Source organism: Mustela nivalis, assembly GCF_964662115.1.
Source record: "Mustela nivalis genome assembly, chromosome: 5".
Taxonomy (NCBI): domain Eukaryota; kingdom Metazoa; phylum Chordata; class Mammalia; order Carnivora; family Mustelidae; genus Mustela; species Mustela nivalis.
In genome coordinates, this window is record NC_139024.1 from 35910694 (window position 1) to 35982782 (window position 72089).

A 72089-nucleotide genomic window follows, 5' to 3' on the forward strand; every position below is an offset into this window, starting at 1 on the left:
TGGCTTCCATAATTTGGTTATTGTAAATAACGCTGCAATAAGCATAGGAAGGCATGCATCCTTTTGTATAAGTGTTTTCATAGTTTTAGGTAAATACCCAGTACTGCCATTGCTGGATTGTTGGGTAGTTCCATTTTCAATTTTTTGAGGAACCTCCATACTGTTTTCTACACTGGCTATACAAGTGTGCATTCCCACCACAGGGAAAAATCTCCTTTTTTCCACATCCTTGCAACACTTGTTTTTTCTTATGTTTTTGATTTGAGTCATTGTGACAGGTGTGAGGTGGTATTTCCTTGTTTTGATTTGGGATTTCCCTGATGATTAGTGGTGTCGAACATCTTTTCATGTGTCTGTTGATCATCGTATATCTTCTTTGGAGAAATATCTGTTCATGTCTTCTGCCCATTTTTAATTGGATTATTTGTGAGGTTTTTGGTGTTGAGTTGTAAAGTTCTTTATAAATTTTGAATACTAATAACCCTTTATCAGATATGTTATTTGTAAATATTTTCTCCCATTCTATAGGTTACCTCTTAGTTTTGTTGATAGTTGTCTTTGCTGTGCAGCAGCTTTTTATTTTCATGTAGTCCCAATAGTTTACCTATGCTTTTGCTTCCCTTGACACAGGAAACATATCTCGAAAAATGCTGCTATGGTTGAGGACAGGACATTATTGCCCGTGCTTTCTTTTAGGATTTTTATGGTTTCAGGTCTCACATTTAGGTCTTTAACCCATTTTGAGTTTAATTTTGTGTATAGTGTGAGAAAGTGTTCCACTTTCATTCTTTTTCCTGTAGGTGTTCAGTTTTCTCAGCACCATTTGTTGAAGAGACTGTCTTTTTTCCATTGCATATTCTTGCTTTTTTTTTTTTTTTTTTTAATCAAAGGTTAAATAACCATATAATCATGGGTTTGTTTCTGGGCTTTCTACTCTCTTCTATTGATCTATGTGTCTATTTTTGTGCCAGTACCATACTGTTTTGACTATCACAGCTTTGCAGTATACCCTGCAATCTGGGATTGTGATAGCCCCAGCTTTGGTTTGCCTTTTCAAGTTTTTTTTGTGTGTGTGTGTGGTTTTTTTGTTTTGTTTTGTTTTGTTTTTGACTGTTTGGTGTTTTTTTGTGGTTCCATACAAATTTTAAGATTATTTATTGTAGTTCTATGAAAAATGTTTTTGGTATTTTGATAGGGATTATATTAAATCTATAGATTCCTTTGGGTAGTGTGGACATTTTAAAAATATTTGTTCTTCCAGTTCATGAGCATGGAATAGCTTTCCATTTTTTGTGTGATCTTCAATTTATTTCATCAGTGTTTTATATTTTTCAGAATGGAGATATTTTACCTCCTTGATTAAGTTTATTTTTAGGTCTTTTATTAATTTTGGTGCAATTATAAATGGGATTGCTTTCTTAATTCCTTTTTCTGTTGCTTCATTATTACTGTATAAAAGACAATGGATTCCTGTACATTGATTTTGTATCCTGCAACCTTACTGAATTCATTTATCAGTCCTAGTAGTTTTTTTGGTGGAGTCTTCAAGGTTTTCTATATAGAGTATCATGTTATCTGTAATAATGAAAGTTACTTCTTCCTAACAAATTTTGATGCATTTTATTCCTTTTTCTTACCTGGTTGCTGCGGCTAGGACTACTAGTACTATGTTGAATAAAAGTGATGACAGCGAATATCCTTTTCTTGTTGCTGATCCTAGGGGGAAAGCTCTCAGTATCTCAGCATTGAATACAATATTAACAGTGAGGTGTTGTATGTGTGTGTGTGTGTGTGTGTGTGTGTGTATGTATATATATCAGCCTTTATTATGTAGAGGTATTTTCCTTCTAAACCTACACTGTTGAGAGTTTTTATTATGAACTGATATTGTATTTTATAAATCCTTTTCTTCACCTACTGAAATAGTCATATTATTTTTATCCTTTCTCCTATTGATGCAATGTATCATGTTATTGATTTGTCAATATTAAACCATCTTTGCATCCCAGGAATAAATCCCACTAGATTGTGGTGAGAGATTTTTTTTAAAAATGTATTTTGGATTCAGTTTGCTAGTATTTTGTTGAGGATTTTTGCTTTTTTTTTTTTTAAGATTTTATTTATTTATTTGAGAGAGAGAGAACACACAAGAGAGTGTGAGACAGCACAAGAGAGCACAAGTAGGGCGTGGAGAAGAAGGAGGAGAAGCAGACTCCCCACTGTTCATGACCTGGGCTGAAGGCAGATGCAGGGCACCTGGGTGGCTCAGTCAATTAAGTGTGACTTTGGTTCAGGTCATGGTTTCAGTGTCCTAGGATTGGGCCCACATTGTGCTGTCTGCTCAGCAGGGAATATGCCCCTATCCTGCTGTCTCCCCCAACCCCGGCTCATGCTCTCTCTCTAAAAAATAAGTAGAACATTTAAAAAAAAATCTCTCATATGTTTTGTGGGTCAGTGGAAATGAAAATTCCAAAATGTACCTAGCAATACAAAGGGTCAAAGATGCCTTACATATTCCTTAAGAGGTAGACCAAAGTGGGAAGACTTTTTTTTTTTTTTTAATTTTGTTTATTTATTTGACAGACAGAGATCATAAGTAGGCAGAGGGGCAGGCAGAGAGAGAGAAGGGGGGAAGCATGCCCCTCCTAATTAGAGGGAGAAAATAGAAAATGATCAAACATGTAAACAAGAAATAACATCCAGCACTTACTTCCTGCTTAAGATAGTGGACAAGCATAGTTTGTTTTGTTTTGTTTTGTTTGTTTTGTTTTTGAGAGAGAGAGAGGGAGAGAGAGGAGGGAGAAGGAGAGAGAATTTCAAGTAGGCTTCATGGCCAGCACAGAGCCCAACATGGGGATTGATATCATGACCTAAACCAAAATCAAGAGTTGGTTGCTTAACCAGCTAAGCCATCAGAGCCCCCAAAGTGTAGTATTTTTAATAATCTGTGCTAGGTCAGTTGAATATATATATATATGGACAAATAAAAAAGCAGTAATAATAATAGGTAAGCTTAATTCTTACAATGTATCTTACACAGAAAATAATTTCAGTTAACTTGTGGAAACAGCAAAATAATAAAACTTCTAGAAGGATACATGAAAGTATACCTTAATAGTATTAAAACAGCAAAGATTTCTTAAAAACAATCATTAAAGAATTAAAAGTTACTCAAGTGGATTCCATTACAATTTTTAAATTAGTCTATTAAATGACACTGTAAGATTGTGGAGAGAAGCTATGGAGTTCACATTAGAATTATATAAAGAAATATAATTCAGGGGTGCCTGGATGGCTCAGTGGGTTAAAGACTCGGCCTTCAGCTCAGGTTGTGATCACAAGGTCCTGGGATCGAGCCCCACATCAGGCTGTCTCCTCTGCTGCGAGTCTGCTTCCTCCTCTCTCTCTCTGCCTGCCTCTCTGCCCACTTGTGATCTGTCTCTGTCAAATAAATAAATAAAATCTTCTGTCTCTGGGGATAAAAATATATGTTTATAAAAAATAAAAAATTAAAAAAAAATAAAATCTTTAAAAAAATATATATATAATTCAATGAGAAATTACAGACAAAGCAAAGAAAAATAAGCACAAGATTTGAAGAAGTGGTGTACAAGAAGGTTATCCAAATGGCCAAAATACTTATTAAAAGCATATTAACCATAAGGTGATACCTGGGAATAAAGATTAGAAAGAAATCAAATGTCCTTGCAAAGGTTTAACTAAAACCCATGAAATGGTCTATGAATGCAGCAATAAAGAAAGCACAAGGGAGTAAGATACAGTATCATAAAAAATTGTTATGACCTGTATGTTGACATGCATGTTGTGAGAGATTCAGAAAGGGAGAGAGACAAGACAATATAATAGTACATATGTAATGATTTGATATTTAAAAAATAAACAAGAGAAAAGACAAAGTTGATATAAAAATTGTTTTTCTGTTGAAATAATATATATAGAAATAAAACATCACAGAAATATTTTTCTTCTTTTTGTGTAAATGTTTTAAACATTGTAAGATGAGAATATTTTGTATGATTATACTTTCTATAATAAAAAATAAATATTGAATAGGGAAATATAACTTTTTAAGTTTCATTTCATTTCACTCATATGAAAGTACGACTACCACCCATTTCTCCTACCCTACTGGCAAATTACAAGCACCCCCCCACCCCCAAGCCCCCCACACACTCACTCACTCACTCCACATTCTCTCAAAGGACCAGCAAAAGATCTGGTTGGGATTTTAAAAAGAGACTGAAGTTGATGCTCAGCACCTTACCTTTATCTCCCTCTTTTTGTATCTCCTATCGTCCAAGTCCAAGTCCCATGTGACCACCGACAGGTCATGAGCACAAGGCCTGCAGGCTTTAGCTTTGCCAATGCCCATGTGAATAAAAGATTTTTAGCCTTGGTGATGTATGGATAAGCCATTGTAACCATCACAAATCTAAGCAAATTGTTTCATTTCTACTCAGTAATAAAACTCATATACCCATCTCCATCTCTCTTTCTCCTTTATGTTTTCATTGGATCTCAACTTGAACAGTTAATATAGTGTTACTTGTTGGATTTCCTACAATGTAAAGAAAAAAAAAATTGAATATATGGCATCATGTCCATTTTTGAGCCTAATTTTCCTTTAATATATAAATCTCTTTGTGACTATATGTATTGAAAATTGCATCACATAATATAAACATTTTTACTCCATTGCCTCAGTTGTCCAGTTAACCTGAAGATGGAAGAGTAAAATATTTCTGTGTCTAGGACTGGTTTAAGAGGAAGCACAGTAACAGTTACCATTGTTTAGGCAAAAATTAAAGTTGTAGAAGGTGAGGAGAGAGATGAATTAGAACTCAGGGAATGGAAAATCACAAAGAATATTTCTAAAATGTAATCCCTCTTCACGGTAATGTCCAATGTAATATCTCTTCATTAATCTGTGGCTCATTTAATTTAAATTAATGAGATCGGGAGATTAGTATTTCAAAGAATAGGCTCTGGAATTAAATACTCTGGGTTGAAATCTCAGATCTAGTGCTTACTGGATCTGTTCTTTAAGGTACTTCATCTTTTTACGGCTGAGTTTTACAATCTGTGGAGGAGCATAATGACCAAATCTACATCATGCAGTTGTATGGAGGGTATGAGAAAATGTATATAAAGCATTTTATACAGTATCTGTATGATGATCCAATAAATGTGAGATCTATTAAAGTTGCTCTTTATATTGTTAGCATTACCAGGAACACTTGTCATTGGTTTTTTAAAGACAAAATTACTTAATATTCAATTTTAGCTGACCATAAAACTTAATTTTTTATTAAAAATCTTCTTTGGTTTGCAGCTTCTTAAGAATTGTCTTCTGTGCAAAAAACCTCCCAAGAGCGACTAAAAAATAGAAAAGAATCACTTGGATTTATTATTTTCATCTTACATGAATCCACACCATCTTCTTCCTGTTTAGTAGACTGAAAATTTGTGGTAGAGATGAGTTAACGCCCTAGTAGTCCAACACTATTAAACTTTCCGGTAGCTTAAAATAAAGTGACTTTGCTTTTTTCCACAGCTTTGCCACTAACAGGCCCCAAAGCCCTGCTTGATAGTCAAGTTATCAGACCACTGTGGAGAGCTGCAATAAATGTATTCAAATCTCTTTCTTTCCGTCATTATTTCCATGGTCTATAAGTCAATAAGAATATGCCAAATGCCTTTAGAGCACTGAAACTTGATGCTTTGAGGGGTGGGCTCAGATGATCATTCATAATCTTTATTATAAACTCAAAAAAGACTCACAAATGCCGTCAGGGGCTTTAGAACAGTGTCTAATTCCAAATGCTGCATATTAAATCAGTTATGTTACGGAAGACACCTTTCCTAAATGGTGTTGTCAATTCCTGGCTGCTTTACAAATTTCCTCCTTCCTCCTCTCTTTCCTCTCCTTTCTGTTCTCCTGTCTTTCTCTCCTTGTGTCTTTCTCTTTCTTCCTTCTCCCCTCACTCTTTTTCCTTCCTCCCCCCACCCTTCACTCTCTCTCTGTCTCTCTTCCTCTTACCCTTAATTCTCCTTCAATTTCTTTCTTTCTTTTTTGCTTAGGAATGACTATAAGATCCCAATCTGCGATTAGTTTTATTGCATTTTGTTTATAACTATTTCTTAATATAATAAATATTTTCAAGTAAAAGGTATATTTTTAAACAATTTGGAATAATTAGTTAAGTGCCTTAAAATACACAAATGTGATTGAATCAGTGGTTATACCTGGGAAATGAATACTAAGGTTTTTTTTTATTAGGTTTGTCTGTATGTTTTTCAAATTTTTGTTCAAAGAACTATCACTGAATAACAAAAAAGGAAATAAAGCTATAAAACAAAATATTATATACATAAAATTCTTCGTAAAATTTTAAATCTTTATACAAATGTAAGGGAGTATTATAATTTCTCTTTAATATCCCATCATAGATAGACATATTATATTTAAAATGTTTGAAGTATAAATTTTCTTTCCATTAAGCAAAAGACCACATAAAATTTTTTTAAACTTTATATTCTTTGATCATTAATTTCAGTTCTAGCCTATCCTAATAAATAAATCAATACCCACTATTAATACTTTGGATCATATTGCTCACTGTCACTGTTTATAAAATAAAAATTATAAATGCTCTTAATTTCAAACAAGTTTAATAATCAAAGAAGATCATCAGTGAAGATAAAACTGTCTCATTTAAAAAAGTTTCAAAATTTATTACTTATACGAAAAAATAATATTAACATTATATATGAGAAAATAACTTCGAACAAAATGATACACTTCTTAAATGAAAACTGCAAGTTTAGACTACCGTGTACAATATGGTATTATAAGTAAAAAATTCCTGAATAGCATTTATCTGCACATTTTTGTATTGATTTGTAAAAAAACAACAAATACATGTGGAAGAGGAACAGGAAATGTTGTTTTTTTCTTTTTCCCCTGAAGGATCTCTTAAAGAGAAGGGAAAATGGGACAGCTGGGTTGCTCAGTAGTTAAGCGGGCACCTCTTGGTTTAGCTCAGGTCATGAGCTTAGCTCATGATGTCAAGGTCACGGGATTGAGTTCCAGGTTGGGCTCTAAGCTCAGCTCAGAGTCTGTTGGAGGTTAGCTCCCTTTCCCTTTCCCTCCCTCTCTGCTCCTCCTGCCACTGGCACATTCTCTCTCTCTCTCTCTCTCTCTCTCTCAAATTAATAAAATCTTCAAAAAAAAGAGAGAGAGAAGGGGAGATTATTAGCTTTTCTTTTGTTATCTATTTATATTGTTTATATGTTATAAGCATGTACTGAGGAAAATTAATATGTATAGTGATATCCCCATTTTTAAAACTATAAAATATACAGTATAGACAATAGAAAAACATAGAGCAATTTTCCACAAAAATATTAATAATTGTTCATTAGCTTTATGTTTTTATTTTTAATGTTTTTGCTAGTTTCACAATTATCATATATTTCTCATAAAAATATACTAATTTACCAAAATGGTAACATCCCATATCTGCATTTAAAGTAAGAGAGAGCAGCCAAAAAGATTTTAATTCATATACACATCCATTTGCAACTTCCATGATAAAAAAAAGGAAGAAATAACACTTAGTATTTAAAGTGGTTATTTTAAGTCAGGGATATAGATAATTTTTATACAATATTTACAATAAATGTTTTTATACACTTAGCCATTATTTATTTTATAGGCAGAATTCAATTTATTTTCATTTAAAAAACAAGTGTTTATAGATAAAACAGAAATGCAGTTATGAATACTCGAAACTATAACACTTAATTGTACTTCAAGAGCAAAAGGACCTACAGAGATCTATCATAAAGCACATCTTGCTCACTTTGCCTGAAAACCAGTATCCAAATTTACAACAATAAGCAAGTGTCATTCATGCCACAACCAGATCAAAGTTGACAGACAAGCCCTAGAGCAGGTGGATTGCTTCAATTATTTGCCAACTACGATGAATGCAAAGTAAGTTCCAAAAGCTTTCTGGAGATCTGTAGCATGCTGGCAATAGCTCAGAGCGATATGACATAGATGATAAAGCTTGGGAAAGACAAAAGTTAAAAAAAAAAAACAAAACCCACACAAGTCATTGTTTTCTGTGGCTTTTAGTTTGGCAACAGTTTAACTATAAATGCAACAGCTGGCCACTGAAAGGATGGTATCAGGACTGGTTGAAGGGTGTTGAGATAAGATGCTATTGGCAGGCCTCCTATGTATTTGAGATGAACTAAGCTCAGAAACTGAACGGTTTAGCAGCTGGCCAGCCAAAGGATCCTGTTCAGATAGTTAACAGCTGATAATTGAGCACTCTAGCAATATTTGCTGAAAATAGGTGGTTACTAAATGGGTTAGCAAGTGTTTGGAGACAACTAATATTCTAATTTTGATAGCAGTATTGATGGGAAGATAAGCCAAGAAGCAGGAGGTTGTCATTATCTCAACTTGTTTAGGAAGACTTGCAGAAAGATTAGACTAGAGATTCCATGGTATGAAATGAAATGGATCATGCTTAAACTCCAACACTGAATAGCCATTTTATATGCTCTGACTTTCTTTTCACTGCAAACTAATCTTTTTACCATAATATAATCTATTTCTTATTTATTATAACCTCACTGTTTTTCTTATGCTGATGATACTGTATAATATACCTCTTTAAACATTCCTTCTGTAATCTTACAATGCAAAAGTTTGTCTACTTTTTTAAAAAGATTTTATTTATTTATTTGACAGAAAGAGATCACAAGTATGCAGTGAGGCAGGCAGAGAGAGAGAGAAGGAAGCAGACTCCCTGCTTGCAGAGAGCCCGATGAGGGACTCGATCCCCATGACACCAGGATCATGACCCAAGCTGAAGGCAGAGACTTTAACCCACTAAGCCACCCAGGCGTCCCTGTCTACTTCTTCTTAACTAACATATTTAACTATTTAATAAGCCCATTTAGTGAAAAACATATTAAATACTTGAAAGGCCATTCATTCAGAAAAAAAAAAAAAGAAAAACTTTTTACATTTAATTGGCAGTAAAGATGAAGTTATCTTGCTTTATTTTTGATACACTTAAAACACTAGAAAGATGTAACAATTTAAAATATCTCTGCAATTTTAGTTCTCAAAACTTAAATTATACTTTACAATTATTACATAATTTAGAAAGTTTTATTGTGACACAATATATATGTATTTCCAAATTAAAAATCGTCAAGATATATATATGCAGTGGTTTACATACCCAAGGATTAAATTATAATGATAACATTAATTTAGATTCTCATGCATTTGTTTTTATATACCAAGTTATCAAACGTTCCCTAATTGAAAAACCACTTTTAACTTAAGCTCAGTACTTTAAAGTTGTCCTCTAACATCAATCAATGTAGTTTTCTTTGCAGAATTGTTCTTTAAAACCACAATAGTTTAAAGAATGGGGTAAAATTTGATTACAGCAGTTCTCACTGATTTAACTTGAAGAGATTTCTGACTTCTTCTGTAAACTGAATCCTATCTGATAGCCTCAGACATGATGCAATATGAAATATGCTATATAAAGTTAAGAGGCAAATAAAGAAACATCTCGTCTCATCCCAATTCATCTGTTACATGCATCATACTGAAAACAAGGGTCAAAATATTAAAGAAGAATTATTTATTACTCCAAAAGCATATATGGGCAAAACAATAAATTGTAAAGACATTAACCAGAAAAGGAGTTCAAATCACAAAATGGCAGTTTGAGCTCTTTAGGGTTTAATGAGCACTGGAAAGAGTTTATAAGCTTTGGTTTAAGTGGGGTCATGTTTCAGTATAAAATTAATGGTGGTCAACAAAAGAAGGAAAATAAAACAAAAACCTTGCTTACTTTAAAAAGATCTATAAACCTTAAAATACCTCGATATTTGTGAGAAATAAAAAGTCCTGAAAGATAATGCTTTGTTTCCAATACTCCTTTAGAAATCATAGAACTTAGAATAAATGTCCAAACATCTTAAAGATAAACCCTTAATTATTTTCTCCATTTTATAGAACAAATATAGATTAAAATACACACAAGTACACACAGGACTGTGTGTTTTTGTGTTGGAATACTTAACTATATGTAGGTCTATTTATGTCTGCATATGTATGTATTCACCTATATGCCTTTCTGCTTTCAGAATGATAACCAGTTAGCCATCCTAAAATGTCCAACATCTAAAAATGTCTAACCATTATTTGTTTTATAAAAGTTGTCAGAAATTACTGTGTTCTTTAGTCTTTTTAATGCTTTCTTGGTATTAATATAAATAACATTTAGGAAAAGCAACATTATTTATAAAGAGTTGCTCTTTGATCATCTCTTTGCATTATATTTTGATATCCTCAAAATATCCTCAAAATACAAGCTAGTGTAAGTATTACAGGGTAATCATTATTTTACCACTTCCCCTTGTTTTTTAAACAGCTATTCCATGATCTTACAAATGGCATTCTCATTCTCCAAGTAACGCCCATGTTTAAAATATGATGCTATTTGTTTATCTTGGAAAAAAATAAATATTGAACAGCCACCCTACTTCTTCAAATATATTGTAAGAAAAGAAATACATCATAATTTTTTGCTTTACAGTTTATGAGTGTATATTTCATTATTTTGTCTGCATGGTTATAATGCACAATACCATTGTCCCTACTTACTGATAAGAAAATCTGAGAAAATAACATTTAGAGATGTTAACTAATTCATCCAAAGAAATGTGTGCTTAAGTGAACATGCAAGTTCTTTCTACTAACTGGGGAAAGATTATAATAATGAGCTCATATTTCATAGAATTTACTAATTATAAAACAAAATATTTTGTAACTAATCAAATACAAATTTAACAATAGAACTTTAGAGTATAATTGAAATTAATAAAATCAGAAGTTTCTTTATGTTAAGAAATAAAAGTTAGTATTTGAAAAATAAGTAACTTGGTAGAATTCTAGCTATAATTAGTGTCAGAGGCAAGAAAATTACCATGATCTATTAATTCTTAGCACTGGGCACTTTCAACTAGGTATAAATGCAGTATAATATATAGTATATTAAAAATAGTCTATAAAATTTAGCTCCAAATTTTAGTTTTCATTATTCTTGTGCTTTAGACATCCAAAGGAAGATTTGGTGAACAAAATTCAGTCAAAGATCAGCAACAGGTCCGTAATACATATTCCTCAGTCTAATGGACCAAAAACTCATACATTTTCAGTCCAAGCATCAGAAAGTTGAAACATCTAATCACTTCTAACTATGCCCTACTCTCTCATTCTGGACCATCCAATTGCATTTCTGTTTTGGGAAAAAAAGTAGAAAAAAATTAATGTGACTATGAATCAAAGGATAGGTATGAAAGGAGCAGAATACCATCTTAGTGGCTTTTGTACTGACTTTTTGAGGGAAAGAAGAAAAATATAATAATTGAGTTTTACTTCTTGCCCTATTCCCATTAATTTCAAAACTATTTTTGACATGAAAAAAAAGACAGGAACCTCTAGACACATTGTAATAAAGGGAAAATATTCCTAAGATATACCTGGTAAATTTTATATACATTTAATCATATTACAACAAATCACACTTATATTAGAATTATGCCAGTATTATTACATCCACAAATTATGACAATGAATTTTTAAGTTAAAAAAGGAACCACTGTAGTTTATATGTAAAATTCTTCTCAAACTAGGGTTCAGTGTTCAATATCTGAGAAATTTTGCATCTATGACAAAGTTTGACATCAACCCTTTAATATAAAAGAAAATGCATTCTTTATCTCTCAAAACATATTAAAGGTAAAGCAACACTTAACTGCCCAACATTTTTTCTTAACCTTTATAGGCTTGGACTAAATTTTTTCCCACTTTACTCTGTAGAGCCTATTTTTCTCATCTCAAACTTTCCTTCTATTATTTCCAGCCTATAGGACTTTTACTTTCTTCCCCAACAAGCCCCTCCTTAGTTCTTTTTTATGTAAATTAAAAATAAGTGTTCTTTATCCTCTTTTTGGAATTCATTATAGAAGAAGAATATGTCTTAAAAACAACCAAAACAAGGAACCGTAAACATTTGCTTACAGGCCATAGAGTGGACAGCAGAAACACTGTTTTATATTCTTAAAAGATGGCAATCAACATTATACAATGGCAAAAAAAAAAAAAAATGGTGAAAGTGTCACCAGAATACTTGGAAGCAGATAATGACAAAATACAATTGTAGGACGAAGAAAAGAAGGCACAATACAATGGTATTACTGGGAATGTGTTTGTACTGATCTCTCTTGGATGAGAAAGAGAAGAGCTCAGAAGGAATCTCTGCCAGTTAGCAAGCAAGATTGCAAGATATTAGAGAGATTCAAGAAATCCATAGCTTTGCAATGTTGGAAAGTTGGCCAATTTTAGACTCCAAATAGTGAGAGAAAACAAGGAGACATTTTTTGAGGGGGAATAAATGACTGACTTACAGGCATGACATCATGCACAAAAACATATAGAAGTGGTTCAAAGAGCAACTACTGAACAACCAAATACTTTCATTTAGACAAAGAGACTCAGGAAAGAAACAAAACAAAACAAATATTGACTGTTCCACCATAGTTAGATAAGCCCAAGATGTATGCAAAGACAACTAAGTGGAAACGATATGAGGATACAAAAGCAAAGAAACGTACTACTTCTGGAAATTAATTAAATCTCAAAAGGAACATTAGACTTGTTATATTATACGTGGATCTCATTAGGTTTTCATGGGAGATGTAATAACTAAATGATGTGGCCGAAAAGAAGGTTACTATTTAAGACTTAAGATTATCTTTAAACTCCTAATAAACTAGAAGCAGGGAAAAAACTGAAAATGCTCCTCTTCTACCCATTTCCTTATGGCCCTTTTAGGTATAGGCAAGATCAATGCAGAAAAATGAGCAGTTCCAAGAATGCAGTACCATGTCAAAGCTGACTTAATGCAATGAATTACAAACATATACTGGGGGAAAAAAACAGCTTAAATTTTTATTTCAAATCTATAATGTGAGATTTTTAAACTGGTTTTAATAAATGTAATAATGTGTTTCTACCCAATGAAGTTGAAATAGGAATTGGTTATATTTTTCTTCAATCGCCATCTTAAAAAGACTCTAAATAGAATTTATGCTTATGCTCCATCGGGGCAGACATTTTATCTGTGTCATTGTTCATAGTTGTATCCTCAACAACTAGAGCAATATCTGCTATGTGATAGATGCTCAATAAATATTCATTGATTAAATAAATCAATAAATGTTCTTTTAAATTTTTTGTTGCTTCTCCCAAATGTATTATGCACAAATCCAATAAATTTCTAGTCACTTTCTATTATTAAATTCAATGTACAGCTTCAATTTGAAAGTGTATTTATTTTAGGGTGCCTGGGTAGCTCGGTCAGTTAAGCAACTGCCTCTTGATTTTGGCTCAGGTCATGATCTCAGGGTTTCTGCACTCAGTAGGCAGTCTACTTGAGATTCTCTTTCTTCCTCTCCATCTTCCCCTCACCCTACCTGCACTCTCTCTCTCTTCAAAATAAATACATCTTTTTAGGAAACTGTATTTTAAACTTTACCACCTCTCATACCTTCAGGACAAACTTGAGCTGGGATTCTGGACTACAGGTTATAAAGGAGAGGCATGGTCTGGCTCTGAGTTATCTGTCTCTTTTCTATCCTCAAGGCCCAGTCCCTTTTGTGTACTGGGCAGAGAGGAAAGTTGACTAAGCCTTGTAAGGTACCACAGTGTAGTTATAACTTTCTTGAAGTTTCTCTGGACAACACTGAAGAACAAAGATGCTGTTTGTAGGCTGAGCTCAAATGCCGGTTCTCTCGTGGGAAAATGTGTAATTTTTTCAGTGTCCCCTTCATTCACTTCCTTCCTCACAGTTATTTTGTGACACCCCCTGTGGGATATCCTCTAAAGCCCAATGTTCTCTTACCTTCAGCTGGATGCAGGAACCTCTCACTGTGCACCTGCTTGGCAATTTGATCAGAGTGGGGCATATATTTGTAACTGTGTAAAATTATAGTAATATATTTTCAAAAATATTTCATATATATTTTATGTTCAATGATTAAAATTAGATTTCTTTGAGAGCCAGATGAAGAGCCATAGACATTTTCAAAACCTCAGAATCTGAGATGTTTTATTGCATATTTAATAAGCTATTGAACAAGTTTTCTTTATGTCATTGGCAATGCATTATAAAAATCTTTTAACTGATCTTTGATTCTTAATTTTGTTGAAATGTATAAGCAGAAGGAGCTCTGTCTTTCACAGTGAACTCCAACTTCACTCCACTTGAGACTATTGCATTTATGTGAATTACAAGGCTCTTGTAATGGGAAATGAAACACTGGTAACACACACACACACACACACACACACAAATACATAACAGTTACACTGCTCTCATCTATGTGATTGATGTGTAAAAATCACTACATTTTCCCCAGATAAAATGAAGTATTTTGGAATTTTGGAATGGTAACTTCCCTTCAAAAAACTCAAGATGGTTTTGTATTCATGGTATTTTTTTGAGCTAATGTATAATTTTTACATTAAAAATAAGGAGCTAATATATAAACATGACATGTGCCTTGTCACTCACATACAGCTTCACAGAAGGTTTTGCCTATAGAAAAATTCTCTGAAACACTAGGAAATAAGAGCAAGAAAGAGAGTGAAAGGGAACTCTAAAAGAGTGACAAGAAAAATGATTATGATTTTTCACTGCCTATCTGGAGGACTCTCCTTATAGGTGTTTAAAGTGTACTGAAAAAAGTATTACATAACAGAGGCATACCAAAACCATAAAATGTTTGCTAATATCTAAAGCTAAAATCCTTTGCTTTGGAGCAATTCTAGGATTATGAACCTAGAATGGCATTAGAGTTCAATCATAATTGAGACAAAGGACAACAAAACAATGGAAATTAGTTGTCATGGAAAAGAGGGCTCAGTCAACTTCAAAGCCCAGACTCTACCAAGCCTCTCATGTAACTGGTAAGGCATAAAATAAGAGTACTGTAAGTATAAAACCCTGCTCAAGCAGGAGATATGCCTGTGCCCAGGGTTACTTTTATTTTAACATCTTTTTGGCATCAAAGGAGGCAAGAAGAATAGAAAAGTATTTCTTTAAATAGTCAAAAATATATTTTACTGTGGCATTTCCTATATTCTAAATAGTGTAATATAATTTTTCTCAGTAACATATACATTTTTTGATAGTTCCTTTCATATCCAAAGTCCAGAGGAGAGAAAGGGCAGGATTACTTAGTAAGATACAGATTTTGTTTCTGTGGTCTTAGGTTGATAACCTAATGGATATAGTTTTTGTTGTTTTGTTTTTCCTAGAATAACTTAATATACTTTCATGTATATGACAATACAAGCCCAGCAGCGAAAATCCAAATTTATTTCCCCAAATTTTGAATATGATTGACTTTGGAAGGTAGTCCTGAAAGAAATTATTTCAATAAGTTTGAGAAACAGAGGCTTCTCACAAAAGTCTCTCACAGGATTTGTCTTTGCTTAAAATATATATTTCATTTGGTTGGTTAATTTTATGCATCAGCTTGACTAGGTTAACAGATGCCTAGAGAGTTGGTAAAATGTTATTTCTGGGTATATCAGTAAGGGTGCTTTTAGAAGAGATGAGCATTTGAATCAGCAGACTAAGTAAAGAAAATCTCTCAACAATGTGGGTACTCATCACCCAATCCTCTGAGGGTTCAACTAGACCATAAAGGTAAAGGAAGAGCAAATTCTTTCTCTTCTTGACCTGGGACATCCAATTTCTAACACCAGACATCAGAGGTCCTCGTATTTATTTATATATATCCTATTGGTTCTGTTTTTCAGAGAACCCTTACTAATACACTTGGTTTTTTAAATACTTTAGTTCATTGATTTCCCTCTTACCTCACTGGTTGCTTCTTTCTAAACTTCATTTTCTGGATAGTTCTCTCTGTGCAAGACTGAATATTATTTTTTTCATAATTAATTTCTCATTTATACTTACCTCTTGATTGATTCTGCACAATCTTGTGACTTTCAATGTAATTGATAAACTATGACTTTCAAAATAAATATATCCAGCTTAGACCACTCTTTTGAGACTCAAATTCTCTATACCAAATTGTCTATTCAGTGTCTCCACATGGATACCTAAATAGTACCTTACCCTTCACATCACAGTATTATTTTTATTCTCCCTCTCAAACCAACTACTTTCTCATTCTTTCTCCCCTCATTAAATGGCACGATGAGTAATCTAGCTGCTCTTCTAAAAATCCAGAAGAATCACCTTTTCTTCTCTTATTCTACCTTATCCTACATCCAAACCTAATTTATCCCACATTATCATTCATGGCTAATAGCTCACCCAAACCTATTGTACTTCTAAATTCACCATAGTGCCTGTGTATTAGGGAACCCAAACTGACACACTCGCTAAGACCCATAAGACCATCAGAGATCTGCCAGCAATCTACTTAAATATCTTACCTAATTATATACCACTTTTCATATTCTTGTCATCTCTTTAACACAAACACACACACAAGCTCTTTTCATTTACGTTTGCATTTCTTATCAGTAGTATGGTCAGAGCTCAGGTTAAAATAAAGAAGTTACCCAGAAACTGCTGAAGGCAGTTGGGTCCATCTTTATGAAAACAGAGATGGTTATGTTAAATTACAGTTTGTTTCTAGATTTCATGCTAGTCTATCACTTCCTTACCAATAATTTCTATGTTCTTAATTACAAGCCTATCTTGTATGAATGATGATTTTAAGAAATCAAGAATAATAAACAATTTCATCATTTAGATTATGAAAATATAGATATAAAACAAGTTACAGGAAGTGAAAATTGTGAATTCTTCTTGGCCGTTACTTGGAAAAATGTGGATATCATCCTCTTAGTGCCTGGTTTGACAGTTCTGTTTCTTCTGGGGGAAGAAACAAAAACCAAACAAACACGAGCCTTTGGCAAGGTTGATCTAGCAGGATATGAAATCAAACACTGAGAAGGCTTTTTAGGAGTCTCTAAAATGTTAAACTTACTATAAATTTCTTATTGCAACACAAAGCATAAACCTAATAAATCAAATCATTTTGGAGAGCCTCAGGTCTAACATTTAGAACCGATAGTAAAAGTGGGTTTTGAGCATAGATGTTCAAGTTTTGGCATTTACAAGAAGGAGTGCAGATAAACAGTAACGTTAGATATTGTTCAGAATACTTAGTTCTTAGAGTTTACAGCATTTGGATAAACCCTCTGATTTTCTGGTGCCTAATGACTCGTGAGTCTGGGACCCTATATTGTTCTTCAAAGAATTCATTTTATTTTATTTTATTTTATTTTGCTTTATTTATTTATTTATTATAACATATAATGTATTATTTGCTTCAGGGGTACAGGTCTGTGAATCATCAGTTTTACACAACTCATAGCACTCACCATAGCACATACCCTCCCCAATGTCCATAATCCTGTCACCCTATCCCTCCCTCTCCCCGCTCTGAGCAACCCTCAGTTTGTTTCCTGAGATTAAGAGTCTTTTATGGTTTGTTTCCTTCCCCCGTTCCATCTTGTTTCATTTTTTCCCTCTCTACCCGCCATGACCCCAGCCCTGCCTCTCATGCTAAGTGAAATAAGTCAATTAAAGAATGTATTTGATTTAACTGCACTCAATGAACAGTTTAACTACTAGTATTATTGAATCTCTACTCTAATTGGAGAACACTGGATACATTGGTGATTACTAGTCGTTCTACAAACATAAGTCATGTTTTGCTCTAAATGCACTAAGCATATTGTCTATACTTCTATTTTCCAATAAAGGGGCCACTAGGCTCATGTGGCTACTATTGCACTTGAAATGTAGTAGGCCTGAACTGAGATATGCTGCAAAATATATATTGTGCCTTGAGCCTTCATGTTAAAAAAACACAACTCATTAACAATTTCTATATTGATAACATATTGAAATATTATGGATTGATGTAGTTAAATAAGAGACTATTAAAATGAACCTGCTTCTTTTTATTATTTTAAATGTGGCTACTAGAAAGTATAAAATTACACATGTGTCTTGCATTACATTTCATTTGGACATGTCTAGTCTGTATATTAAAATATCATTTCATTAAATGGATAGATAGTACATCATAAAGTAGACTTTATTAATGGTTTCCCTGATAAGGTCTCACTAGTCTACAAAATATGAAAAGAAAGAGGGATGCAGACTTAGTGATTCTATTAATGATCAGTGTAATGCTCCATCATCTCGTGTAATATTTTGTCAAGAAAATCAGAAGACTGTAGCATTACTGACCTTTTCTGATCTTTGAATATATTCATAGGAACATGTAATTCTATTTGGTGATATAATATACTACTGGCTCACGGCTATAATGTTCAGTTAAATAGTTAATTTGTTTTTTTTTCTTTTTATTATGAACATTTGCAAACATACAGAAAAACTGAAAGAGACTTCCACTGAATACCCACATACCGAATCACTTAAATTCTACCATTAACAATTTTTTGTCATGAAATATTTATTAAATGTTTATTATGTACTAGGTCTCAGGGTTAAAGTGGTGAATCAGCTTTTCAACTATCTGGAGGACATGGACAAGAAAGCAGATAAACACAAAATACATGGACATATCATTGCACCTTGTGGTGGGTTCTTTAAAAAAAAAAGATTTTATTTTTTTAATAAATAAATTAAATAGAGACAGAGAGAGAGAGTGAGAGAGACAGAGAGATAGAGGAAACATAAGCAGGGGGAGTGGGAGAGGGATAAGCAGACTCTCCACTGAGCAGGGAGCCTGATGTGGGGCTCGATCCCAGGACTGTCATATTGTATATGGTACTCAACTTTGAGGTTGAAAAGTTATCTTCTGAGGATGAGCTCCGGTAGTTGGGGAAGAAGAGCACTGAAACTGAAAGAGAAATCAAAAAAGAAGGAAGAGACTACACAGAGGGCCAGAGGCAGCAAGGAGTTTGTTAGGTTTGAGGAATTGGAAAAACACAAAGCAAACACACACAAACAAACAAAATAGGGGTTAGAAGATAACAGCAGAAAGAGAGGACAATAGGCTTGCCTCAGCTTACAAATACAACTAGGTAACTATCAAATTATCCTACAAACCCTGGAAATTGAACTGATGATTGGAGAAATAAACTCCACAATGAAATTGAACTGATGATTGGAGAAATGAACTCCACAATGAAAGAGAAATAAATATATAGAGAGAAGGGACCACATCAAAGAAGGTAGGAAGTGCAGAGACATGGTTTGGGAGAGGAACAGAATATGGCCACTGTGAGGGGGAGGGAGCTTCAGTAGGGAGAAGAGCCAGAGGCAGAGAAAACAAATCCCAATACCAATTGGCTTGGAAAATGAGAGAGGTCGAATTTCATAGTTCTTGCAACCAGTGGAGTTTAAAGCATGGAGTCTTAAGGTTCAGAAGCAATGGCTAGGATAGAGTATGAAAGGCACTTCACTGCTACTGGAGAGAACACAGGAAAATAGCCTTTGGACATGCAGTGTGGAAACAGTAATCTGAAGAGAGCTTGGAAAACACAGTGGGGAGGTTACTGCTTAACTTGAAGCATATCCCAGGGAAACAACATTCACAGAGAAACCCCCTCCAGTAATAAAGCAACTAGCCAACATAATTTCCCTCTCTCACACCTCAGCACAAGCATAGGGCTACTGGCAGGAACTAGTGTAGCATGAACACTATTTAACTTGCTTATACGAAGCTCCCATCCCCTGTACTCTAGTGGAACCACCTTTTTCAGTCTGTTTTGCCTCAGTCCCAGCTTGGCAGGTCCAATCCCCCAGAAGACTTGTCCATACCCCTACTTACACCATGTCTCCCGACTTGGAAGTTTTGCAGAGGCTCAGTTCCACTGGTGGTGGTAGATCTCATTTCACAAGCAGACCAGAGCACATCCAGAGAAAATGTGCCACATTCAGACCAGGGACAAAACACTGCCCACAACAAAAAGCCTCTGCAGATGACTGACATAAAGGATAAATTGGCCAGGACAGAAGAGCAGAGCACATGTAACACACACTGGAGATACTCCCAGAAGCACCAGGCTCTAGGGAACAGGGACACTACATGGCAGGGCACTACAGTACCTCTTCGTTATAAGGCCATTACCCTCAAGAACAGGTGACATACCTGTATTTCTTAACAAAGGGAAACAGGCACAGAGACTTAAACAAAATGAGAAGACAGATAAATTAGTTTCAAATGAAGGAAGTGTATAAGCCACAGACAGAGATATAAGAGAAAGAGATATAAGTAACATGACTGATGGAGAATTAAAAGTAATGATCATAAGTATACTCGGTGTACTCAATACAACAGTGGAAGACATGAGCCAGACACTTTTCACAGAGATAAGAAATAGCAAAGTAGAGATAATGGGCTGAGTGAACAAAATGAGAAACATACGTGATAGAATAAACAGCAGGCTGGAAGAAACAGAGGAACAAATTAGTGACTTAGAAGACAGAGTAATGGAAAGTAATCAAGATGAATAAAAGAGAAATAAATATATATATATAAACAAAATGAAAAAAGACAGGGAACTCAGTGACTCCATCAAACACAGTAGCATTCATATTATAGGAGTCCCAAAAGAAGAAGAGATAGACAAGGGGCAGACAATTTATTTGAACTTGGGGAAGGAAACAAATATCCAGATCCAGGAGGCAGAGAGAATCCTCAACAAAATCAACAAAAGAAGATCTACATCAAGATATATTATAATTAAATTGGAAAAATATAATGATAAAGGAAACAACAAGAATAACGGCGATGACAACAACCATAAAAGCAGTAAGAAAAAAGAAGACAATAACAGACACATGAAATCCCATAAATCCATTAGGGATTTTTTTCAGCAGAAAATTTCCAAAACAGAAGAAAATTATATGATATATTCAAAATGCTAAATGAGAAAAATCTGCAGCCAAGAATATTATATCCAAGAAGGCTATCATTTAGAATAGAAGGAGAGAAAAATCTCAGACAAATAAAAACTAAAGGAGTTCACGAACACTAAACCGGGCCTGAAGGAAATATTAAAGGAGACTCTATGGAAAGGAGAGATTAAAAGTGACAGTATAAAAGTTGGAAACACAAAAGTAGGAAAAATGAGCGTTTCTGTAAAAAAATTGGTCAAGGAAACCATAAAATAAAACGATGTGAAATATGACAACTTATACATAAAATGTATGAAGCAGAGTAGTAAAGAATGGATTCAGACTTAAACAAACATTAACTTAATACAGACTGCTACATGCAGAAGATGTTACATACAAATCTAATGGTAACCACAAATCAAAAATCACTAATTAATATGGAAAAAATAAAGAGAAAGAAACCCAAATATATTACCAAAATGAACAGCAAAACATTAAAGAGAGATAAACAAGAAAAGATCAGAGAAAATATTCAGAAACAACCACAACACAAATAATAAAGTGACAATAAATATGTATCTGTCAATAATTACTTTGAATGTAAACAGACGAAATACTCCAATCAAAGGACATGGATGACAGACTGGATAAAACAAATAAACACTCAAGACACATCTATAGTTGCCTATAAGACACTCATTTTAAACCAAAAGACACCTGCAAACTGAAAGAGTGGGGATGAAGAAACATCTATCATGCAAATAGCTGTTAAAAGAAAGTCAGAGTATCAATACTTATGTCAGAAAAAACAGACTTTTTTTTAAAGATTTATTTATTTATTTATTTGACAGACAAAGATCACAAGTAGGCAGAGAGGCAGGAAGAGAGAGAGGAGGAAGCAGGCTCCCTGCTGAGCAGAAAGCCTGATATGGAGCTTGATCCCAGGACCCTGGGATCATGACCAGAGCTGAAGGCAGAGGCTTTAACCCACTGAGCCACCCAGGCGCCCCATGAAAAAACAGACTTTTAAACAAAGACTGTAACAAGAGACAAAGAAGGACACATATAATAATAAAGGGGATAATCCAACAAGAAGATATAATGTATATATCCATGCATCAAATATAGGAGCACTCAAATACATAAAACAGTTAATAGCAAAAACAAAGGAACTAATAGATAATAAGACAATAATAGTAGGGGAGTTTAATACCCCATTTTTATCAGAGGATAAATCATCTAAACAGAAAATCAACATGGAAACAATGGCTTTGAATGACAAACTGGACCAGATGAATTTAACAGATATATTCAGAATATTACATCTTAAAACAGCAGAATACACATTCTTTTCAAGTGTACAGGGAACATTCTCCAAAACAGATCACATATTAGGTCACAAAACAAGCCTCAACAAATTCAAGAAGATCAAATCATACCATGCATTTTTTCTAACAAGAATCCTATGAATCTGCAAGTCAGCCACAGAAAGAATCTAGAAGGGCCACAAATACATAGAGGTTAAATAATGTGCTACTAAATGATGAATGCGTCGACCAGGTAATAAGAGAAGAAATAAAAAATACATGGAAACAAATGAAAATGAAAATACAACGGTCTAAAACTTCTGGATACAAAAAAAGAAGTTTTAAGAAAGAAGTTTATAGCAATACAGACCTACCTAAAGAAGCAATAAAAGTATCAAACAACCTAACCTTATGCCTAAAGGAGCTAAAAAGAGAACAAAAACAGAAGTTTAAAGCCAGCAAAAAGAAAGAAATAATAAAGATCAGAACAGAAATAAATGATAAAGAAACTAAAACAAACAAACAAACAAAAACAATAGAACAGATCAATGAAACCAGGAGCTAGTTCTTTGAAAATATCAATAAAACTGATAAACCTCTAGCCAGACTTACCAAGAAAAAAAGAGAAAGGACTCATATAAATAAAACCATAAATAGGAGAGAAGAAATATCAATGAAGACCACAGAAATACAAATAATCATAAGAGAATATTATGAAAAACTATTGGTTAGCAAGTTGGACAACCTAGGAAACTGATAAATTCCTAGCAATACATATAAGCTACCTTCTGATCAAACAGTAAGAAATACAAAATTTGAAAAACTGATAACTAGGAGATAAGCGGAATCAGTAATAAAACAAAACAAAACAAATAAGAACTGCCAATAAGCAAAAGTCAAGGACCACATGGTCTCACAGGGGAATTCTACCAAACAATTAAAAAAGAGTTAATACTTACTCTTCTCAAACTGTCGCTCCCCCGCCAAAAAAAAAAAAAAGAAATGGAAGGAAAATTTCTAAACTCCTTCTACAAGGCCAAAATTATCCTGACACCAAGACCAGATGAAGATTCCACTAAAAAAGACTACAGGCCAATATTCCTGATGAACATAGATGTAAAAATTCTCATCAAAATATTAGCAAACTGAATCTAACCATACCTTCAAAAACTCATTCACAACAATCAAGTGGAATTTTTTCCTGGGATGCAAGGATGGTTCAATATTCACAGATGAATCAATATGTACATCACATTAGTAAGAGAAAGGATAAAAACCATATAATTATTTGAATTGATGCAAAAAAAAAAATCATCCGAAGTATAACATACATTCATGGCAAAACCCTCAATAAAGTAGTTTTAGAGGGAACACACCCCAACATAATAAAGGCCATAAAAAAAAAATCCACAGCTCAAATAATCCTTAATGGGGAAAAAATAAAAGCTTTCCCTATAAGGTCAGAACAAGACAAAGATGTCCACTTTTACCACTTTCATTCAACATAGTGCTGGAAGTCCTAGTCACGGTAGTCAGACAACAAAAAGAATTAAACATCACCCAAATTAGTGAGGAAGAAATAAAATTTTCCCTATTTGCAGATGACAAAAAAATGAAATAGTCCACCAAAAAAAACCTGCTAGAACTGATAAATGGATTCAGTAAAGTTACAGGATACAAAATCGATGTGCAGAAATCTGGTGCACCAATGATGAGTCAGCAAAAAGAAAATTAAGAAATTAAGAAAATAATCTAATTTTATTGCATCAAAAAAAAAAATAAGAAGATACTTAGGAATAAACCTAAACAAAAAGGTGAAAGAGCTATACTCTGAAAACTATAAATACTGATGAAAAAAATTGAAGAAAACACAAAGAAATGGAAAAACATTTCATGCTCATGTACTGGAAGAACAAATCTTTTTAAATCATCTGTACTACCCAAAGCAATTTACATACAATGCAATCCCTAACAAAATACCAACAACATTTTTCACAGAGCTAGAATAAACAATTCTAAAATTTATATGGAACCACATAAGATCCTGAATAGCAAAAGCATTCTTGAAAAGAAAAAACAAAGCTGGAGGCATCAGGATTCTAGACTTTAAGTTATATGATGAAGCTGTAATTATCAGAACAGTATAGTACCAGCAAAAAACCAGACACATAGATAAGTGGAACAGAATAGAAAGCCCAGAAATGAACCCAGAAAGGTGTGGTCGATTAATCTTCAACAAAGCAGTAAAGAATATCCAATGGAAAAAAGTCTCTTCAACAAATGGGGTTTGGAAAAGTAAACAGCAAAATGCAAAAGAAAGGAACTGGACCACTTTCTTACACCATATACAAAAGTAAATGAATTAAGGACAAAATGGATTAAGGACATCAGTGTGAGATCTGAAACCCTAAAAACCTCAGAAAAGAACACGGGCAACACAGGCAGTACTTTTTTTTTTTTTTTTTTTTTTTTTTTTTTTTTAAACATCAGCCATAGCATCTTTTGTCTAGATAGGTCTCTGGAGGCAAGGAAATAAAAGCAAAAATAAACTAGTGGGGCTGTATCAAAATTAAAAGCCTCTGCATAGTAAAGGAAACAATCAACAAAACTAAAAGGCAACCTGTGGAATGGGAGAAGGTATTTGCACATAACATATTTAACAAAGGGTTAGTTTCCAAAATATATAAAGAACTTACAAACCTCAATACCAGAAAACCCCACAAATGATCTAATTAAAAATGGCAGAAGACATGAACAGACATTTCTCCAAAGAAGACATGAGGCCAAGAGACACATGAAAAAATGTTCAGCATCACTAATCATCAGGGAAACATAAAACAAAACCACAGGTAAATACCACCTCAGAATGGCTCAAATCTGTGGCTCAACACAAGATTTCAAGGGTTGCAAGGATGTGGAGAAAAAGGAATCAATGCACTGTGGTGGGAATGTAAACTTGTGTAGCCACTGTGGAAAACAGTACAGAGGTTCCTCAAAAAGTGGAAAATAGAACTACCCAACAATCCAGTAATGGCACTATGGGCAATTGCCTAAAAATACAAAAACACTCATACAAAAGAATGTATGTACTCCTATGCTTACTAGAGTGTTATTTATTATACTCAAATTATGGAAGCAACCTAACTGTCCATCAACTGATGAATGGATAAAAAAGTGGTATATAGTATACACACACACACACACAATTGAACATTATTCAGTTAAAAAAGAATGAAGTCTTGCCATGTGCAATGATATGGATGGAACTAGAGTATAATGCTAAGCAAACTAAGTCACTAAGAGAAAGACAAATATCATACGATTTCACTCATATGTGGTATCTAAGAAACAAAACAAACAAAGGAGAAGAGAGGGAGGGAAGTGGAAGGGAAGGAACAGGGTAGTGAGGAAGAGAGAGAGAGAGAGAAAGAGAGAGAGAGATCAAGAAGTACACTCCTAATTATAGAGAACATACTGATGGTTACTAGAGGGGAGGTGCGGGGGGATGGGTTAAACTGGTGATGAGGATTAAGGACTGCACTTGTCCTGTTGAGAACAGGGTGGTGTATAGAATTGTTGAATCAGTATATTGCATACATGAAACTAATAGAACACTGTGTGTTCAACTGGATTAAAATACAAACTTAAATAAACAACAAAAAAGGAAATAACTTTATGAAACCTAAAAAAAAATTTCTTGAACATTTAGGATAATATGTTATGAAACTTTGAATCTTATTTAAATTAAATCTTATTTAAACTATTTGCTTCTGGGGAACTCTTCTGACACTGACTCTTCTGCCATCAGGGAAAGGGCAATCATATCATTACTGCTAAATGGGGTAAAAGTCCACATTCTACTCATCCTCCATCCATAACCTACAAGTTAGGAGACATTTCTCTACCATTGGTCAGGTGTAGTAAGGCTTCTCACTAGGCTTTCATAGATGCCACCCTGCTTTGTAGGTCAGAGGGGTCTTATTACTGCTTCACATGCCCCTCTTCTCCCACAGTTGGAGACATTGCTCATTAACTCTGGGCTATGGGGAAAGATCTGACTCTTTAGTAAGCCACCTCTGACACCAATCTAGCAGACTGTAGAGGAAGGAATCCTCATTACATCTGGGTGAGGGTACAAGTCTATGTTTCCCTCATGGTCTCCACTGACACGAGGGGCATGAAAGACAGGCAGAAGTTCTTGTTATCATCCAGTGGTAATCAAAGTCCCAGTTCATCATTCAGTCTTCTGGCCTCAATACAACTCAGGGGTGCTCATTATAGCTGAGGGTGGAAGTCTTGGCCCCTATTCAAACTTTGCTTACAAAGGTTATGGTGGGTCCACAGTTTATTCTATGATGTTTGGACAAGAGTAGGTCAATTATTACCTAAATGTTTTCTGGTAGGGTGTCTTTTCTGGTTCTTCAGCTAGAGAGAGAAAGTTTTGATTAAGATTTTCTTATTTTTACCTGCTGGTGTTCTGGGGTTATAAGCTTTTCTACCACCAAATTAATGAAGTATGAGACAAAAAGGAAATCCAGGGAATAAATTGTCATGTTATTTCTTGGTTCAAATGTCCCTAGACAGTCTGCCTTCTTCTCTCTGCATTTCAGAGTATTTTTATGTTTGTTTTATATAATTACCTATGTGTGTGGTTTTTACCTATACCTGATGGGAAGAACAGGAATAAGTGCATCTACTCTATCTTATTGACAACACTGACTTGTTTTAGCACTGTTTTGAGAATCAGAAACTACATGAACATGAATAATTTCCTTACACATATACAAAAGATATGAATTTCTATATACTTATATTCCTTCATATAACCAAAATTATATACTAGCAACTGTTTTTGGATTATCTGAAATATGTCCCATTTTCCATAATACATAAAAAGACAAATCCCTTTAAAGACTGATTACACAGTTTTGTTTATGCAAAGAGACAGGTTTCTCTTACTGAAACAAAACAAACAAAAAAGATTTGACATTAATAATTCTAAAATATTTTATCTATGTTTCCAACATTTAAATGGATTATACCCAATAATAACATTCAGAAGATTATTCTGGGGCAATTCTCAAGGTATGAATTTTCAATAAATATATTACTGTAGTTTTGATAATATATTGGTAAAAATTACAGCATTATTTTTTTCCCTCTCTATAATGCATGACTTTAATATTGGCTGTGAAATTTTCAAGTTTACTTCAACTAGGCTGTATAATTTTTAACTTTAGGAACTTTTATTCCATTCCTTATTTATTTTATTTTATTTTTTTAACTTTTTTTTTTTTAAGATTTTATTTATTTGTCAGAGAGAGAGAGAGAGAGCGAGAGAGCACAAGCACAGGCAGAAAGTGGCAGGCAGAGTCAGAGGGAGAAGCAGGCTCCCTGCGGAGCAAGGAGCCCGATGTGGGACTCGATCCCAGGACGCTGGGATCATGACCTGAGCCAAAGGCAGCTGCTTAACCAACTGAGCCACCCAGGCGTCCCTCCATTCCTTATTTTATTAGATCTTTTATTCTTGTAAGCTATCACAAAAATCTTTGTGGAAAAATAGAGACTGTCTTAAGTTTGATTTTTGTGTGAGGTAGGGATACATCATTAATATGCAAGATGTTTGTACTTTGGGGAACTGGGGCCAAATCAATGGACCTCTTGGAGGCCATTTAAGACCTATTTAGAGTTTTCCCACCCCACAAGATGGAAACCGGATATATTTATTCATTGATTCCTATCTGTTACTGATTGTGAGCTGAACTTGGGGTTATTAACTCCTTACCATCTCTTATGAAGGGAGTTTCAAATATTGTAAAAGACAACCATCATTGTGTAAGAGAATGGAGAGAAAGAAAATTATATGTGCAGGACCCTGATTGTATGTGATACTCTGGAATGAGCATAAGTAAAATACTTTTTTTAAAAAATTGAACAATGTGCTCGCTTCGGCAGCACATATACTAAAAAAATTGAACAAATAAACATCTAATATAAATATGCCTCCGTGTGTTGGAGCAGTCAGAACTCCTTCATTTATAAGTCTTCTACCTTTGGGGAATCTGGGTGGATCCACAGGTGATTCATCTGACTCAGTTTCAGCCCAGGTCATTATCTGAGGATTGTGAAACAACCACACCTCAGAGCTCTGGAGTTGGCTTGAGATTCTCTCTCTCTCCCTCTCGCTCTCCTGTGTCCCTCCCCCCACTCACATGCACTCTCTCTCTCTCAAGTAAATAAATAAATAAAATCTAAAAAAAAAAAAAAAAAGGTCCTCTACCTTTGCTTAGAGAAATTCCAATTTAGAACAAAGGGCTCAATTTTTTTTTTTAAAGATTTTATTTATTTGACAGACAGAGATCATAAGTAGACAGAGAGGCAGGCAGAGAGAGAGAGAGGAGGATGCAGGCTCCCTGCAGAGAAGAAAGCCCAATGCGAGGCTCGATCCCAGGACCCTGGGATCATGACCCGAGCCAAAGGCAGAGGCTTTAACCCACTGAGCCACCCAGGCGCCCCAAAGGGCTCAATTTTTGTTCAGGCAGATACACTGTTTAGGTTTCTTAATTTTAACAAAATGAGGTCCATCTCACTACATATCCATCATTTCTAAAAAGTGACTGCTTTTAAAAAACTAGAATTTTAGCATTGGAAGAAATCAAGATATTCCAGTTATTTTCCTAGTTAGCAACACACAAAATAGTTTTAGTCTCCACTTAAATACTTTGAAAAAACATTAAAATTTATTCGAATCATTGGAGATTATAACAGTTATACTTAAATACTACCTACTACCAATTAATCAGCTAAATTTTGCTTATGTTATGCATATAAAAGAGATAAATATGAAAAAGCTTATTTCACTCAGAGAATTCCTTTGATATTTTTATTATCCACATTTTGGTAGTTTTTCTCTGGCCCTTTGACTACATATACAAAAACAGCACAACCATATAGTCACCATCTGATTACAATTTCATTCAATCATTGCCTTAGACTTTCCCCACTTGTATTTAACGTGTTCTCACCCAGACCCCATCTCTGGACAACTCTGTACTCAGTGTCTTCTCTAGCAATTCCTGCCTCACACTGTTTGCACTTATTCTTCATCATGCGGGTGTCTCTACCATGTGGCTCTTTGCTTTTCCAAAATTACTTCTGAAAATTTCATTATTTTAGATTGCTCTTAGCTCTTTTATACCAGACTGATATTCATAAGTTTCCACATTGTGGATTTGTTCCCTCAGAATTTTGGTAATTTTTTACATGTCTGGGGGTTTAAGAGTATGGCAAACAAATGATTTTTTCCAATACACATATGGATTTAAGCAACTAATTTAAGATACAGTATTTTCCTCAAGGACTTAAGTGATCTATTTAAACTTCTCCAGAAAAGAGAGAAAAAATGTTTTCTGTATTCCTGCTTTATAACCAGAAGTGTTACAATGCAGGATAATATGTTTTTCTTTTCATTCATATATTCAAAATTTAGGGCACCTATCTAATAGCTAAGGGCATGAAATTGACCCCTTTAATTTCTGTTTTTCAATAATTCTTGCCTCTTTGTAACTCTGATTCAGACTGAAATAAAACAAAATCTTAAGTGTCTCATCAATATACACACACACGATCATGTACACCATATGGATGTACACCTGCACACCTTTAAAAAACACCCCCTCATGACAATAAAATTGGCCTATACACTTTATCTGCTCATATAAAGTAGAGTTTAATACACTCTGGCATTGCTGTTTAGGTTACTGACTAAATCTTTTGCCCTTTATTCTCTTTCGCTTTAACCCAGAGGAGTCTATCAAGAGACCATGTATAGAAGTATCAAGTAAAATATATCATAAAAAAGGAACTCTGAGAGCCTAGTGACCTGAAAAAATGTTACTTATAAAACTAATGACCTAAGAATGCCTTTAAATATGAGAGCATCTAGTATGGCAAAGAGACCTTCAAAATGGACTTGTAAGTACTGATCCAGATAGAAGATTAAATAGCACAATATATATTAAAAAGTATAAGGTAAAACAGGAAAATTTGGAATCTTTCATTCCACAGAAGCATTTCACTCACCTACTGAGAAAACTAACTTCTTTTCTTCCTTCTTTCCTCCCTCACTTCCTTCCTTCCTCCCTCCCTCCCTTTCTCCCTCCTTCCCTCTTCTTTCTTTCTGTCTTTCTTTCTTTCTTTTCTCTGTATTTTATGGTTTTCTATTTTGGTGTCCATCTAGTTTACACTTTACCTATATTAAAAAATACTGTATAATATATTTGTATAGCAAGTCAAATATTGATTCATATGCTATCACACTATGCTAAGTAGGATTTTCATGGGCTTATTAGTACAATTAAATAATAAATGTAAATTATGTTCAGATGCTTATACACAGTTTTCTATAAATTTTTGTTTTGTATCTTAAGAATTTCTAACAGATTTCTAAAGTGATTGTTAATATACTAATTGACATTATGGATATTGGTTATACATATTGGTTATGTGGATACATTAAGTCTTCATGTTGGCCATAGTGAATAAAAGTATTGATTTTCGATTCTCTAATCAATAAAATATCGATATGTTTTATAGTCAAGTGGCAAAACCAAAAGGAGTCATCCATAACACCTAGCTAAAGATTAAATCAATAGATGAAGTTCTTATTAGTGTTCAAAATGACAGTTTTATTTTGACAGGAGAAAATATAGTTGTTATGTCCTTTTTCATTTATAATAGTGGGGCAGAGGTCAAATATGCATAATGAATTTGAATTCACAATTTCTTTAGATAAAAAAACCCTTGAAGCTCAGAAATTCATTTTTAAATAGATAGATTATCCCTAGTGTACAGTTCAGTAGACTTCATTAGAAATTATGGATGAGCATTTATAATCCTGAAAGGGACTACAGATCTGTTTATATACAATTCTCTCAATAAACCCATACTATTACACAAGGTACATTTTCTGTGTACATAATCAGCTAGTTGTTTTTCTTTCTACTTTCTGCCATAATTAAATAAATATAAAATGTTTTTTATTCAATTTGTACTTCTCAAGCAATCTTCATAAAGATCCACATAAAGTCTCATAATTAAACCTAATTATGAATAAATTTGTTTCAGATTTGCTTTCTAATTCAGGAACACTAGAAGAAGCAAATGACATCTTTTTATACCAGTTCTGATTTTTTTTACTGTTATTTACTAGATCTAAACAAATGTTTTTAGGCTTGGTAATGTACTTCTTCCAACATATTTTTGTATATTTTTATTCATTTTCATAATCTGGTATCATTAGCAGGAAACTAGTTCATATTAATTGGGAAAGAAACTGGTTGACATAGGAAAAAACAGTTTTGATAATTTTCATAAAGACATATACTATAATTATGATACATTCTCCTTTTGGACTTCCTTTGTAAACTTATTTTCTCCAGTAACAAAATAATATTCTACCTCTTGACTTTGAATAGTTGTATGGAATGCCACTTATTTATGCAATTTCATATTTGAGGAAACTGTTTTCTTATTTTGTGTTATTGCAGATCATATTGTGATGAATATCCTTATAAATAGTTTGGTTTTCTATTTTTTTATAATTATAAATTCCTACATGATGATTTTCTGTTTCAAAGGGCATATGTTATTTTTAGAATTTCTCATTCCCATTTCCACCTTGGTTTTCAGATGTTTGTATCACTTTATAATACCATGAGCAGTGTCACATCAGATTCACTAGTCTGCTCCCTGGTTACACTGGCAAATAGATGAATAAATAGCTCCATAAATAGAACTAGTAGGCAGATTATGGTATTTGAATATTATTTAATTTTATATTTTCACTATAAGTAGGTTTAAACTTTTTTTTAAATATTTTATTTATTTATCTGACAGACAGAGATCACAAGCAGGCAGAGAGGCAGGCAGAGAGGAGGAAGCAGGCTCCCTGCTGAGCAGAGAGCCCGATGTGGGGCTCCATCCCAGGACCCTGAGATGGTGAGCTGAGCCAAAGGCAGAGGCTTAACCCACTGAGCCACCCAGGCACCCCTAAACTTTTTATATTATTAGACATTGATAATTTTTATTGTGTAAAATGCTTATATACTTTACCAAATTACTTTTTTAGAAGGTTCTCCCTCATTTTTTTTTATTAATTGATGTCAATTTGTATTCTGTTGATACTAACAATATACTATGTCCCTCATATGTAATATGCCAATTTTCCTACTGTGTCCTTAAACTTTTATTTTCTTATTTTTTAATAAGATTTAAAAAATTGTTTTGTGCCTTATGTTTTTCTTCTTTTTTAAAAAATGTATTTCAGGTACATATTCTTTCATTTTTAAATGGTTATATTTTGAATCTATAGCAGAAGGCTAAAAAGGGTCAAAGAAAAAATAACCAATTTTACCACTTGGTTTTTACTAAGTTCCAAAGGTTAATGTAGGTATCCTAAGGTCTGCTTTAAACCTTAATCAGAAATGATAATTGAGAATGAACTCTGGTTTCTTTTCAGAGTAAGAGGCATGCTGAACAAGCATGAAAAATACCAGAGATAATTCATTTCTGGGATCAAAAATAGCTGAAAACAATATTTAGTAATGAATTAAAAGAAATTAAATTCATTCTTATATTTCAAAATTATAGAAGTCTATGAGGTTGTTATTGCAAAGAAATACCACTGATGAAAAATCATGAATTTCTGCAACTGATGTTAGAAGAATCAAGAAATTGACACTTAACAGTGAAATAATATGACTTCTTAAATTGTCTGGGTCAAAACAAGAGGATCAATTAATACAAAAAAAGGAACTGGACCAATTCTGGAACAAGATATAGTTCCTTTAATAAATTCTGGCTAAAATATCTTCCAGTCACTTCTTTATTACAAACTGAGAGGTGAAACTACAACCAAATCAGTGACGCTTTATATTGTACACAAAGGTCAACCTCAGAAAACTTCCCAGGTGAGAAGTGGTTACTCTTCACCATGAGTTTACAAAAAAGGGGGTGGGTAGGATATATACCCAGCAGTTTTGGAGGGTTCTATCTAGTAACTGAATACAAAATTCTATCTATATAACAAGGAAAGACCTAAATAAAGAATGTCTTACAGATTACTACAATAAGAGTAAGTGCATTGAACAAATGCTATGAACTTCACATATATCCAGTTCTGCATTTACTATGTTACATGGATTTCTTTTATTATTCCTTTTAATGGTCCCATGAAGAAACTCTAGTTGTATTTATTTTTTATTTTTATTTTATTTTTGTAGTTTCAAGTTTTATTTAAATTCTAGGTATTTGGGGCACCTGGGTGGCTCAGTGGGTTAGATGGCTGCCTTCGGCTTAGGTCATGATCCCAGAGTTCTGGGATGGAGCCCCACATCGGGTTCCCTGCTCAGCAGAGAGGCTGCTTCTCCCTCTGCCTCTGCCTTCCACTCTGCCTACTTGTGCTCTTTATCTCTCTGTCAAATAAATAAAATCTTTTTAAAAAAAGAATTCTAGGTATTTAACGTACAGTGCATTATTAGTTTTAAAAGTAGTATTTAGTGATTCATCACTTACATATAACATCCAGTGCTCATCAAAAGTGCCCTCCTTAATACCTATCACCTATTTAACCTAACCTGCTGCCCACCTCCCTTCCAGCAACCCTCAGTTTATTCTCTATGATTAAGTATTTGTTTTATGGTTTTCCTCTCTCTCTCTTTTTTTTCCCCCATGTTCATCTGTTTTGTTTCTTAAATTCCACAAATAAGTGATTCATATGGTGTTTGTCTTTTTCTGACTTATTTCGCTTAGCATAATACACTCTGGCTCCATCCATGTCATTGCAAATGGCAATATTTCATTCTTTTTGATGGCTGAGTGATGTTCCATTGTATATACATACCACTTCATTATCCATTCTTCAGTTGATGGGCATTTGGGTTCCTTCTATAATCTGGCTATTGTTGATAATGCTGCTATAAACATTGGGTACATATATCCTTAGGATCAAAGTTTTTTATACTTTGGATAAATTCCAAGTAGTACAATAGTGGGAAGAGTGGGGAGAGTTCTATTTTTAACTTTTTGAGGAATCTCCATACTGTTTTCCACAGGGGCTGTGCCAGTTTGCATCCCCACCAACAGTGTTAGAGTATTCCTCTTTCTCTATATCCTTGCTAAGATATGCTGTTTCCTGAGTTGTTCATTTTAGCCATTCTGACAAGTGACATATCACATGGTGGTTTTGATTTCTATTTCCCTGATGATGAGTGATGTTGAGCACCTTTTCATGTGTCTCTTAGCCATCTGCATGTCTTCTTTGGAAAAATGTCTGTTTGTGTCTTCTGACCATTTCTTAACTGGATCGTTTTTTGGGTGTTGTGTTTTATAAGTTCTTTATATATTTTGGAAACAAACTTTATCAGATATGTCATTTGCAAATATTTTCTCCCATTCCACAGATTCCCTTTTAGTTTTGTTGATTGTTTCCTTTGCTGTGCAGGAGGAGCTTTTTATCAGGATGATATCCCAATAGTTAATATTTACTTTTGTTTCCCTTGCCTCAGGAGACATATCAAGTAAGAATTTGCTAATAGCTGATGTCAAAGAGGTTACTGCTTGTGTTCTCCTCTAGAAGTTTTATGGTTTCATATCGCACACTTAGGTCTTCAGTCCATTCTACATGTTGTACAGTTTTCCCAACACCATTTATTGAATAGACTGTCTTTTTTCTTTTTTTTTTTTTTTAGATTTTATTTATTTATTTATTTGTCAAGAGAGAGAGAAAGTAAGTGTGCGAGTGAGCGAGCACACAGGCAGGCAGAGGGGCAGCAGAGGCAGAGGGAGAAGCAGGCTCCCGGCTGAGCAAGGAGCCTGATGCGGGACTCTATCCCAGGACGCTGGGATCATGACCTGAGCCGAAGGCAGCTGCTTAACCAACTGAGCCACCCAGGAGTCCCTAGACTGTCTTTTTTCTATTGGATATTCTTTATTGCTTTGTTGAAGATTAACTAACCATACAGTTCTGGGTTCATTTCTGGGTTTTCAATTCTACTCTACTTACCTATGTGTGTGTTTTTATGCCAGTATCATACTGTTTTGATCACTACAGCTTTGTCATATAACTTGAAGTCTGGAATCCTGATGCCTCCAGTTTTATCTTTTTCAAGACAGCTTTGGTTATTCAGTCTTTTGTGGTTTCATACAAATTTGGGGGTTGTTTGTTCTAGCTCTGTGAAAATGTTGTTGGTATTTTGATGGGGATTGATTTGGGTAGTATAGACATTTTAACAAGTTTGTTCTTCTAATCCATGAGCATGGAATGCTTTTTCATTTCTTTGTGTCATCTTCAATTTCTTCCATAAGTCTTTTATAGTTTTCAGAGTACAGATCTTTTACCTCTTTGGTTAGGTTTATTCCTAGGTATCTTAGGGTTTTTGGTGCAATTGTAAATGAGATCAATTCCTTGATTTCTCTTTCTGCTGCTTCATTATTGGTGTATAGAAATGCAACAAATTTCTGTACATTGATTTTATATCCTGCAACTTTTCTGAATTCATGGATCAGTTCTACCAATATTTTGGTGGAGTCTTTCTGGTTTCCTACATAGAATACCTTGTCATCTGCAAACAGTGAATGTTTGTCTTCTTTCTTGTTGATTTGAATTCTTTTTATTGTTTGATTGCTGAGGCTAGGACTTCCAGTACTATGTGAAATAACAATGGTGAACATCTTTGTTCATAACACAACATAACATAACATAACATAACATAACATAACATAACATAACATAACATAACATAACATAACATAACATAACTGAACATCTTTGTCTTGTTCTTGACCATAGAGGAAAGGTTCTCAGTTTTTCCCCACTGCAGATGATATTAGCTATGGGTTTACATGTATGGTCTTTATGATGTTGAGATATGTTCCCTCTAAACCTACTTTGTTGAGGGTTTTAATCATGAATGGATGCTTTACTTTGTCAAATACGTTTTCTGCAGCTATTGAGAGGACCATATGGTTCTTACTCTTTCTTTTACTAATGTGGTATATCACCTTGATTGATTTGTGAATATTGAACCACCCTTGCAACCCAGGAATAAGTTCTTTTAATGCACTATTGGTTTCGGTTTGCTAGTATCTTGAGAATTTTTGCATCCATGTTGATCAGGGATATTGGCCTGTAATTCTTCTTTTTAATAGGGTCTTTGTCTGGTTTTGGAATCAAGGTCATACTGGCCTCATAGAATGGGTTTCAGAATAGAATTTCCTTCCATTTCTATTTTTTGGAACAGTTTGAGAATAGGTATTAATGCTTCTTTAAATGTTTGGTAAAATTTCCCCCGGAAGCCATTTGGTCCTGGACTTTGATTTGTCAGGAGATATTTGATTAGTGATTCCATTTCTTTGCTGATTATCAGTCTGTTCAAATTTTCTATTTCTCCCTGTTTCAGTTTTGGTAGTTTATATGTTTCTAGGAATTTACCTATTTCTTCAAAGTTGTCCAATTTATTTATATACAGTTTTCCATAATATTCTCTAATAATTGTTTGTATTCCTATGCTATTAGTTGTGATCTCTCCTCTCTCATTTGTGTTTTTATTTATTTTGGCCCTTTCTCCTTTCTTTTTGATCAGTCTGGCTTGGGGTTTATCAATTTTATTAATTTTTTCAAAGAATCAGCTCCTGGTTTCATTGATCTGTTCTATTGGTTTTGTTTGTTTTTGTTTCTATTTCATTTATTTCTGTTCTAATCTTTATTAGTTCCCTTCCTCCGCTGACTTGAGGTTTCATTTGTTGTTCTTTTTCTAGTTCCTTTAGGTGTAATATTAGGTTGCATATTTGAAAATTTTCTTGTTTCTTGTAGGACTGTATTACTATATATTTCCCACTTAAGACCTTATTTCCCTCTTATGACCACTTCTGCTGCATCCCAAAGGTTTTGGACCATTATGTTTTCATTTTCATTTGTTTCCATGTATTTTTTTTTTAATTTCTTCTTTAATTTGCTGGTTAGCCCATTCATTCTTTTTTTTTTTTTTCCCCATTCTTTCTTTAGTAGGATGTATTTGTGGTCTTTCCAAAATTTTTGTTATGGTTGACTTCAAGTTTCATATCATCTGTGATTGGCAAATATACATGGTATGATCTCAGTGTTTTTGTACTTGTTGAGCCTTGATTTGTGACCTAATCTACTCTGGAGAATGTCCCATGTATACTTGAAAAGAATGCTGCTTTAGGATGGAATGATTTGAATATATCTGTTAAGTCCATCTGATCCATCTTTGAAGAAATAGGTAAATTCCTAGAAACATATAAACTTTGAATTAGAATCCATCTGATTCAAAGCCATTCTTTCTTTGTTCATTTTCTCCTTAGATGCTCTGTCCATTGATTAATGGAGTATTAAAATTACTTACTATGAATGTATTATTACCAATGAGTTTGTTTATGTTTATTTTCATTTCATATATTTGGGTGGCCCCAAGTTGGAGGCATAAATATTTATCATTGTTAGATATTCCTGTTGGATAGATCCCTTCATTATGATAAAGTGTCCTTCTTCATTTCCTGTTACATAGTCTTTGGTTTAAAATCTAGTTTGGTAGAAGTATTGTTACTCTGGCTTTCTTTTAATGTCCATTTGCATGATAAATGGGTCTCTACTTACTCATTTTCAATCTGTAGGTATCTTTTATAGTTAGCATATAGATGGCTCTTATTGTTTAGTCTATTTTTACACCCTGTGTCTTTTGATTAGAGCATTTAGGCTATTTACATTCAGAATAATTATTGACAGATATGAATTTACTGCCATTTGCTTACTTGTTTTGTTATTTCTGGAGACTTTATTTGTTCCTTTCTAGTCTTTGTCACTTTTGGTTTTTCTTTCCCACTCAAAGAGTCTCCTTTAATATATCTGGTGGGGCTGATTTGGTGGTCACAAACTCTTTTAGTTTTCATTTGTCTGGGAAACTTCATTTTTCCTTCTATTCTGAATGACAGCCTTGCTGGGTAAAGTATTCATGGCTGCATATTTTTCCCATTCAGCCCACGGAATATATCATACCACTCTCTTCTGGCCTACTAAGTTTTTGTGGAGAGATCAGCTGTCAACCTTATTTGTCTTCTCTTGCTTCTTTGTCTTGCTGCTTTTAGAATTTTTTTCTTTATCTCTATATTTTGCAAATCCAGGAGGCTGGACATAACTACAATATGTCTTGGTCTTGGCCTGCTTTTGTTGATTTTGATGGGAATTCTCTATGCCTCCTGGATTTGGATGTCTGTATTCTTCCCCAGATTAGGGCAGTTTTGAGCTGTAATTTCCTCCAATAAACCTTCTGCCCCCTTTTCTATCTCTTCTTTTTCTGGGATTCCTATGATAGGAATCTTATTAGGCTTTATGGATTCATTGAGTTCCTTCAGGCTACATTTGTGATCTAATATTGTTCTTTCCCTCCTCTTTTCAGTTTCATTATTTTCCACAATTTTATCTCCTGTATCACTTATTCATTCCTCTGTTTTGTCCATCCTTGTGGCCATTACCTTCAGTTGGTTTCAAACTTCAGTTATCGCATTTTTCATTTTGGCCTGACTGGTTTTTAAGTCATTTATCTCTGTGGTAAGAGACTCCCTGGCATCTTTTATGCTTTTCCCAAGAACACCTAGTATCCTTATGATTATTGCCTTAATTTCTGAATCAGGTATATTATTTATATCTGTTTTGATTATACCCCTGGATGTGACCTTTTCTTATTCTTTCTTTCTTTCTTTTTTTTTTTTTATATATTTCTTTTTTTTTTCTTTTTTAAGATTTTATTTATTTATTTGACAGACAGAGATCACAAGTAGGCAGAGAGGCAGGCAGAGAGAGAGAGAGAGGAGGAAGCAGGCTCCCTGCGGAGCAGAAAGCCCAATGTGGGTCTCAATTCCAGGACCCTGGGATCATCACCTGAGCTGAAGGAAGAGACTTTAACACACTTAGTAACCTAGGCGCCCCCTTGTTCCTTCTTTTGGGATGAATTCCTCTTCCTGGCATTTTGTCTATGTCTTTGTCTTCTCTGTGTTAGGAAACCCTGTTATGTTCCTACTCATGAGAGTAATAGCATTATGAAGAAGAGGTCATATACTATCTGGGGCCTGGCACTTCAGGAAGTGGTACAGGTGTGCTGTGTGCATTCTGCCATTATATTTTGGCTGCTCTTTCCTTTAGATCAGTCCTCTGCAGAATTTCTCCTTGCCTGCCATGGGGACTATTTGGACCTTGACCAGAATGTGGCAAGTTTTAACTAGGTGTGCTCTGGTCTGCTTGCTAAAAGAGATCTGATGTTATTTTCACTAGAGCCGAAGCTTTGAAGACCTCAAAGGTCAGTAGATGTGGTGAATGCAGGAGTTTGTGCTGGGCTTCCGGGGGAGAGGCCTGCCACACTGGTTTTCAGCCATACCTGACAAAAGCAGCACCAACAGAAGAACATAGGGGATGGGGCTGGGTGTGAGGGATTTAGGTCACCACTATTGCAATGTGCTGCTTACTGAAGTTTGTTTATGCTGAGGTGCAGGAGAGGAAAATGGTGCCAGCCCCCTCCTTCATCCCTGAAGAAGGGGATTCGTACCCAACACTGTCCTGGAAGCCCTTACAGAAGAGTGAACAATTTCCCCTCATGTGCCAGGCATCCCTCAGATTGCTGCCTTCACCCTGTCTGTGTCCAGGCCATCTGTCTGCCTGGTAGTATAATGAATCTTGGGATTACTCCTGGACAGGTCTCTCAGTCTTAAAAATCCAAAGTAGTTGGGGACCCATGCTGGTCTTCTGGGGAAGGTGTCACTACAATGGGACTGATGCAGGTTTATCCCAGAAGGGCAGTCGCATCAAAACACAGGGGCATGGAGTTCAGAGTGAAGAGCAGCAAAGAGCCAGTGTCCGAGTTAGTCATTCTTTGCAGGTGTCTCTGGGTATGTTGAGGGATGGGGAAAGGAAAGGGCATCCACTGGCTCTTTTGTCCAGAGAGAGGCAATGTTACCTCTCCAATATATACTTCAAGAAGGGGGAACTGTTTCTCCCAATGCAACCCAGGTGACCCCCTCGGCTATCTGCCCTCCTTCTCCACAATAGCATCGCAGGGCCTGCCAGGCTCCACATCAGTTTTGAACATTTAAAACTCCAGTCTCTGAGCTCTGCTTGTTGTAAAAACTCACAAAAGCATCCCCTCTGGTTTACCCTGTCATTTGTTTTGGGGAAGTGTTTTCCTTGTGCAATCCCCTGTGTACTCCTCTCTCCCTCCCTTTCTCTTTCTCTCTTCTCCCTGTGTACAGTGCTCCCTACACTCCACAGCACTTATGATCTCTTCTCCAACTCCAGTTTTATATCCATTTTACAGATGAGAAAACTGGAGCCAGGAAAGCCAAATAAAATGAATGAATAGATGAAAGAATAAATAAATAGAATCAGATCTTTCTGATCTGAGAACTAATGTCCTCAGACTTGCTGATTCATTCAAAATACTTACAATAAGTTGTTATAATTTAAAAATATTTTATTATTTCTCTCTTTTTAAATAATCTTTCCCCCCATAGATTGTGTTTTATTCCACTTAGTCTGTACATACTAATTTGAGTCCATATGCCTCAGGTGAAAAATTGGGCTGTTAACATTAATACCTCTGTTACAACCCTGTTACAAAGATCAATCATGATAATGGCTTTTAAAGTAATTTCATTTCATTTTAAATTACTATTCAAATATCAGCTATTATTATACCATAGTTTTTACTGCTCTGATGGTCAGTTTTAGATGTCAACTTGGCTGGCCTATAGTCCCCAGTTATTCATTAAAACATGAATCTAGGTGTCACTATAAAGATATTTTTTACATATGGTTAACATCCACAATCAGTTGACTTTGAGTAAAGAAGAGGAACTTTCCCTAAAAATGTGGATGGGACTAACCCAATCATGTAATAGTCCTCAAGAGCAAAACTGAGTTTTTCTGGAGGAAGAAGAAACTCTGCTCTAAGACTACAGCATAAATTCCTGACTGACAATTACAACCTCCCAGCCTACTATAATAGACTTGAGAACTGCCAGTCCTCACTACTGCAGAAGCCAATTCCTTGAAATCTATCTAACTGTTGTCTCTCTCTGTCTCTGTCTCTATCACCTCTCAATCTGTCATCTCTTACTGTTTCTGTTTCTCTCAACGACCCTGAATGATACCTTCCTTATCAGTTTAAATGTTTCTTGAGGAGATACGTTCTTGCGGTAATTTTCTCCCAACTGATCTCACAGTCAAAGAGAGAATTTTAGGTTCTCAATAAGTATATATTAAATAAATAAAATTTCATGTTATTAATACTAGGGAGGGAGCATAAAGCTCTCACAATAGTTTAAGGAAGAAGTTGAGATATTAAAAAAAACTATCAAAATAAAAATATTTTATTCCATCTACTCTATAGAAATCGCATCTGAGGAGATGTCTGTTCAGCCTAATTTCAAAAAAAAAAAATCCTTTTATCTATGTTTTCCTTATTTTCCTTCCTTTTGTGATCAAAATTTTGATATACCTATTTTTCAAATAATCTAGATTTTGCAAATAACATGTTCTCAGGTTCTTTTTGCTACTTGCACCTAACAAAGTATGATGTATGCAGATTTTCTCAAAATAATCTCTTTATGTGTTCTCCAAGTATTGGCAGTAAAGGGAAGATATTTTTATAATACTAAAATTTTTTAAATATGTAAAAAATAAGGTATAGATGTGTGTGTGTATCTACCTCTATTTCTCTATCTATCTCTACATGTGTCTGAATAAATGTTGCTTTTTACATCTGCTAAAATTCAGACTAGTTTAAATGGAAATAATACATAACAGCATTGTAAAATCGACTTGTTTCTTATAAATATATTTTTTGCAATTTTTTGTTCCTGACATTTGTGCTTTAAGTCAAAAGTACTTATGTGAAAGCAATTGTTTTTTCTTTCTTTTTTACCCGTCTTCTCTGAAATTGTGTAGGCGGAAACGAATCACTACCACTCAATCCCTGACATTAATTCAACAGACACATATTTTGATTTCAGAAGAATTATGGAAACATTCTTTCAGAAGAGAACAATGAAAGATAACATTCTGTATTTAGCACATTTCCCTTTTCCAAGTGGCAATGGAGCGTTGTAACAGCAAAGTAAATTGCTTCCTATTTCTAACTGCTTTATAAAAGTGTGACACTGAGCTGAATCACTGAGAACACATTTGTACACAGTTAAATGAAAAGTTTTATGTGATAGTAGAACTAGGCAGAATTATTTTGTCCTTGGATGTTTTGATGATTCACAATACTTAGGCCATTGATTTGCGCACAGTAGGGTGATATGCAAAGAGCTATTAGGAAACTCCATTTTAAATCTAACGCATTTTTATGAAGGGAATTTTTATACAGATTAGACCTGAATTAAGGGATATAGCAAGTACCGGAGCATAAGTTAACTGTCTTCCTGGGAATATGGTGGGAATGAGGTTACTGAAGCTTCACATAGAGTTTGAAGTCATAGAAGCAGAGTCGCCCAACAAGAATATAAATTACAGCATATTGACATTGCTCATACTGAGCAAGGTTACACAGAGGTTATTAGGAGTGATAAATATCTTCAATTTTCTCTCCTAGCCCTCTGATTTCCTGTGATACCACTGAATACGCTCAATCAGAGGCCAGAAATAAAGAGGGCCTGGGCCATGTGTAGGACCATGTGTAGGACCAAATATCTCTGAGCACAGAACAGGGCAGGGAATTTTTCAAGTTTTAAGGAAAGTGGCAAACCCATATATACATACATATGCATGCATATGTACAAGTTGACTGGCAGAAACTTTACCAAGTCTAGGCTGTTTAATGGTGGGATATCAGGTACAAAGTTCACATTTTTTAGTCATCTGGATACAAGCATTCTATACATGAAATTATAAACAGAATGTGCTGATGAATATAGAATGATTATGATTACAAAAAATATCAATGCTTCTTGATACTGAATGGCCATTAATTCCTACTAGGTACAATATTACATGCTTAGTATATTTTTTCTCTAATTCTCACAATTAGTCTGAAAAATAGATGTTATTAGATTTACTTTATATACAGTGGAACCAGCTTTCAATATAGTTAATTAATTCACCCAACTTCAGCTAAGTAGTAAGTAGTAGAAGCAATATTCTTCAGTAGGTTTTGAAGATTCAAAATCAACATCCCTTATGTAATTTCATTTTGGCTTCAAGGTATGCACACAATTGCCAAAAAAGAAAGAAACAACATTAGATTGAGGACCCAGAGTAGTGTCCAAAATTCATGACAGTGATTTGAGTGACTATTGATCATTTTTATTTGAACTCCTTTTTCCGCAACTTGAGTAAAAGCTATGGAAAATTTTGAAAAGCTCATCTTGGGCAAATGTTTGTAATAAACAATTCACAAAACATCATATAATTTCAGGCAGTTTACAGAAATTAAAGTCCATCCATAAATTCTTTCCAGGAAAGAATGCATAGACTATAAGACTATAGAAAAACACCAAGGACTTATTCTAATCAATTAGTAAACCAGAACCATCCAAACTCACAGGTCCTGGTGCCACATAAGACCATGAAAGCATAGTTACTCCCCAAACTGTTACTATCCACAGATTTTTAAGATGAAATACCTTACATGTATTCTTGGCAAGTTCCTCTTTCTTCCTAACAAAAATATTTATTTTACCTTATTCTTCTCGTGCTACTCTAACAAATTGCTATAAACTGAGTGGCCTAAAGAACAAACATTTATTTCTCACAGTGTTGGAGGCTCAGAAATCTAAGATCAAGGTGTCAGCAGATTTAGGTTTTGGTAAGGGCCTACCTGCTGGTTTCCAGAGAGCCATCTTCTTGTATCCTCACATGATGGAGACAAGAGAGAGATAGACCATCTCTCTCTTTTGTTCTTTCTTAAAGTCATTAATCCCATGCATGAGAGCTGCACCCTCATGACCTAATTACTTCTAAAGGTCCTACCTCCAAATACCACCGCACTGGCATTTAGGCTTTAACATTTGAATTTTGGGGTAACACAATCATTCAGTCCATAGCATACTGAAAGATATTATTACAGGTAAAGGTAAATAAGACAGATACAGTCTCTGAAGTTCAAGTAAATTTATAATGGCCATATCATAAGGATAAATAAAAAGAATGTTGAAATAGAAAATATGAACAAAGGCCTTGTTTAGGTAAGGTGACAGATAAGTCAATGAAAAGACAATTTTTAGGTTGAAATGGAAGAATGAAAGAAGACAAGTAATGAGCTAGGATTAAACACTCCCCAAAGCAGAAAGACACTTGGCATATTTTCAATTAGCAATAATTGCGCCTTGGATAAACCTCATTGGCTACAATACTGCCACTGTGCAAAGCTAACACTTTGCATATTTTAAGTAGTAGAAGGCCAAAGCTGAACAGAGCAAATTGAATGAGGGAGGACTGGCATAAGATTAGGGTGGAAAGACAGGAGAGCTTAGTTAGATTCAGAGGGCCTTCTTGGTCACTGGGAAACCATGCAGGAGAATGATATGATCAGTTCTTTTTGTTTCTAAAGACCATTCTTGTTCCTGTATTTTAAGTATATTTTAGAGAGGCAAGAGAAGAAACAGAGGGATCATCTAAGTCAATGAAAAAACTACATTAAAAAAAATTATGGTGGCTTTAACAAGGTTGGAGTGGAAATGGAGAAAAGTGAATGGGTATCAGCTATCCTTTAGACATAGAATGAAAAGGATTTCCCAAAGTTGGATATAAAAAGTAAGGGAAAGGTGAATAAGGGGTATATGACCCCAGAATCTCTGGCTTTAGCAACTTGGTGGACAGTGATGACATTTACTAGATGAGTAACAGGTTTTGGATAAAAAGGGAAACCAGACTTGTGTTCTGCACACAATAACTTTGAGATGATTAAGTGGAAATGTCAAGTAGAAATCTGAATATACCATTCTGAGGTTCAGAGAAATTGTTTTGGCTTAAGATATATTTTGAAAGTAATCATACTTTGAAAGTAAAGTATGGCCCTACTCTAGGCCATATAATTTGGTGAGCAGTGAATATTAAGTAAAAAGATAATGACCCATGACATAATTTAAAGAAACTCTATTATTTTGAGATCTGATATAACTTCTGAAATCAGTGAAAATATTGAGGAGTAGCCAATAAATTAGGGAGAAAGCCAGGACTTCATAATGTTGTGAAAGGTAATGCAAAAAGTTAACAAAGAGTTTATAAAATGTGAGATGATAATGTATAAAGAGCTACTGAGAAATCAAATGAGATAAGGACAGAAACTTTTTTTTTTTCCCCAGTGTGAAATATGTAAGTTTTAGGTGGCTTTGATTGTATAACTTGTTTGGACTGCAGTGGAGATTAGGAATGTTAGCTGAGCAAGTACAAAGTAATAAGTTGTCTAGACAATTAGTCCTTAGAGTTTTGCTGCAAAAATGAGAAAAGAGAAATGAGTTCTCAGCTAGAGAAATTTCTTTTTTAATTTCTTTTTAGTGTAACAGAATTCATTGTTTATGCACCACACCCAGTGCTCCATGCAATATGTGCCTTCCATAATACCCACCACCTGGCTCCCCCAACCTCCCACCCCGCACCCCTTCAAAACCCTCAGATTGTTTTTCAGAGTCCATAGTCTCTCATGGTTCCCCTCCCCTTCCAATTTCCCTCAACTCCCTTCTCCTCTCCATCTCCCCATGTTCTCCATGTTATTTGTTATGCTCCACAAATTGACTCTCTCTGCTTGACTTATTTCACTCAGCATAATCTCTTCCAGTCCCGTCCATGTTGCTACAAAAGTTGGGTATTCATCCTTTCTGATGGAGGCATAATACTCCATAGTATATATGGACCACATCTTCCTTATCCATTCATCTGTTGAAGGGCATCTTGGTTCTTTCCACAGTTTGGTGACCGTGGCCATTGACCGTGGGGTACAGATGGCCCTTCTTTTCACTACATCTGTATCTTTGGGGTAAATACCCAGTAGTGCAATTGCAGGGTCACAGGGAAGCTCTATTTTTAATTTCTTGAGGAATCTCCACACTGTTCTCCCAAGTGGCTGCACCAACTTGCATTCCCACCAACAGTGTAACAAGGTTCCCCTTTCTCCACATCCTCTCCAACACACATTGTTTCCTGTCTTGCTAATTTTGGCCATAGCTAGAGAGATATTTTAATTAAGTTGCTTTTTATTTGTTTAAGTTGGAACAGAACAGAACATGGAATTTTAAAGCCAAGAATGCTTCAGACAGAATTTCAGAACAACAACAACAAAAAGTGATGATACAAAGAAGAAAGACAATAGGCAAAAGAAGAATGTTCTTGAGAAGAGAAGGTTAGACTCTAGTTGTCTTGAGAAGATAAGGATAGACTCTAGTTGTCCAGGCTAAAATAAATTTGAAGGACCTCCATTGTTATATGACCACATAATTCAATATTAGTATGAAGAATCAAAATTAATTTCTCAGGATATATATGAAGGCGCAAAGAGAAACAACAAACTCTGAATCAAGATATAAATTCAGAGGATTTATTTTATCTTCATTATTGCCCTCTGAGTTTTAGAAACTTCTGCCTTCATGAAGTTCACATGACAATTACACATCATCACTAAAATGTTTCTCCTTACATGAAGAAATACTACATTAAAGAAGAATAATAAAATTTCTTTAAAAAACTAACAGAGCTTTAGGAACTATAATTAAAAACCTCATCAAGAACAACAACAACAACAACAAAAACTCATGAAGAATTCTAATAAGCTCTCTAGGCAAAGATGGTTATTTGGGAAGATTTTATAATCTGTTTCTTAATACTCCAGACTTGTACATTTGACCTCATACTTGACACCTATAGCTAGATATCTAAAAAGCTTCCTAAAATTAGTATGTCAAAAACAAACACTTGATTTTCCCCTTTCTTACTCTGAATCTGCTTCTTCCTCTGAACTTCTCATCTCTGTAAATGGCAATAATGATCCATGATCTATCCAGTTATGCAAGCCAAAATTTAGGAGCTATTATTGGTCCCTGCTCTCTTTTCTGTTTTTCTCAGCTGAATACCTCATCAGGTTGTATTGTTTCCAAATTGAGCATATACAGATAATTTGTCAAATTTTATTCCTACCATTTATACCCTAGTCTAAGCCATTAATAGCTTTTGCCCAAAATAATGGAATAACCCTTATCTGTCTCTACTCCTCTCTCTGTTATTCATCCTCCACAAGCAGTCACAGCGACCTTTAAAAAACAACTCATTTCATGCCAGCTCCTTGCTATAAGCTCTCTAATGTTTTCCCATCACCCTTAGCATAGAAGGCTTTCATAAACTTTTCATTTCCTACTCTTTTGTCCCTCACTTACTATGCTGCAGTACACTGTCCCTTTGATCTTTTGAGTCCGTGAGGTACTTACCTAAGTCTTTACTCTGCTTGAAGGGTCTTCCTCCAGATCTCTGGCCCTCAGCCTTCTTGTTATAATGGTCCTAATGGAAATATCAAGTTATAAAATAACCCAAGAAAGAGCGCTATGAAATAGCAATAAGTCAAATGTGTTCAAAAAGTGAAAAAAAGTTTTCTACTAATTAATTGTTGCTGTCATAAATAGGAAAGTGATGTTAGAAGTATGTGATTCTTTAAGCTGGAATAAGAAAATAAGACTGGAATAATACATAATTTTCAGATGAAGTAGGATCTTAGTGGGCCCCATAATTTAACTGTGTTATTCTTATTATTTTATAAGGTTTCTTAATTATAGCCAATAAGTATAGTAAGTAAGCTTTATTAATATATGCAAGTATACTGTTTATTGTCATTTTAATGTTATTTTTAAGCTGTAACTTTGAACTTTCAAATGAAATTGTTGATAGTATCTGATTATCATTATGCAAAGTTTTAGCATTTAACAATAGCTTAAACCTAAATTAATTTGGGGGGTTTTATTAACACTTGGGCAATTAGAAAATGGAAAAAAAAAGAGAGAGAGAGACAGAGATAATATACAATTAGATTGTGAAGGTTTAGCAAGACTCCACAATCATATTTCTAACTTCTTTCACCATTGACTGTATTTTGCATACCTTCCACAGTAACCACAAGAATTAGTCTTCAAATCTACTCTCAATCAACTAAAGAAAATGACAAACCACTTTATTACTGAAATGTACTTATTTCCACCCTTTAGTCAAGACTATCAGTTTTCTATCATAATTTCAAAGACTTTAATTTGACATCAAATATTTGAATATAGCTGCTACTTACTTAAAACATTTATTTTTCATTTACTATATATCATATATTGTGCTAGAGATCAATGACAGAGAAACAAACAAGACAGTCTGGTGCCTGTTATAATGAATAGGATGTTTCTTAGCATAATTCTGTATCCCCTTATAAAGATGGTTTCCTATATCTGCTTTTGTAAGTGTATACAAATAAATAACAGAAAACAAAAACCAAAAAAATAAAAACATGATTCAATGCAGGAAGAAGTGAAGGATCATATTCCCTTTATCATTAAATGTTGGCCCACTTAATACAGCTTAATGTTCACGATTTCTTAAATTGTTATATAATAGTTTACATGTAAATTACATTTCACTTTCCATATAGCATAAATAAAATATGTAGATGCATAACCCTTTAGACAGTTCTAGTCTGTTTATTATTCAGGCATATATCTTAATAAATTATACTTTCCTATTAGCATGTTCCAATTATGGGGGTCTCATTCTACCATAGTTGATGGTATTTTCATGGTAAAATTTATATTATATTGAATCTGAAACTCAAATATATTTTGCATTCAAGAATACTGTCTTTTTACTCTTTTTGGATTAGAAAATAGACATGTTGACCTATTTCAACCATAGATATAATTTTTTTTCCTCATAAAGTACTGTTTTTTTTTTCTGCCTTTACTCAATAAACATTGACCATGCATTAGATACTATTTATAAGGACTTCCCAACTTCATTTAATGTTTTTTTTTCCTTTTCTTTTCCTCCTCTATATTATTTTAAAATTCTCTGCATTTAGTCATCCAAAGTTTATAATTTGTCTATCATTTACCGTCAATCCTAGATTGATTTTTCTATGATCATAAGGTATATTTTGAAATTCAAACAATACACATATATAGAAGTTCAGTTTCCTTTTGGCTATTTTTGTTTCATCTAAAATCTATGATATTTATCAGATAAAACAATACAAAAATATTGTGGCATTATGTTGTCTAGGTTCCTGCTGAAAATCGCAGAGACTCCAAAGTTGCTTCCTGGGTCCCTATCATGTCATTAACCGTTTTGTGTCTCTGCTTCTCTTTTTTTCTCTCCCCATTATGTTTGGGACATTTGATAAGCATCAGTTTACTCTGAGAATATTCTAAGATCATACTTTGTGGAAACAAGCATACATTCTAACAGAATATGTCGTGTATCCAAGTCTGTATGCAGCTACCAGCATAACCGTAAAGAGTGAGGCAACAACCACTAAAAAGAATACCTTGCTCCCAGACCCAGTATACATTTTCTCATTCTTCAGTATCTTCTTTCCATAAAGTATAGGTTTATAGAGTTTTAGATATTATTATTACTTGTGTATCTTCTGATAAAACAGAATTTCCTCCTTCCTTCTCCCATGTTCATCTATACTCTTTATAGTTTCTCTTTGTAAATTTTTATAAATCTGTCTTGAAAAATTATGAAACTTATCTTATGTTCAAATTTTATACATAATATTTTCCTCTTGATGTTATACATCCTAAGTATATCCACGGACACTACCCAGGACTTTTTACCTTCTCCTATGTAAGTGGCAACTTCATCTCATTTACCAAACATATACTTGGCTCTGGCAGAAGAGTAGATATACTCCCTTTCAGCTGATAAAACTGCTCCCCAGTTTCCAAATCTATTGGTTAGGTTTGAAATATCACGTAAAAGTACAGTTCTGTGTGACTTCCTTTTATAACACTTTCAGTTTACTCCCATAGCATATTGCCACCAACCTGATGAATTTCCTATTTACTATTGGGTACTGATAGCATCAAATCTTAAGAATTTGCTTTCAGCTATTTAATCATCTCACAATTTCCTATTTTATTATACCAGTAGAAGATAACTTTTTCCTTTGTCCATTGTCAAAAAAATTACCTCAAATTGCAATAGTGCATTTTCTTTTTCTAACATCCATCAGATTACAATACATTCCTAAGTAAAGAACAGACCTTTAAGCTTTGGCAGGTTTTTTTTGTTTGTTTGTTTGTTTGTTTGTTTGTTTTTTTATAAAGACCTACACTTGGAACAGAAAATCTAGAGAGCTTTAAATAACTTTCTTTGATATTTTAACCTCTGAATTGTAAATGGTCCTCTATTTGTTTTAATTCATACAGTACCATAAATAAGGGCATGCCTAAATTTACACAGATCCTGAGTTGCATCTCCATAGGGAACCCTAAAAAATTCAAATATATTGATTTAGCTTTAATATGCATGTCATAAATAATCATATTTATCATAGTAATTGCAATTATATAATATTGCATATCTCATGGACATGTGATACTTGCAGAAAAAGTTGAACCACACATTTAACTAATCATGTGACAAGGGTATGTACTTTGTGAGAGCAAAGCAAGACAATTATCAATAACTTATGCCACTGAAGGATATATTCAAAGCCCATCTGACTGTTACTGAGCCAGTTTTGTCACAATTTATAAATACATATATGGGGCGCCTGGGTGGCTCAGTGGGTTAAGCCATTGCCTTCGGCTCAGGTCATGATCTCAGGGTCCTGGGATCGAGTCCCGCATCGGGCTCTCTGCTCAGCAGGGAGCCTGCTTCCCTCTCTCTCTCTCTGCCTGCCTCTCTGCCTGCTTGTGATCTCTATCAAATGAATAAATAAAATCTTAAAAAAAAAATAAAAAAATAATAAATACATATATGTACACTAACATATGGGAAAATAAATGTACGTATATAACCCTATTTAGAAGTACTAGAATAATGTATATAAAATACCCTTCTGTTTATTTAAATAATAGCTGATATTCCTAGGCTGAAGAATAGTATATTCAGTTTAAAATGAAAGCACATTTTGACTTTGTAATTTGCAGAAACCTAAACTCCAGTACCATTTATAAACCTGTTCTTCAGTGTCTGAGCCTGAGGCAGAACCAGCATTTCACTGCAGGGAGAAGCTGAGAAATGGTAGATCCAGATTTTTTTGCCCCAAGAACTGGAGAGGAAAAAAATGCTGGCTTAGGAAGTATTCTGCCCACAGTCTTCTTGGACTTAAATTTAATTATGAATAGCTTAATATATACACACATAAATTTAATTATGGACATAATTATGGACATAAATTTGATTATAAATTGCTTAATATATACACCCACATATATATGTATGTGTGTATGTGTATTAATATTTTAATATTAATTAAAGTGCTCTAGCCATGTGAAATGCCACAGGCAGAGGGAAGACAGCATTCCAACGTAGGAGCCTGTCATAAATTACCCATTTTGGATACAAAGCCCAAAGAATTTGGTGGACTATGGGGAGAAAGCACACCTCCAGAAAGCAGTACTAAAAGTAGCCAGTCTACTAGGCATGTCTCTATTTGGACATATCAGAGAAGGTGGAAGAAAAGGCAATCTCAGGATGCCAGAGGAAGTCAGCATGTCCAGCCCAGCCAGCTGTGGAAAGGATCCAGATAGTGGCCCATGTGGCTAGAGGAACACAGACTCAGACCACAGTTCAGAGGTCATCTTTGGGTTTGTTAAGTACACTCTTCACAACTATTCATTCTTCTCTATAAATATTCTGACATTTACTATTCTACAGGTGCCAATTTAAACATTAATACTTTTATTGACATCAGAACTAACAAGTACACATATATTTCTGATTTTTTTTAAAGTATATATATTTTTTAGTTTTTTTAATTATTTATTTTTTTACATTCACCCCAAACCTTGTTCTCACACTTGGCCTCTCAGTTTGCAAAGTAACTTCAGCCTTAGTCATGGCCTCTTTAGATGACACTTTTTGTTTGTTAGGAATTGAAATTGAGTTGTCAATTTGGTTAATTATGTTGGGTTTTGGATAATAAGGAAACTGTTCTTTTTCATTTTATGTCTTTCACAGCAAAACATAGTGCTTGCATCTGTTTCGAAGTGAAAGCAGAACGAACACCCAACACTGATAGTTTTTGAGCTGTTTGCATGCTTTTGCTTTTGTTAAAGAGATTTAGAAGGAATTATTGTACTGGATAGGCCATCACATTATAGGCGATCATACAAGTTCCTTCTAATTTCAAGAATCTACAATTCCATGGAACTACTTATAAGCAAAAGAAGACCAAAGTCTTTTAATAACTTTTGAGATTATTCTATTGAACAGTGATTCAGGAAAGCATCTAAAGAAAGGAAACAGTGTATCTACTAGATAAGAGGATCTCAAGCTGACAGATACATTTACAATTAATCAATTAGCAAACTCCCTTACACCTACAATTATGATGATGGCATTTTTCAATGTTTTCTAACATTTCCAATATGCTTTATTAACTGAATTCTCAAGCTTCTTTGGTTCTTAAGTTTGTATTGATTTATTTTACAAATTCATATTCTTAAATATAAAATAAAATAGAGACAACTTTCATTCCAGAAATAGTGAAGTATCTTGTGCTGTACTAATTGTCCTGCAGATAACAATTTGATGCTCTAGAAAAAACAAAAACAAAACAGAAACCTCTCTTTGAAGACACTTTCCTTTTGGGAAGATTTATAAGGATTATCAAGAAGCATTAGCTGCAAAGCTAAAATTGCTGAGCGGAGATTTAAGCTGCTAACTAGTATAGGAGAGATTAAAATTTGAGTTTGAGATTTGCCAATTTATAGACATTGCTGAACACCTCAACCTTTCCACTGAAGGTCCATTTCTGAAATAAAGACAATGATACAAAAGCATGTTCTCTTGATCAGACAGTAAAACTGAATACTTGAATTAGCAAAGTAGAGAATATCATGATTCTCCAAATTCAAGGTGAAAAACAACAATACATTACATAATAAAATAATTCACCTCTATCATCTAAAATGGGTCATTCATAATTTCAACTGCACAATCAAAAGCTATCTGACATGCAGACAAACAGGAAAATATATCTCAAAAATAAGAGAAACCTGCAGTTAGTTAAAAAGACTCAAGTTGATTCATGCATTGTTAGTAGTAGGAAAGGGGTTTATTTAGTTAAATGAATATGTTCAAGCACCTAAAGAAAAAGCATAAATATATGAATGGATCTGAAATCTCGATAAAGAAAGAAAAACTACTAAAATGAATCAAATAGAATTTTAGAACTAAAAAAATAAAATATTGGAAATGGAAAAGTCATTGGATAGGATAAGAGTGAACTAGAGATTACTGAAAATAAAATATATCAGTGAATTTGAGAACAAATCAATAGATCTTATACACTTAGAAGAAAAGAGGAAAAACCTCCAAAGTTTATAAAAAATGACTATTATAGAGGCACTGTTTCTTTGAAGAATAAGTGATAACAACATTCTTGGACATATCAACTATAGACTCAATTAAAAAAAAAAAAAAACATACCTGAGGGTATGGAAGGAAATTAACACTTGGAGGAAGAAACAAAGTATGCACTGGTATTCCAGGTTTCTTTCTTTTTCTTTCTTTTTTATCTCCTTCCTTTCATTCTTTCCTCTTCCCCTTCTCTCTTTCTTTCCTTCAGTGACAGCAACAATCAAAAGTCAGGGGCTTGGGGTAGCTTAAATTCTAAAAACAAAAAACAAAACAAAGCCAATATCTTCCTGGAAAGAGAAATCTGGACACCTAAGCTCCAAAGAAAAGAAAGGAATAAGCAAGGAGATGGGAAGATAAACTCAAATCAGGTTATATGTTCTTCCCAGGTATGTCTGAATGACCCCTATACTTGATATTAATGGTAAATAAATAAATTTAAATTAAGTTATTAAAACGTACAAAATCTAAAAAGAGGAAAGAAGTTACAGAGAAAAAAAAACAGAAAACTGAGAGAAAACCAATAACTAGAAGTTATACATAAGTCCAACCAGATCAATAATTGTATTAGATGTTAATATTCTATATACTTTGGTTGAAAGGTTGAAATTACAATAGATCAAAAAATAATAAAATCAACTCTTGAGCGTCTAGATAGGTGTACACAATGGTAGGTGTTCAGTAACCAGTCTCTTAAAATTTCCAAATTGGTAAATAACAGAGTATAAAGAGAAAAATCAACAAATCACAACAATGTGGTTTCATATACTCCTGCCTTACCTCCATTCTGCCTTAATTCTTTTAGTGAGCAAAGACAGAGGAGGGATGCCAGGAAGGAGTCTGATAAGGAGTGGGAGGAAACAACAAAAAGATTAAGGTCTTCTTAAATCTGAAAATTCTGAAAATGCAATGGGACAATCAGGTGTTAAACAGAGAACATTTTTTCTAAGGGTAGAACACCTCCTGTAAAAGGCTTACCTTGTGATTTAAAAAGACTTTGTTTTTAATGGAAAGATTCAGTTGAAAAGAAAACAATCAGTTGAAAGGGGCAAGTATGGTTTCAAGGGATACTGTTCCAAACCTATGGCTTCGAGGAAAGAAAAAGTGCTAAATTAAAGAAAAAGGACTTTTTGGTAATTAAATGGTGAAGTGGAAAAGAAAAAAAATTGCCATTAAGCTAGGAATCTGGTAAAATACCACAACATTAAAAAAAAAAAAGAACAACAGAAATATAAAGTTCATTGCAAAAAATAAGAAATTGAAATTCACACAAATCAATTGAGACCCATGTCTAACACCCATTAAACAAACAAAAAAGGCATAAATTAGGAGAAAACTCTGTCTACACTTCAAACAAAATTAAATACAGTTGCCCCTTAACAACCCAGTGTGTATTTGAACTGTGTGGGTCCACTCTCATACAGATTTTTAAAAATAAGTATATTGGAATTTCTTTTTGGAAATTTGCAACAATTTGAAAAAATTAGTAGGTGAGCTAAATAGCCTAGAAACACACACACACACACAGAAAGAAAGAAAAAGAAAAGGCCAGGTCTTATTGTTAAGAATACAGTATGTAATACATATACAAAGTATGTTTTATTTTATAGTATATGTTATTGGTAATGCTTCTGGTCAACAGTAATCTATTAATAGTTAAGTTTTGGGTGAGTTAGAAGTTATATGTGGATTTTCAACTGCTTGGGGGTGGCATGGCACCCATAACCACTACGTTGTTCAAGGGTCAACTGTATACTCAAACTAACATGAAAACAACCTTGAATCCGAATCAAAATCTAGGATGAAACAGACACAAATTGGAACAAATGAAAAAAGAACTGAATGAATTTAGGAGATGGAAGAGGCATATTTAACTCAGGAAAGAAAAACTACATTGTGTCCAAGGGAGAAAAGATTCAAGAGAAAATTTAATTAGAGACATTGGAGAAAGGAAGGAAAACAATCTTGATAACAAAGTTAATGAAGTTAACATAAAAGGGTGAAAAAGAGAGAAGTGGAAATTCAAGACTAGCACAGAAAGAATAATATTTATATTACCTCAGGATCCTTGATGAAAAACTAATAATAGTAAAACAATAGACCAGAATTAATATTTAAATCTATAATGCAAAACAACCCTCTGGAAATAGAAAAGTCTAGATACATAAACCCATTAAAAATTAACCCAGAACAATCAACCCTGAGGCCCATCACAATAAAACTATTAGATTTCAAAGGTCAACTCATATACTCCAAAAGTTTTCAGGACAAATCATCACATGACTTGTAAAAATCTGACTAGCAATTTTAAGACCAACATACAAAGCCAGGCAACAATGGGGTAATAGAGACCTTTTTTTTTTTTTTTAACTCAAATTGTGAACCAAATATTTTATATCCAGCTAAATTCTCCTTCAAATACTCTCTCTAATTCTTGAAAACAACAGAAAGAGATCACAAGCAGGCAGAGAGAGAGGGGGAAGAGACAGGCTCCCTGCTGAGCACAGAGCCTGATGCAGGGGCTTGATCCCAGGACCCTGGGATCATGACCAGAGCTGAAGGCAGAGGTTTTAACGCACTGAGCCACACAGGTGCCCCTTGAAAACAACTTTCAACATACAAGTAGGGAAGAAATTTTAAGTCCACCAACCCCTCTTCAGACATCTACTTAGAGGGTAAGCTGTATTCATCCCAGTGGGGCAGAGGTTGTTATATTTTTTCCATGTTTATAAATATAAAAACAAATGACTTTGTATTTGTTTATCTTCTACATTGCTCCTTTTCTATTCCATTGATACTTGACTCAATTTCTTTTCACTTGTAGAGGGCAAGATGGAGTCATTCATGTCAAGCAGTAACATATCAGGCAGTAACATAAGCAGCCAAAGGGATTGTAGCTAAGACCAGATAACACCAAAACCAGTACAGGCTAATGACACTCAGAACTGATAACCAAAAAGAATCAGAGGAGGTCTGCAAAGGTCCAAGACTGATTAGACTTTTAAAAAGGGAGAATTTTTATAGCAAACTGTCAGATTCTCCAGACACTGACCCTTTTATATCTGACCATATCAAAATGGCAACTGCTGCCAAAAGTTCTGCACAACTGATATCTGAACAGAACAGAGATTCTCCAGTGCTTGAATATAGTAAGTAGCATGAGCCTAGAGTTACCTGGACTAGACTGAGGCCTTATCTTAACTGCATGTTTATGGACTGCATGTTTGGTTCATTAATGTCCTACCTTTTGTTGTATCTTGTTTATTGTGTGACTTTGTATTGGGTTTTGCTTCGTGTGATGGACAGGAGGCCAAGTTAAATGTGTAGTGAAATGTCATTGAGTTTGGAATCCTGAATCCTGAATCTGCTTTATAATTATGTTAACCTTGCTTTATGATTCAATAAAACTGACCTGACAGTTATGATTCAATAACACTGACAACTCATGTGTGTGCCCTCATAGCATGCCTGCAACATCACTTAATCATCCTTTTTTTGTGTGTATTCTGTTTCTGTTTTCCTAATTTCTTAATATGGACTTTGAATTCATTAATTTCTCAACTTTTTAAATTTGCTAATATTGTTTTAATGTTACAATTCCATATATATACACATGTGTATATACTCATATATATGTATACATATATGTAGAGAGAGAGAGATAGTGTATGAGTGCAGTGGGGCGGGGGGAAAGAGGAACTCAAGCTGACTCCATTCTGAGTGCAAGCATGAAACAGGTTCTATTCCACAACTCATGAGATCATGACCTGAGCGGAAAACAATAGTCAGTGGTTAACCAACTGTGCCACCCAGGCACTCCTCAAGCATATGTATTTTCAATCTTACAAGTTTATATGTAGAGTATATGTAGAATAAATTTCATTTATTGTTATTTGACTTTAAAATTATTTTTAATTTTCATTAACATCTCTCTTTTAAACACAGTTATTTATGGGTATCCTTAAATTACCCAACACGTGGTGATTTTGATGTATTATTTAGGTCTTTATAATGATTGTACTGTGATTTGGTGATGTTATATTTTCAAAACATGCTTTAGATAGTTCACTAAGTATTTACTTGTTTATTGAGAGCTGTTGAGGCATCATATGGCATTGGCTAACTGCATAGACTTTGGAGTCAAAATGGTGGATTTAAATACTAATTCTGCCACTTAATAGTTACATACCTTTTAATTATCTCTTCCTCAGGTTCTTTATCTTTAAAGTACATACAATAAAACTATCCAAATTATAGGGTATTTATGGCACTCCAATGACTCAATGTATGTAAAGAATTCTGAGCATTTTATTACATATAATAAGAACTATATAAAATGCAGGTAATTAATTATTAATTTACTGAAATCACTCTTGTAAATATGTGTTTTTTTTTAAATGAATTACATGTAGATTTCTATACATATCTAGTATATCTAGGTTGATAATTGTAGTTTTCAATTAATCTTTGTCATCATTCATTGTTTTTTCTGTCTGACATTTCCAGGTATAAGAGACATGACTTTCCAGGCCAGCTCACCCATTCTCATGATGGATTTATATAATTCATCAAGGAACAAATACATTTTACTTTATATAAACTGGGGAGTAGAAAAGGTACCAAAATCATTTTGTAAGGCTGATACAACATTATCGAATTACTTGATAAACACAGTACAGGGGCCTAGTATCAATTAGAACCATAAATGTTAATAATAATAATAAATATTAGAATACATGAGGATCTGTGAATATTAATCCAAATGATATTTGTCTACTATATTCATGCCTTTGTTAGTTCTCTGGCTCATTCAGGTGGGGCTGGGCTATTTGACCTATAGAATAGAACATAAATGACAGGGTGTGACTGACAAAACTCTGTCAGTATTATAGTTGCCATGATAGTCCTGGATTGCTCATTCTATGGGGAGCCATCTTCAATATGGTGCAGAGACTCAAGAAGACCTGTGAAAAGTTCTACATAGAGAGGAAACAAATTTCCTGACACCAACAGTCATACATGTGCAAAAGACCCCTTGAAAATGGATCCTCTGGTCCCAGTCAAGACCCAAAGTCAAGACTTTGGATAATTCTATCTTTAATCATCTTGTGAGAAATTGAGAACACATATCTGAGATGCTGCAAATGTGTATACTCAAAAATATCATGGGAAATAATAAATTATTATTGTTTGTGTAAGCTACTTGTTATACAGCAACAGATAAGTAATACAGATTTTTAAAAATGTTAATTACTTTATATACAAGTGAAGTCAAAGAATAAAAGGCAAAACAGCTCAATCTAGGAATTATCTACAAAATGATCTCTAGTAAATGAGAAAAACAGTGTCAAAATCAGATGTTGAATAGATTCAGGAAAAGTATTTAGCAGATTATAGTTAATTCCTAGTAAAAATCTCTTAGCAAATTCAAAATGAGGGAAAACTACTTTAACTTAGTCGACGAGAAACTGTTCATATCACATTTAAAAGTGAAATACTTGTGATATTCTCATTAAAGACAAGAGCAAGCAAGTTTGGCTGATACACTTATTTAGTACTATTATAATGTTGTAATAGGTGATTAGTGGTTGCCTAGGGGTGGAAATGAAATGGGTAATGATTGCAAATGAGTACCAGGGATCTTTTTGGGTAAAATAAATGCTTAAAATTCAATTATGGAGGAGTGACATAATTCTCTAAATTTACTACAAAATACTGAATTGCACTTAACAGATGAACTACATGTTGTATAAATCATACTTCACTAAATTTAAAAAAAAGAGCAAAAATTAAAATGTACTGGGGTCCTAGGCAATGTTTAAAACCAACAGCAAAGCAGTTGGGAATGTATAAACATTGTAAAAAGATAAAAGATAAAACTCATTTTTTTGCAGGAGATATTATCATCTAAATGGGCTATCCTAGAGAACAATAAGGTATCAGCAGGGTCTTTGGCTGTGAGATCATCATATCAAACACATTATCTTTCCTATATACCACCAGTAACCAGAAAAAAAAAAAAAGGTAAAAGGTTTGCAAACATAATGACTCTAAAATAAAATAGATAATAACATCTAAAATGAAATGAGAAGGACCAATAAAAATAAAAGTATAAAACTTCACTTAGAACATAAAAAAGATGATTTAGTAATTGGAGGGGCCTTATCAATGCTCTGGATGGAAAACTCACTCTAGAAAATAAGATATTTCTTTAGAAATTATTGTATTACTGCAAAGAAATCTGAATAAAATTAAACAAAAATAAATTTCATAAGCCAATTCAAAAAGACATATGGAAGAAGAAATACACAGTCATTATCAAGATGATAAATAAAAATAACACTGAGAAAGGACTTCCCATATAAAATGTCAACCACAACAAGAAGCTATAGAAATTAAAATAAGCTGCTATAATTTTTAAATGTCATATCTCTACTGATTCAGGCTCATTTTTGATAATTTAACTTTCAAAATACATACTGTCAAACAAACATAGACAATGATGTATGTATTAGGGATATCACTGTTTATAATAGAAAAGAGTAAAAAAATAACATAGTCTAAAGTAACATTAGTAGATTCTGAACAGGAATTAAAATACCAGTATTCTATAAGTATTTAACTGGAGCAATCTTCAAGATTATATGTTTGTAGTTAAGAGCACAAACACAAGAACTAAATTATATAGATTTAAATTCTGGTTTTACCACTCACTAAACCATGTAACTTTTGCTGGTTAACTCATCACTCTATGCCTCAGTGTCCTCATTTTTTTTTTTAAAGATTTTATTTATTTATCAGAGAGAGAGAGCGAGCACAGGCAGACAGAGGCAGAGGGAGAAGCAGGATCCCTGCCCGAGCAAAGAGCCCGATGCAGGACTCAATCCCAGGATGCTGGGATCATGACCTGAGCCGAAGGCAGCTGCTTAACCAACTGAGCCACCCAGGCGTCCCAGTGTCCTCATTTTTTAACATGGATAAGAGTATGAATATCTCAGAGGGTTCTGTAGTGTTAAAAGAATTAATACACTCTATCATTTGTCATATGGAATATGCAAATTAAAACAGTACCACTATACACTTACTAGAATTGCCAAACCTGGGTCACTGGCAATATCAAATATTGGTGAGGATATGGAAAAAGAGGAACTTTCATTCATTGCTGATGGGAATGCAAAACAGTATAGCTACTTTGGAAGAGAGTCTAACAATTTCTTATACATCTAAATATAATTTAGTCATATGATGCAGCTATTACACTCATTGGTATTCACCCAAAGGAGTTGAAAATATATGTCCATGCAAAAACCTGCACACAGGTGTATTCATAATTGCCAAAACTTGGAAGTGATCAGCCATTTATTAGGTAAATGGGACAAAAAATACGGTATATCTAAACAATGGAATGTTATTTAGTGCTAAAATGAAATGAACTAACAAGCTTTTAAAAGACATGGAGAAAACTTCAATGCATATTACTAAGTGAAAGAAGACTATCAGAAAAATCTATACTGCATGATTCCAACTATATGATATCCTATAAATGGTCAAAATACAGACACATAGGTATGAGAAGGTAGAATATAGAAGATTCTTAGGGTGGTGAAATACTCTGTATGATATTATAATGATGAATATATATCATCATACATTTATCCAAACCCATGGAATGCATACCACTAGGAGTGAATACTTTAAAAAAAAACCTGCGGATTTGGGGTGATTATATGTTCATGACAGTTCCTCCTGGATTAAAACAAAAAGCATCATTCTGGTGGGATGCGGGAGGATATGCAAGTATAGGGGCAGTGGATATATGGGGAATATCTATACCTCGCTCTCAATTTTGTTGTAAATCTAAACCTGTTTTAAAAAATAAATTCTTAAACACATAACAAAGAGAATACATTTACGTTCTTTGAACAGTGACTATGACACAATGAGTTTTTCTGTCTCCTAAAATAATTATTGCTTATTCTTACAGAAAGGGGGGGGCAAGCAAGGAACAGTTCTACATGGTATGCTATCAATTAAAAAATGTATTTATATGTTTTTATGTACATAAACACATATATCAATTATGGGTGTGTGTGTGTGTATACCCAGAGAGTATAAAATAAAATAAAGTGATAAATATACTTAGCACTGCATGCAAAAACTGTATCTATCTATATGGCTATACCATGTGGAGAGAAGGCAATAGGAGGAAACAAATTCTACTGAACGTAATTTGCAGGTATGTATGCTATCTTTGCATTAATTTCCAAAAATCAAATTAAAGGCTTATTTAAAATAGCATGGTAACATAGTATTTATGATGAAATAGACAATTTAAGTCATTGGACAATCAAGATAGAGCTAGTATAAAAAATCCATGTATGTGTGGAAATTCAGTAAAAATAATGGTTGCTCTTCAAGTTAGATACCATTTTTTCCATTCAAAAGCAGTGAATTTCAGGGTGAGTGATGAATGGTGCTTTTCATCATGGGACCATAAACAAAAGCCAGGAGAACCTATGCTTGCAAATTTTTTTCTATCAATTTAGCAAAAAGATAGAGACACTTCCATTACTTAATAAGAGATGTAGTTTCTGATAAGTGTATTTGTGTCACAGTTTAATTGTAGTTTTTCTTAAACTTTTTTGTCCTAAAAAAAAGTTCAGAATATCTTCATGCTTAGGCTGCATATTTGTTTTCTTAATGTGACTTTTGCTTCCAGATATGAAGTAGCTTGTATCAGATAACTTTCCCTAAAGGAAAATAATTAAAGGCTGTATAAAAGTACAAAAGAACATCTTTTGCAATTCATTTGACCAAACAAAGTAGCCAAAACTTGAGGGATGTTGTTTTCTCATAGAAAAGGGAAAACAAAACAAAACAAAATGCATCCCCAAATCTAGCTATACAGGGCAAAGGGGAAAGTATCTATACAAAAAGCGACAGCCAAGAGGCTAAATCACCAACCAGAGCATTTGGCAGCCTTGTGATATTAAGGAAACAAACAGAAATTGAACTTTAGAGATTACCAAGGAATCAAATAACCAGCCCAGGGTTTTATTTAAGACTCTTAACTCATAACAGTCTAAGAAGCAGAGCAAATCAGAAATAGGCCAGCACCACAAACACTAAACTCCAGCCTCAACTCACCTTAATCTCTGATTAGATCACAATAACTGCCTGCCAGAGGTAGATCATTTATGCAAAAAATTATGTTTCATAGCCTCCACACAATTTTTATACATAATAGCCAGCAGCAAACAAATAAACAATTGCTAAGTCGACAAGAGACAGTATCAACTGGTTAAAAATTAAGATACTAAAAACAGGAAATAGAAATGGACTCATAAGTAATCAAGAATGTGGAGCTCAGTGTCAGTCTTAAAATAACTCTTTAATACTAAAGGAAATAGGTGATTAGATGGAGAATTTTATTAGAAATTTATAAACTTATAAAAAAATCTACATCTGAAATACATTAATGGAAATTAAGAAAATAATATATTTAACACAAATGAGAAACAGCATGAGAAGGACTTAGTGAATTGCAAGATAGGTCAAAGAAAATACTTGAGCCAAAGAATAAAGAAATGAGAAGAAAGAAAAAATATTTCTCAAGAAAAGAGTGTGGAAAGTTATGTAAAAGATGATAAAATCATATAATTTGTATTTAATTGAGATATCAGAATAGAAATGGCAAAAGAGGAAAACAACAGTGTTTAAATAAATACTATAAAGAATTTGTGACAGTAATAAATGATGTCAAAAAACAGATTCAAATATTTCTAGGAACACTCAGATAGATGAAAGCAAACTAACCTTGGAACAACACAGTGAAAGTGCTTAAACTTAAGATAATAATAGCAATAATAATAATAATAAATTTTGAAACCATCTTCCCAAAACCACTATGTTTTCTGAAAGACTTTAATATATAAAATATATTAAAATATTTAACTGGACGATTCATTAAAGAGTTAAGAGAAATTACAGTTGAGAATACTATTCTGTAATTAATTCATATCAAACTCATCCTACTTTTTTTTTCCAAACTATATTCACATTTTTTTTCTTTCTTTCAAAGTATTATCCCTATCAAAAACAAATTTTCTGGTTTAATATGAATTTATTCCCAAAATGTATCATCCAGGTTACTGATAAATAACATCAATACATTTTTTTTTTCATTTCCTCTTACTGATTTGGCTTTTTAGCTAGAACTTATGAGTGTATATTAGTTTCCTAGTGGTACCATAATAAGTGACCACAAACTCAGTGTTTTAGAAGAGAAATTTATTCCTTCATAGTTCTGACATCTAAAACCAAGATGTCAGTGAGGCCATGCTCCTGCTAAAGACTTTAAAAAATGATCTTTCTTTGCTAGCCCTGTGTGATCCTTGGTTTGAAGCAGCATAATTCCAACTCTGCCACTGTCTTCACATGGTTTTTTACTTTGTATGTATCATTGTGTGTCCTCTCATCTTTCAAGGACATCAGTCCTTGGATTTAGAGGCCCTCCTAATCTAGTATGAACACATCTAAATTTAACCAATTACATCTTTAAAGATCCTAAATTCAAATTATGTCACACCCTGAAGTTCTGGATAGACATGAAGTTTTGAAGGAAATTATTCAGCCCACTATAGGGTGTGACTGAACAATTAATTTTGTTTGACTATAACCTCTTTTAACATTTTTTCCCTGAAGTTCAATGGCTCATGTTTGAAAGATAGACACCTTACTGTAAGTCAAACAAATTATGTAACACAATTTGATATAATCTATTATAATTTTATTTTTAAACTATTTTAAGTTATATATTAAAAATGTTTGGAAAGTCAGAATTATTTTCTTGTAAAAAATAGTGGGTTCACATAATGATATATTACTTCAGAATGGCTAAAATAAAAAACATACGAAACAACAACTGTTGGCAAGAATGTGGAGAAGAAAATAGGGCACTGTAAGTAGGAATACAAACTGGTATGGCCACTATAAAAAATAGTGTGGCAGTTCCTAAAAAATTAAAAATGGAATTACCATATGATCCACTAATTCTATTACTGGGTATTTACCCCAAAATCTTGAAAACTCTAATTAGAAAAGATATATGCACCCCTATGTGTATCACAGCATTATTTATAATAGCCAAGTTATGGAAGCAGTCCAAGTGTCCACAAAGAGATGAATGAACAAAGAAGATGTGATATATGTGTATGTAAGCGCACACACACACACACACACACACACACAGAGGAATATTACTAAGTCATAAAAAGAATGAAATCTTGCCATTCTGCAACAACATAGGTGGATCTAGAGGGTATAATGTTAAACGAAATAAGTCCATTAAAGACAAGTACTATATGTTTTCACTCATATGTTAAAGTTAAGAAACAAAATAAATGAACAAAGAAAAAAGAGATAAACCAAAAACCTAACTCTTAATTATAGAGAGTAAATTGATGGTTCCCAGAGGGGAGGTGGATGGGGCAATAAGGGAAACAGGGAAGCTGACTAAAGGAATTCTTTGCTGATGAGCACTGAGCAGTACATAGAATTGTTGAATCACTATATTGTACATCTGAAGCTAATCCAACATTGTATTATTTTGCCAAAATAAATAAATAAATAGACAGACCGATTTTAAAATTAAAAAAAGGATTCACATGAACTAGTGAGTTTCAGAACCTTTGGGGAACAGGTTCCATAGTACCATAATACATGACCTAATTATTCTCCTTTTTCTTACTGTCTGTATATAAAATAAAATCCTGAGTGGGTGAAAATATTTTAATGAAATTAAAGTATGAAAAGAGTAAAGGAGAAATATGAAACACAAATTATACTGGTTTGTATTGTCAGATTGCTCTTGTCAGGAGTAGGGAATGTGAGGTCCTATAGAAAAATTTGGGGAGAATATTTAAACAGTCAAAAGATTTAAGATGTATTCATCTGTTGATGGACATCTAGGTTCTTTCCATAGTTTGGCTATTGTGGACATTGATGCTATAAACATTCGGGTGCACATGCCCCTTTGTATCACTACGTTTGTATCTTTAGGGTAAATACCCAATAGTGCAATTCCTGGGTCATAGGGCAGTTCTATTTTCAACATTTTGAGGAACCTCCATGTTGTTTTCCAGAGTGGCTGCACCAGCTTGCATTCCCACCAACAGTGTAGGAGGGTTCCCCTTTCTCCGCATCCTCGCCAGCATCTGTCATTTCCTGACTTGTTGATTTTAGCCATTCTGACTGGTGTGAGGTGATATCGCATTGTGGTTTTGATTTGTATTTCCCTGATGCCGAGTAATATGGAGGACTTTTTCATGTGTCTGTTGGCCATCTGGATGTCTTCTTTGCAGAAATGTCTGCTCATGTCCTCTGCCCATTTCTTGATTGGATTATTTGTTCTCTGGATGTTGAGTTTGCTAAGTTCTTTATAGATTCTGGACACTAGTCCTTTATCTGATATGTCGTTTGCAAATATCTTCTCCCATTCTGTCAGTTGTATATATATACACAATGGAATACTATGCAGCCATCAAAAGAAATGAAATCTTGCCATTTGCGACAACATGGATGGAACTAGAGCGTATCATGCTTAGCGAAATAAGTCAAGCAGAGAAAGACAACTATCACATGATCTCCCTGATATGAGGAAGTGGTGATGCAACATGGAGGCTTAAGTGGGTAGGAGAAGAATCAATGAAACAAGATGGGATTGGGAGGGAGACAAACAATAAGTGACTCAATCTCACAAAACAAACTGAGGGTTGCTGGGGGGAGGGGGCTTGGGAGAAGGGAGTGGGATTATGGACACTGGGGAGGGTATGTGCTTGGGTGAGTGCTGTGAAGTGTGTAAACCTGGTGATTCACAGACCTGTACCCCTGGGGATAAAAATATATGTTTATAAAAAATAAAAAATTAATTAAAAAAAAAAAAAGATTTAAGATGAAAAGTGGAAAAAGATAAAAAGGCCTAAGGTACAGAAAGGTAAAATAAAGTACAGATTGGAGAAGAGGCTCAAGTAGGACATTTACTGCATTAAAAATGTTCATTAAAAATACATATCCCTAAGCTCTTTAGAATAACTGGATGCTGAAGAATAGCTATCTTTTTGTTTAGGGTTCACAATAAAGAACTTAGAGGGGAGTTGCTGAATATGTCTTCTTCCCTGGTTTGGATTCATTGAAGAGGTTAGTAATTACAGATGACGTTATGTTTAAGTATGTAGAAAATGTAATTCTTACACCTTGTGCTTCTAAAAGCCCCACTAATTATAAAAATGATATACAATAATGCTGAAGTACTTCTATATTGAATAGTTGATAAGACCTATATATGTCAGAGCAGAAAATAGTAAGCATTCAAGGTAATTTTTGCTTAATTAACTTAAATATTTCTAATTTCTTTTCATGTCTATCTTGATAGTATAGCAAGTGAATAAAAGAGATGATAGAGGCTGACTTAGGATACTGTCAGTTTATTTACATATAATGTCCTCATACTTACTTTTAGTCACATTATTCACCATTATTTTAGAGTAATTAACAATCAAAAATAAAATTAAATAAGAATGAAAAAATAAATTTAATATTGTTTTGCACATTTATTTACTGCAGCTCACCAGGAGGAAAAAGTCCCTCAGGCATGGAGGAAGATGATGAAGAAAAGTATCTGTCCAACTCACCCCTTTCCATTTATATTTTTTTAAAAAATACATTCACATTTATATAGATTTCCTCTGAATTTATCTGTCTATTTGATTCTTTCTGCCATTCTTTAACTCTGGCTATTTACACCCAGATAGATTATTAAGATTCATATTTTGTGGTTGAAGTAATCCTGACCAAAGTAGACTAATGGGATAGTGTTAGATCACATTTTGATGACCAAGATATTTTAATGACCTTTTGTAAGAATTAGATTGTTAAAAGAACTTAAGGGCTTTTACAGGAATTTTAATACTGTTACCATTACCCTAGTCAACCATCTTTTGTATCAGATTTACTAAGTGAAATTTACTATTTTAAATGAATATATTGAAATATTTGTAGCAGAAACTAGAGGATCACAAAAGACCATATATGGTAAAAACAGCAAATCACCTTATTTTACCATTTTTAAGTGACTACATAATAATCCATATGAATTCTTAAAATGATGGAATTAAATAACTTCTGCTTAGAATAGTCCATGTGTTGACTGTACATAGGTTGAAACATCAAACAACTATTGTTATCCACTATAAACAAAGACCCAAATCCATTCAATCTGATCAATATAGTCTGAAAAAACAGTTAAATGAACTAAAGTTAAATAAGTCACTATAAGTATAAAATTAAGATAAAGAGTCTGTCAATATCTATTTGACTTTGGTACATGATGTATGTATTTCTGTTAGAATGTATCTGCTCACAAAAGTGACAGAACTCTGACACCATATTCAAATATGCTTGTGTCTACAGTGGGCACATGTTCAATGCTAAGAAATAATTTGAACAAATTTCCATTCCTATTTCCTATTGTTTAAGTGATCTCCAATAAAATAGAACAAAATGGAGAAAAATAAATCTAAGTGAATAAATGTAATTTTTATGAGTCATATTGTTTTAGAAAAATAATTCTCCTATGATTGAAGATTAGTTTATGGCTTTAAAGCCATGAATTGCAAACTATATGTTTGAAAAAAATCCAACAATATTCAGAAGGAAGTTAACTTTGTAAAAACAGTGAAATGACATCCTATCTATTCTAGGGACCCAATAAAGAAAATGTCAAGATGGTTTGATTAATGCCAGAATAATTTTCTCTTCTTGGCTTACATGAATCTTCTTGCTTATATGTTAAGTTCAATTTGACTTCCAAAATATCTACCTTTTGATTTCTCCCTCTGTCATTTGTTGTTAGAAACTAGTTGTCATTTTTGAATGCAAATATACAACACTATTAAATAAGAAAGACTAAAAGCAATGAATCTGTAAATATAGGAAGTCATTATTTCATTAACCTAAGAGGTCATGGCTTTAAAATATCATGATTTATCCATTTTGTAAATGGAAACTGTATCAGCTATTGTTCCAAATATGCATCTTAATTCCTAGGGCTTTCACTACAAGGTCCTGTTATTAGTATAACAACAAATTCTCTTCATTGTTTTTCTATATTGTCTTGCAAAAAAGGAATGAATAGGTGCTTTTGTTAAACACCCAAAGAAACTCCTCTGAAAATTTCATTTTATAATAACATTAATTTTATTGTCATTATATTTTTATTAAAGAAGGAAAAAAGACATTTTTTTTTTTGGAAAAAAGACATTTTTTAAAAAGTTGTCTAGAATGGTACACTCTTATTTATGAAAATTTAACATATTAAATTATTTAAATAAATAAATGTATTCTCTATATTCCCAGTTCAAATTGTTTTAAATTTTGTTTTAACTAAAATTAATTAGAATGCAGTCAATGAATTTAGGTTGATATCTACAGTATATAAAATATAATCTAGTGTATTTTCATCAATGAGTAAAAGCTGTCATTAATGTTTATCTTTTAGCAGCTCAGGACACATCTTTCTCAGTGGACTTTCTATCTATAGATTGAGATGATAAAGCCTTCATGCCTGCACATACCTTTATTCCTAAAGTGTAATCCAAGTGGTCCCTAATAAGTTATCCCATGGTGATTTATAGGTTTTAGAGGAAAAAAGAAATTAAAATGTATGTCTTACTTCAAGGACATGTGCTACATTCTAGGATATAATGTTGACAAGACAAACATAATCACTCTTTTTACTCAGCATACACTCTATGGTTTAGAATATGTTTTTTGTTACTATTATGTCTTACTGTATCTCCAAATCACAGAAAGTGGATCAATGCCTCAAAAGTGGCTCAACAGGGGCGCCCGGGTGGCTCAGTTGATTGGGCGGCTGCCATCGGCTGGGGTCATGACCAGGGTCCTCGAATCAAGCCCTGCATCAGGCTCCCTGCTCAGCGGAGAGCCTGCTTCTCTCTCTGCCCCTCTCCCTGACGCTCTGCTTACTTGTGCTCTCTCTCTAGCTCTCTGTCAAATAAACAAATAAAATATTAAAAAAAAAAAAAAGTGGCTCAACAAAGTAAAAATGTTAACAGCTTTATTGAAGTATAAATTATATAATCAAATACACTCATTCATTTCATTCATTCATTCATTTTAAATTCCAGTATAATTAGAATACAATGTCATATACGTTTCAGGTGTACAATACAGTGATTCAATAATTCTGTGCATTGCTCTGTGCTCTTCACCATAAGTGTACTCTTAATCCCTTTCACCTATTTCCTAAATCCCCCCACCCAACTCCCCTCTGAGAACCATCAATTTATTCTCTATAGTTAAGAGTCTGGTTATTGGTTTGTCTTCCTTTTTTCTTCATTTTGTTTCTTAAATTTTACATCTGAGTGAAATCATATAGTATTTGTCTTTCTCTGATGAACTTATTTCAGTTAATGTGATACCCTCTAGATTCATCTGTAGTTGCAAAATACAAGATTTTGTTCTTTTTTATGCTGAGTACAATACTAGAATATGTTTCTGCCTGTAATTCTGATAGGTATGAGGCAATGTCTCATGTGGTTTTGATTTGCATTTCTCTGATGATGAGTAATGTTGAGAATCTTTTCATGTGTCTGTTGGCCATCTTATCTCTTCTTTGGAGAAATGTCCTCTGCCCCTTTTTAATTGGATTATTTGTGGGGTTTTTTTAATGTTGGGTTGTGTGAGTTCTTTATATATTTTGGATTATAACACCTTATCAGATATACCATTTACAAATGTCTTCTCCCATTCAGTAGGTTGTCTTTTAGTTTTGTTGACTGTTTCCTTTACTGTGCAGAAACTTATTTTGATGTAGTCCTAAGAGTTTATTTTTGCCAAAGGAGGAGATCTGCACATACCTGCACATAAACTAAAAAAAAAAAAAAAAAAAAAAAAAAAAAAAAAAAAAAAAAACGTTGTTAGAGCTGATAACAAATAAATTACTGCTTATGTTGTCTTCTAACAGTTTGGTGGTTTCAGTTATCACATTTATGTTTTTAATCCATTTTTAATTTATTTTTGTGACTGGTGTAAGGAAATGGTCCAGTTTTCCCAGTACCATTCATTGACAAGTTCATCTTGTTCCCTTTGTATATTCTTGCCTCCATTGTCATAGATTAATTGACTGTATAAGTGTAGGTTTATTACTGGCCTCTCTATTGTGTTCCATTGATCTTTATGTCTATTTTTGTGCAACTACTATACTGTTTTGATTACTAAAACTTTGTAGTATATCTTGAAATCTGGAATTATGACACACCCAACTTTGTTCTTTCTCAATACTGCATTGGCTATTTGGTGTATTTTTTGTGGTTCCATACTAATTTTAGGATTATTTGTTCTAGTTCTGTGAAAAATGTTGGTATTTTAATAGGGACTGCACTGAATATGGAGAGTGATTTGGGTGGTATGGAAATTTTAACAATATCAAATCTTCCAAACCATGAGCATTGAATATCTTTCCATCAGTTTGTTTTGTCTTCAATTTCTTTCATCAATATTTTATAGTTTTCAGAGTACAGGTCTTTGGTCACCAAAAGCTCTCTTCCTCCTACTTGTGCATAGCTAAGTTTTTGGCAACTGAACAAATTTGCAGTTTAAGTGTTCCTACTGATTTATGGATCCAGCAGTTTCTGTTCTAGGCAAGTGTATCTTGGCTGTGACTTTTTTGGATTAGTTTGTTCTCCAGATTTGGAAATGTTGGTTTACCTGCAAGTTTAGTTCTCTGATGGGCCCAATAAAAGTTAGTGTTTTTCAATTTGGTCTGCCTTTTCTTAAAGATTTTCTCTTGGGTTCTTATGTAAAGTTCACTGTAATTCTGAGTTCTTGTTCTTATTCATGTATGATATCATCACCCTCTTGAATCCCTATCTTTTCTCAAGACTTTTTTCCTTTGGTTTTCTCCAGTGTGAATATGCTATTACTGTTTTTTTTTTCTTTTTTCATTATTACTACCTGACTTTTTCTGAGCTTCCTCTAGTATTTTGTTTCCTATCATTACTTTTAGAAAGTTTTTATCTATTATACTTC

At 33.7% G+C, this 72089-nt stretch overlaps 1 long non-coding RNA gene across 1 annotated transcript; it reads left to right on the forward strand.

Moving 5' to 3' along the window:
* The first annotated feature begins 15040 nt into the window (after positions 1-15040).
* LOC309864288 lies at positions 15041-59135 on the forward strand. Its single transcript, XR_014311435.1, has 3 exons — positions 15041-15097; positions 58488-58597; positions 58866-59135. It is a non-coding gene; the product is annotated as an uncharacterized lncRNA (long non-coding RNA).
* The last annotated feature ends 12954 nt before the right edge of the window (positions 59136-72089 follow it).